Source organism: Salarias fasciatus, chromosome 23 (assembly GCF_902148845.1).
Source record: "Salarias fasciatus chromosome 23, fSalaFa1.1, whole genome shotgun sequence".
NCBI lineage: Eukaryota > Metazoa > Chordata > Actinopteri > Blenniiformes > Blenniidae > Salarias > Salarias fasciatus.
In genome coordinates, this window is record NC_043766.1 from 20,132,711 (window position 1) to 20,202,870 (window position 70,160).

General features: G+C 40.4%; 5 protein-coding genes across 9 annotated transcripts; 4 read left to right on the forward strand and 1 right to left on the reverse strand.

The window, feature by feature from the left end:
- The first annotated feature begins 1,736 nt into the window (after window positions 1-1,736).
- On the forward strand, window positions 1,737-17,682 carry ghrhrl (growth hormone releasing hormone receptor, like). The gene is made up of 13 exons (XM_030084059.1): window positions 1,737-1,790; window positions 8,214-8,319; window positions 8,850-8,957; window positions 10,285-10,376; window positions 11,348-11,451; window positions 12,136-12,268; window positions 12,446-12,599; window positions 13,518-13,578; window positions 14,073-14,142; window positions 14,398-14,489; window positions 15,289-15,418; window positions 16,042-16,083; window positions 17,517-17,682. The coding sequence occupies exons 1-13, from the start codon at window positions 1,737-1,739 to the stop codon at window positions 17,616-17,618; spliced, it is 1,248 nt and encodes a 415-aa protein (XP_029939919.1). The 3' UTR covers window positions 17,619-17,682.
- Window positions 17,683-21,330: 3,648 nt separating this feature from the next.
- LOC115382322 (fibrillin-2) lies at window positions 21,331-33,128 on the forward strand. 3 transcript variants are annotated; one of them, XM_030084046.1, is made up of 21 exons: window positions 21,331-21,395; window positions 21,482-21,655; window positions 21,936-22,061; window positions 22,176-22,316; window positions 22,687-22,812; window positions 23,165-23,197; window positions 23,728-23,850; window positions 24,054-24,176; window positions 24,283-24,405; window positions 25,557-25,679; window positions 25,874-25,996; window positions 26,722-26,847; window positions 27,275-27,403; window positions 27,586-27,678; window positions 28,925-29,020; window positions 29,289-29,384; window positions 29,569-29,664; window positions 30,451-30,552; window positions 30,627-30,732; window positions 31,665-31,781; window positions 32,097-33,128. In XM_030084046.1, exons 2-21 carry the CDS (start codon window positions 21,586-21,588, stop codon window positions 32,170-32,172), a joined length of 2,148 nt encoding a protein of 715 aa, XP_029939906.1. In that variant the 5' UTR covers window positions 21,331-21,395; window positions 21,482-21,585; the 3' UTR covers window positions 32,173-33,128. The 3 variants fall into 3 exon arrangements, with proteins under 3 accessions (XP_029939906.1, XP_029939905.1, XP_029939907.1); XM_030084045.1 differs by having other exon boundaries at window positions 21,479-21,655; window positions 32,097-33,127; XM_030084047.1 differs by lacking the exon at window positions 23,165-23,197 and having other exon boundaries at window positions 21,479-21,655; window positions 32,097-33,127.
- Window positions 33,129-34,686: 1,558 nt separating this feature from the next.
- Window positions 34,687-47,189, forward strand: uqcrh (ubiquinol-cytochrome c reductase hinge protein). Of its 3 annotated transcripts, none has more exons than XM_030084056.1 (4): window positions 34,687-34,835; window positions 35,074-35,118; window positions 46,225-46,386; window positions 46,982-47,189. In XM_030084056.1, exons 1-4 carry the CDS (start codon window positions 34,791-34,793, stop codon window positions 47,012-47,014), a joined length of 285 nt encoding a protein of 94 aa, XP_029939916.1. In that variant the 5' UTR covers window positions 34,687-34,790; the 3' UTR covers window positions 47,015-47,189. The 3 variants fall into 3 exon arrangements, with proteins under 3 accessions (XP_029939916.1, XP_029939917.1, XP_029939918.1); XM_030084057.1 differs by having other exon boundaries at window positions 35,077-35,118; XM_030084058.1 differs by having other exon boundaries at window positions 35,095-35,118.
- A 3,816-nt stretch (window positions 47,190-51,005) lies between these two features.
- On the forward strand, window positions 51,006-58,385 carry faah (fatty acid amide hydrolase). The gene is made up of 15 exons (XM_030083704.1): window positions 51,006-51,185; window positions 51,986-52,099; window positions 52,443-52,583; window positions 52,925-53,058; window positions 53,213-53,419; window positions 53,497-53,537; window positions 53,654-53,778; window positions 55,060-55,185; window positions 55,289-55,383; window positions 56,645-56,744; window positions 57,132-57,175; window positions 57,281-57,320; window positions 57,402-57,510; window positions 57,790-57,935; window positions 58,240-58,385. Exons 1-15 carry the CDS (start codon window positions 51,006-51,008, stop codon window positions 58,360-58,362), a joined length of 1,725 nt encoding a protein of 574 aa, XP_029939564.1. The 3' UTR covers window positions 58,363-58,385.
- A 7,595-nt stretch (window positions 58,386-65,980) lies between these two features.
- On the reverse strand, window positions 65,981-69,779 carry LOC115382324 (diencephalon/mesencephalon homeobox protein 1-A-like). The gene is made up of 5 exons (XM_030084048.1): window positions 69,712-69,779; window positions 67,776-67,943; window positions 67,415-67,593; window positions 66,649-67,108; window positions 65,981-66,442 (listed from the first exon to the last, which is right to left on the reverse strand). Exons 2-5 carry the CDS (start codon window positions 67,927-67,929, stop codon window positions 66,024-66,026), a joined length of 1,212 nt encoding a protein of 403 aa, XP_029939908.1. The 5' UTR covers window positions 67,930-67,943; window positions 69,712-69,779; the 3' UTR covers window positions 65,981-66,023.
- Between the last annotated feature and the right edge of the window lie 381 nt (window positions 69,780-70,160).

Consider the following 70,160-nt stretch of genomic DNA (forward strand, 5'->3'; position numbering starts at 1 on the left):
AGGTGTTTTCCAAACAGTGTCATTCACAATCAAGAAAACAAGACGATATGAGAGCCATGACACAAAAGGAGTGGTTTATGACAATCAGAACAAGCATGGAGACAAGAGGGAAAGGGCCAAGAGGAGAGCAGAGTGAGATGAAGGGGAGCAAAGACATTGCTCCAACTGAATTTGATCCAACCTGCAGCAAGAAGAAAGAACTGATGAAAATAAGTTCTTTAGCTGAAGTTCAGCAGTTGTAACCACACTTATCCCAAATCAAAGGCTGGTTAAAAAAAAAAAAAAAGCACAATTAAAGGGGCGTGGCTTGGAAAGCAGAGGGAGGGCGGAACCTCGAGGCATTGGATTAAAAAAAACCTGTCATTCTTTCAAAACTCCGTATATGAGCTTTAACCAAGTCCGACGGATTTTCTCACCATTTGTAAGGGTCTGAAACATGTAATGGTAGTGAAATCTTTGATTTAATTGGAACTTGGAGAATTCAAAGTCTCGGTCTACCTCTGCAGGCCCTCTCTGGACTATCTCAGTCCTCACTTTGCCAGACAGAGGTGAAGGCCATAGAGCAGGATCAACTGGTGGTAGTGGGGGAGAGGTCCTAAGAGCAGATGGACCTGAAGAGCAAATTAAGTTAGAAATCCTTTTGTGAACACAATTTCACTTCCCAAGAATGGCCTCCATGAATTGGCAGGAAACAAAACTTACCAAATGTATCAAGGGAACTAACTCCGGGGGGGGGGGGGGGGGGGGGGGGGGGGGGGGGGGGGGGGGGAAATGACTTGGCTTCAGTGTAGGATGATGAAGGGCCTGTTGAGGGGAAACACAAAAACGTTTAGTGTATTCTTTTTGTTTTCTAATTTTATCTTAGAGTTTAATCATTAAACTAAGGATAAGTGCAGAACTGCAAAAATTAAAGGCTGGGCTTGACAAAAGCAATTGTCAATAGTTTAAAAAAAAAAAAGTAATTTTAGGACATGGTAAAATAAAAACAAATACAGTTTCATCTGGATCAGGCTAATGTTGAGAAAACAATCTTTTACATTAAATTTCCTGTGGTAAAAATAGATCAAGAATAAAGCTAAAAACTCCACAGCCATCGCGTGGGGGCCCCCTAGTGGCCGCAGGGCCCTAAGCAGGCGCTTATTCCGCTTAGTGGTAGGACAGGTGCCGCAGAGCCACAGAAGCTGCGCTTTTCAGCTGTCCGAGACTGGAAATCAGTTTTTGGCAGGCAGTCACTCTTTAGCAAGACACCGGCTCTGCCTGGGTTCAGACCTCTGGGTGGAGACCCTCCGTAAACGCTGATCGTGTGTTTGGCGACACTGTCCGGAGCAGTAGAGAAAATGTGGATTTAAAAGTGTAAAGTCTGCAGACTTCATCACAAGGAAATGTGTGACTTCAGAATAAAAGGATGTAATTTGTTTTAACAATATTACAGACGTTGGTGGAAGCAGTATACTCTCCACGTTTTGCCATCATTGGCAGTATTTCTCCTTGGTTAGGGAGATGTCAGAATGATCAATTTTTACGCATAAGCATGGCCTGCGGTCAGTGTGGCAACAGAGAGCCCTTACTGTGGAAATACACACCAGAGCTACTGTGTGTATTGCTGCTCTCTTGACGTGTGTCGCTGTGTGTGTGTGCACCTGGGAAGCGAGCGCACAACATCGCTTCATCCAGCAGGAGTAGAGTGCGTCTCGGCGAAGCGCCACGTTTGGAGTGAGAGGAGGACACTGAGCACCATGCCCTGCCTCCACACGAGGAGCCTTTTCCTCACGCTGTGTTTGGCCTCACCTGTAAGTTCACCTGCATGTTCTTCTTTGTTTTTACTTCTTATTTGTTAATCACCTGAAAACTTCATAGTTGCGACATAGTGTTGATATTGATAGCTACTCCGCGAGAATAACAACAACAATAACACTCATTTTTAAATCTTTAACAAATCACCTTAATTCGGAATTCTCGATTGATACAATATAATTGATACAATTCATGCAACACATTGGGAAGACGGTCGGGCACTATCAGAATGGTCATTTTGTAGAAACTAGAAGTATTCCTTTATTTCACCGTGTTTGAATAAGTGGATATTTATTACTTTAAATGTGCCATGATGCAGCATCTCTTGTCACAGTCCGTCTCCTGTGAGATATACACATATTTATTTATAATAATTATGGGCTTATTGGAAAAATGTGAGCGTGTATCCGTGTTTTTTTCTGGACTTGCTGTATTGGGGGCAAATCTCCTCGTGTCAAAATTATTAGTCAAATCTGTCATTATGAGGCGAGGGTTGCAGAGTGTGAGAGAAAGTCCCTAGCACTTAAATTAGTATAATAATAATAATATAATAATATAATAATAATAATAAATAATAATGTCCCGTGCGTTTGTTTTGATGCATAAAGATAGATTGCAGTGAGTATCTGGTGTGTGTGACATGTGAATAGGTGCATTTAAATAAAAAGCCACACTCTTCACTGGTTAAAACTGTGAATGTGGGTTTATTTTCTACAGTATTTACCCAATATTTACCTGAACATAATCTATCTGGTGAAAAACTACACAGACAGCATTATAGTTTGGACTCTGCTAAATGATAATTGTCTTTTTGGCTCTTTGATGGACTGTAGCCTGTGAGGGTGTGATGATTTATGAAACAAATCATCAGATCGTGTAATGATGAAAAAATAACTGCATGATTTTGCTAGATTGTATTGTATTGATTTATTACTTCTGAACCCTTCTTTCTTTGCATGCAGATCTTCACATTGTGTCTGTGTGCCTTATAGGTGAAAACCTGAAAGTTTGAGGGCAAATGTAAAAAAACCCAAAAACAAAATAAAGATAGAAGGAGAAAACTGAAGGTTCCATGAAATTTGACATTTGAACCGCAATGACAGAAAAAGCGTACTTGAAAGTACATGCTTAAAGTAAGCAAAAAGGAATGATTAAATCTAAGTAAGTTTTCATTTGATACTACACAATGTGATGCTCAATGAGCAGCTGAAAAACTCTGAAGTCTGGTTTTCTGTTCAGACGAACACACATAGCAATAATAACACACACTGCAGACACAAATAGTATGTTATCCAAGGTATTCATCTACTGAAATCACTTAAATAAGTTAGCATCTATTTGCTTTTACAGGACTTTAGTATAAGTTATTATTTTTACTTTTTATGAAGTTTTCTATCTGTCTTGTTCAATCAACAGTGAAAAAGGATGACTATCAACAAATGGCACCGTGTGTTTACACTCATAGGCTGACACAGTATTTTATTAAACGAGTTTTCATAGGACTATTACTTTTTGCTAATTTCCAAAACAGAATATAAATTTGAGAACCAGACAAACGGATGGTATGATGATCTGTGTGTGTGTGTGTGTGTGTGTGTGTGTGTGTGTGTGTGTGTGAGAGAGAAAGAGACAGAGAGAGAGAGAGAGGGGTCACTCACCATTTGCTTCTTCATTTGCTTTCACTGCTGAAGACCACACTGAATTACGATCAGCTGCTCACCACAGAATGAACACGTGCTTTGATAATATAGGATCAATCTCTACTTCTATTTCCAGTACTATTGAAATGATCATTTCAGTAACAGATCAAACAGATCAAACAAAAAATAAATAAATTAGGGGTCAACAAGATTACTTCTTGTGGCTGGAGTGAAAAAAGAGAGTGAGACATTACTCATCCGGAGCTACAGCTGATTCATTCCACTGTCAGCAGATGGACTGCTGCTCAGTTTCTCTTTCTTCTGTGCCAGTTAAATGTAGATATAGACAATTTAAAAAAAAAATTAACTTGAGATCAGCTAATTAACATTACTGTCATTCTGTAAAACATAATCTAAAGTTATACTATGCCCCATGCCGCTCTTTCCTTTTTGTCTATACAAAATAAATAATAATGAATTAATGAAGTTATATGTGGAGCCTTGTGTTTTGTGGCTTGCCTTTCTGCTTTAATGGCACTGGCCACTCTATGCTCTGCACACTCGGAGAACGTAAAAGCATAAACTGCATTGTTTGCATGTGTCCTCCTCTCCTACCAGTGTGGCAAATGTGCGAACACTGAACTTTTTCACTGAAGTTTGAAGTCAAATTGACAAGACTAAATAAATATATTTATATATACAAAGTGTATTGCCTATGAAGACATAAATATTACACTGGCAACAAATATGGGTTGACCCAGAAGATTAACCAGGTTTGAATGTGATTTTGTTGTCTCGGAGAAATAACAGAGCTCGGATTGGCCTCACTCCTCTTTTCTCACTATTTCGCTAAGACGCATACACAGGGACATTGTGGCCCTGAGACAAGCAAAGCAAGTCTATGGGTGGCAGTTTGCAGATTGTAATTTTGAATTCCTCAAACATTTTGCCACTTTGTGTCTCTTAACTCCATTTACCATTTTAACTCCGAACTGTTCCTAGTATGAATAGTTAAGCATGAATTGGATGAATGCTGAATTGGGGATTCATCAAGTGACTTACATTCATTCTAATTTATGAAATATGAGACCTGATCTGTCTACAAGTCCCTGATGCTAAAATATACAAACTGAGTTTTGGCTTCAGTTTCATATCCTGCTCGGGACAAGTAGGCAGGAAAAAATCATAAAATGTTCTCAAATGTCAAACTCTCTTAATTTCTGTGCTAGTAATGTTAAGTTCAGATGCTGCCAATGCGTGTTTTCTCTTTCTGAATATATGAGCGTGTTCAATATTTTGCATCAGCAGCAGTGAGAAAGTGCATTTCGCCTGTTGTTGGAAAGACAAACGTCTGCAAAGCGAGCCCAATGCTTTGGCCCCTTTTTGGGTAGTAAGTGGATAATGGGCTTCACCCTTCAGAGGGTTTTACAGTGGAGAAGCTGTAGTGCGAAAGGGCCTTTGGCCTCGCATTTAGTTTCCATGAGCTCCTCCATGTACCACACCCGAACATCCACCCAGCCTTGACTCTCACTTTGTTTCCTCGCCCGCTGGCCTTTAAACGTGCACAGCGTCTTATGTAGAACATGCATGACCCATTTTTATGACTGCACCCCAGTTGTTGAACACATCGTCTTCCATTCAAGTGGTTGATGGCTCTATTCTTTGCTTGACTTGTCCACGTGTTGAAGTGCCTTTTGGCACTGAATCCCAACGGTGAGTGCAGGAAAAAATATACAATGCAAGCATAATCTATGTACACACACACTGCTCCATTGAGATGATGCCCCTGCTTTTGAACCGCAGAGCCTTGCTTGAGCTTGAGGTGGTTGTTTAGTTAATTATTAAAGTGACCATGGTTTTCACCAGGTGCTGGGTTGTTAACTGTGAATGTGAAAAAGAATTTCAGGTAAACTAAAGCTTCAATAAAGCTTCAACCAACCATGACAACTGCTACCTGGCTCATTATACAACCATCTCACCATGTCTCATACTGCATGTTTAATGGCTTCGATAGTGCCTGGTCCTAAGCAGAACAAGGCGACAGTCGGATGGAGAAGCCCCCCTAAACTCTGTCCTGGCTTTGAACTGGCTTTGAAGCCTGGTTGCATCAAAAAGAGCATCTGATGTAAAAACTCATTGTCTGTGGTGAAAGTTGCAATGATATGTGGTGACCCCCATGGGGAGGGGCTTGGGGGGGGGGCACCTACATAGGCACTCTCTTTTAATATAAAATACATTGTCTTTCATTATATGGCTTTTCTTTGTCCAGTTTTCCCTTCTATGGATTTTACCTCAAATCCCATCCTTCATTTGTTTTGTTTTGTTTTGTTTTTCATGTTCAGATTTTTTTTTCACAATTAGCATAGATGTTTCTGAAATGAATATGAATGTTCTAACTTCCTGCCTAAAACAATAATTAAACACATTATAGACTCAAGTTGCAGAGAACAAACACACCACTGTAATATGAAGACGTTCAAAATATCCAAAATGCCTAATGCCTGAATTTAATGTCGCTCCAGGAGGCAAAATAAACCTTTTTATTTTCTTCCCACACCTCTTTTAAACAGTAGGTGTTGTAATTACTGGGTAAATGGCACAATAACACCTCTCATTACATTAATTAGCATTGCATTAGGAGCAAAGAGGACTAGCAGGGGTTTATGCAAGATCTTTTTTTTTTTTCAACATTTCTGCTCTCAGCTGATAGAGGCACTGGTGGCATTGAGCTGATGCTATTTGTTTCCACTTGCTGGTGGTGAAGGTGAGCATGTCTTTGGTGCATTAGCGGTCAGTTCATTTTTGCTCATTTTCGGAGTGTTTCCCATTCCTGTTTATTCTGTCGCTGCTTTCGAGTGGTTTGTTGTTCTGCACAAACACAAACTCCAGCTGTATTCCAACAACATAATCATGTTGGTATGTGTGAGATGGCAAACTTGTTGACTGACAGAAAATGAGGAGCAACGGTGGGGTTGTTATGGTGGGAGAACAGGAAGAAAGAATTTGGATGGGCTTGGGGCAATAATAGCTCTAAATTGTTTCTTTCTCAGCGCCAAGAAACATGTTTAAGTGACTGCTCATGAAAAACTGTATTGACTTTTTGTTGTTAAATATCTACATGTGGTTTACATAAAACATTGAAACAGTGGTGCTGTAATTGGCATTGTTGAAATGTCTTAAGTACGTGGATTACACCCTTTTGCAGACACTTCTGTGATGTCATTAAAACTTCCACTTATGTAGCAATTTATTTTACATTTTCACTCAATTTCAAATTAGAGTGGTGGATCAGAGGTGACAGCTATTTTGCGTTTTCTTGTAGATTCCTGTTGCACCTTGTTTAGATCAGGTCAGTAAACTCACAAGTTTTATTCTAAAACAGTGTGTGTGTGTGTGTGTGTGTGTGTGTGTGTGTGTGTGTGTGTGTGTGTGTGCATGCGTGCGTGTGCATGTGCGTGTGTGCTGAAAATGTTCAGACAGCTATCCTCTTGGTGGATTTGTGTGGGTGCAGTGTTTCCTCCCCCTACTGAGATCCTGTTAATGAAACTCATGTTTGTAGCACACGCAGCCATTCCGCTCTATCGGCCGGTACTCAGGAAGCTGGTGACTTGGGGTTTGGTGGATCCCAAGAGGAAATGATTCTGATTCAACAGGAGTTAATCTCCTGAAGGCTTGTTTCATTTGGTCTTTGGTAGCATCTACTTCCAGCCTCGTTTGTTTCCCTCTCAGGGATTCTTTTTAAGTCAGATGGAAATGAGCTGAATCAAGGACGTAGGTCTGAAGGATATGAGCGTCAGGGACAGAGAGGACTTCATTAGCACTGTGACTTGGTGTGGTGCCCTGCTGCAAGTAATCGACAGTACGTCGTTCTAAAAGTAAAAGAGTGACCGAAATAACAGCTTGAAAATGCTGCATGAACATTTGCATAAAAATCTGAGTAATTTCAGAAATGAAAGGGCATCATGATGATTACCTCACGGCTGGGCTGATTTATACCCACACACACACACACACCCATGCACGCACGCACACACGCACACACACACACGCACACACACACACACCACACACACACACACACACCCACACCACACACACACACACACACACACACACACACACACACACAGATCAGCCTCTCACACAGGCTGCTGTTCTCTCTCACACACACTACTGAAGTCTCACTCATTCATCTTTCACACACACTACTATAACCTGCGTATAGTAGTGTGTATGAGGGTTATGATAGTGTGTATAAGACCCAGTATGACTTTCCGTCTAGAGGACCCCTCGTATTGGAGCCCCTTTCCTACTTGAGCAGAGATGCTTGTATACATTTAAAGAAGGAATTATTGCCATATGCAAGTCCAGTTATTTTGTTTTTATATGAAAGACAGGAAAAGAAGCTGTCCAGCAGGTGTGGACAAACAGAAGCCTGTCGTAGCAGCACTACTGTGTAAAGATAATCATTGTGTACTCGGGGACAAACCGATTTAAAGAATTTTCTAGACTTCAATTCTCTGTTTACTACAGTGAAACATCATTTTGTTTAATGACACCCAAAGAAATAGGTACGTTTTGCCAAAAGGTCACTATTTCAGGGAGAAAGCAGAATGACTCACCTCGCTTTGAAAAGAGACGTCTTTTTTGTACACATGAAAGACTTTTCTGATGTGATTACAAGTGACTACAGGATGCTTCACCTGTGTGCCTCACATATGTCTTTTGGAACGTCCGTTCCCTCTATTTTCCCTTCTCATCTTGTTTTCCTACCTCCAGGCTTGGTTGAGTTTGCACCCTGAATGTGAATACATATTTCAGCTGGAACAAGAGCAGCTCCACTGCCTTCAGTACATCGCCGAGCAGGCAAACAACAGCACAGAGGGTGAGTCTCCCATTTTCAAATCATGCATCCAGTTTTCACTGTAGAAGAAGCTCATATCTATTCAAGAGTGACTGCAGCTATACAATATTCTGCAAATGCTCATATAATGCATGTAAAGAAGAATAAATGCTTCACAGAAAATGGTCTGCCATGAGGAAAGACTGGTTGACATTCTAACTGCAGAATGAAAACATAGTTAATGATCGATTACCATGATTTATCTGTAGATGAGACCTTTAAAGATTATTTCATGATTATGGATGTCGTCTATCTCTGCATTAAATCCTTGGTCAGCACTTGTTCATTTTTGCATCAGTGCAATATACATTGATAAACACAGACATACACAGAGGTGAGCAAGTGTTGGGGTGCTTGATGAATGCTGTTGTTGGTTTTACTAATGTACACAGTTTAACTTCTTAAAATTCTATATTTCAGCAGTGAGATTGGAATTTTGGGGTATGAGTTCTGAACTGTTTGACCCTTTGACCCTCACCTGTGTGAAACCCTCTCGCATCTTCTCTAAAAAGGCTGCTATCCTATCTGGGATGCAGTGGCCTGCTGGCCTCATGCAGCCGTTGGAGAAACTGTCCACAGAGCGTGTCCCTCTGTCTTTTCCCTCTTCAAGAACGACACAGGTGACCCATCACACTGGAAAAACCGCACCATGAAAAAGCACAATTATTTTTACATTGAAAATAGTGTGTGCTCTAGATCTGAATCAACGTGTGTGTTCTGAATATAATGGTTGTTTCTCAAAGGTATTCGGTAAATAGTAAAATAGATTCGACTCAGGTTTGCCGCATTGGCACAGAAGACCGTAATCCAATTAGATGTTTACCAACAAATTAATTAGTCTGCTTTGGATTTTGCGGTGATAGTGACATTATTATTATCTCACTTTTCTTTTGTGTTTGTTGCTCTTTTTATGGACCGATGAGTCTGGAATAAAGATAAACTATAAAATGAGCAAATATAACATCCATTAGTGTTTGAATAAGAAAAACAGGGTGATGTTTGCATCTCCTTTGAAGCAGCTTCAGTTGTAAATCTAAATGCTTTGCGCACGTCTTATAGCATGAATGGTCAAGATGCATGGACATGCATTTGCATGGTTAATTGTGTAGGGATTAAGCAGTAATGTTACGTTATGTTCAATTAATTTGTGTTGAATTACACTTAAGGACAGTATAGACTGAATGAATCCATATTTGATTTTTGTCATGTACTTTTTCCAAAAATGTTTTAAAATGTTTGAAAACTTTCCTTGTTATGAAAACATTGATTTTTGTATTTACAAATTTGAAATTAACCCCAGTAAATCGATAACACAGAACATGATCAATCAGAAATATGCTCCAAACAGCAAATAGCATTAAAAAAAAAAAATGCTATATTGGATGTATTTTTTTTGCTAAGGTTAAAAAATTAAAAACTTTGTCAACTTCAGTACAGTATTTCATTCTTACCTGACAGACGGTCAGACAGGCACACAGACAGACTGAGGCAGGCAGGCACACAAAAAAACAGGACACTGTGCAGTTGCTGCAGTTGGCAGAAACGATTTCCTGTATCTGTCAGTATGACAGCAGAGCTGCAGGCGTCCGTTTGAAAAACTGCTCCACTGTCAGCGCAGTGTGTGTTCGAGACTGCATTCTGGGTTTTTCATTATGAAAACTGTTCCATGTGCTCCTCTCCGCCACAGCCCTAAAACCGTCCAGTTTGTTGTCAGTGATAGAGGAGTTCTCTCCAATGTGCTGCAATTAAAGTCACCAGTAACAGTAACAAAAGCGCTGAAGTGTTGTGTTAACATTCTGATTTGAAAATGATCACTGTGATCAAGTCAATATGTCGTTATGGTAAGATTTTATCTTTTGTTTTGTTCTTTAAGATCCACATGTTTACAGTCATGTGAAGCTAGCTCTGCAAAGTGACATGTAGATGATGTTTGACGTGTTTCTTCAGGATCAGTGAGCAGAAATTGCACTGGTGGCGGCTGGTCAAGGCCGTTCCCTCCCTACCATATTGCCTGCAGCGTGGAAGATGCCATTCCAGAGGTGAGGGAGGGTTGATTGCGGAGGTGAAGACACAATATAAATAAGATACTGGTAAACTCTAAATTGGCAATTCATAAATCTTTGGATCCCTCCCAATTGTAACATTAGAAACGTGGTTGAAATATGAGACCAACTTAAAGTTCCCTGAAACAATTATTCCAGAAACAGATTAATTAAATAGGCATGTGTCCACTGGCAAGGGTAGTGCAGTGTGGATTTATTTTGCATCCAGAGGCATATCTCTGAGAGCACAGTGAAGGAAGAAAAAAAGGGGGAAAGACTAAAAGAAGAAACAACACACACCCAGACACCAAAACAGCCAAAAAGTAACACATCAAGCAAAACATGTAGTCAGTTGTATTAGGTTGTTACTGTTCTTATATACGGTAACCTTTTAGGACTAAGATTAGTGAAAATGCTCTGCATATTTAAATTTTTCTTCATTGTGAGAATCAAGCATGAGTCTCTCAAAAATTAGAAAAAAGAAAACCTTTCTTTACTTGTATATACTATATTCCTTTGATGAGACCTATAAACTGTTCAGTGTATCCTGTCAATTAGTCACTCAAATTGTCACACAGCACAACGAGGTCTACAGATTTTTGAGAATTCATGTGTGATGCAATCCACCGAAAAAATCAGTTAAAAATTCCCAAAACTGAGGTTAAATGTCATCCATTACAAGCTCTTACAGTAATGCTGTTAAATTCTTTTTTTCTGTCCTTTGAGTTGGTTCAGTTTCTGCTTCAGCCCCTCTTACTGTCATTAGAGCCCAGCTGAGATTTTGAAACTAGCTTTAAAATTTTGTTTCAGTCATCTTTTCTGTGGTTGAGTCTGATGTTTGCCTCTGTAATTTAATCTAATTTTAAGGCATTATCTTTATTTTGAAGCCTGGCAGCACTTTTAGGAGCTTTGATATTTTGAGTTTGATGTCCTTTCATGCAAAATCTTCTTTCTCGTCCTGATTTCAGACTGAAGAGTGGTATTTCGCCACAGTGAAGCTCATATACACCGTAGGTTACAGCGTCTCTCTGGCGGTGCTGGCAGTCGCTGTTTTCATCCTGTTGCTCTTCAGGTATGAGCACGTCAGATGAAAACTGTTCTACCGCTTGTTTGTTGTGTAACAGCACACTTACATTTAAGTTGAATTTGAACTTTATTTAATCATGTATGGACACTGCAAGAATGCTATGAGGGAGAGCAGATGAGTGTGGCTCAGCATTAAAAACTAGAAACACATGGAAACAAACCCCTCGTAGCTCTCTTCTGTCAACATTTTAAAAAGCTCACGTCTGTCATTCAGTGATTCGAGGCTGTTTGTAGAATGAAGAGGTCGCCCGGCCCCCTCAGCATGTGACTGACACAATATGAAGGGTCTCCTCACACCCTCCCACCGAGCTATTAGGTTCACTGGATTAAAGCAAGTCGGAGCACAAAACCTACTCATGCTTTTTTTTTTTTAAGCAATCAATTCCAACCTGGTGTGCTGTTTTATAAACATAATGCGACTGCAATATAGTCACTGCACCTATGCTACCATCTGTTTGCCTCTGTTTCGTTGATCATTTTTTTAAGCTTTATTATCAGTCTGCTTTAGTTTTTATTTGAGCAATAAAATCACTGGTAGAGGAAGTTTTATTGTCTCCGTCTGTCTGATAGTTAATTGCTTTATACTGTAGTTTATTGTTAGATTTTGTTGTTCGTGGTTGAGCACTGCAGTATTAATATTGCCTGTTGTTGTTTTTTTTTTTTTCATCAGGAAGCTGCGATGTGCGAGGAACTTCATCCACATACAACTCTTCATTACATTCATCCTAAAAGCTGTGGCAGTGTTCATAAAGGATGCGACTCTGTTCTCAAATGACATTACCAACCACTGCACCCTTTCCACCGTAAGATAATGACACTCCAGACAAGAGGCTCTTGGCTGTATTAAGAAATTCCTCAGGGCAGATTTCTATGTTCTCATGTTTATTCATCCTCATATTTTGCCTGTGCGCCTCCTCTCTCTGGCTCACCCCTCCTTACAGTTTGTTCTCTGTCCTTGTCCCTCCTGTTCCTCTGTCCAGTTTGCCTGTAAGGCCTCTGTGGTCTTCTGTCACTACTGCGTAATGGTAAATTTTTTTTGGCTCCTGGTGGAGGCGCTCTACCTCAATTCCCTGCTGCTCTCCTCTTTCTATCACAGCCGCCGCTGCCTCTGGGGCTTCAGTCTTCTAGGCTGGGGTGAGAATCTCTTTGACATGCACTTTCTTCAGTACTTCCAATGTTGAACTGCAGGATTTTAATGAACCGTACTCTTATTAAGTATTTATAATACTGGATCTTACATGACACAATGAAAAAAATGATTATTTATCCTAATAAACGCCTTGTTCCATCATTAATACACATTAATGTGTAATAGTAGTCCATTATTCTGATTTTACTCCTTCAAATGTATGTCATCTTTTAAAATAATGACAGACTGAAGTCTCTAAGAACTGTGTCTTTTATAGCAACAGCCCCGTTTCAATCTTTATTATGTAACATATGACAAAAACTCTTATAATGTCATATTGTTAGGAAATCAGTGATGTTCTTTGAGTCTTTGGTGTGCACAAAGACAAAACTTAAACTTCAGCCTAGCCATTTGAAATGCAACACATCACAAAAATGCATCAGGAATGCCATCAGGAAGCAATAACAGCTAATACTGCACTTCACCAGCTGACAGCTGTCCTGCAGTCTCATCTGACACAAATAAAGCAAATTGAGGTTAATATACCTGCAACGGTCATTTATGTACAATATTTGTGGATAGACCTTAAATGTCAGAATTTTTTTTAAATAAAGCTCCTTTGCTTGCCATTGAGAACTTGAACAGTAGCTTTAGATGCAACGCGCAAAGATCAGGCAGAAATCTGTGTTATGCTAGAGAATTCAGACTATGATTTAAGTCATGTAAAAACACAGTGCTTAATCACTATGAAATGTGTATTCTATTCTCAGATACTGATGATTTATTCAGATATTATTAGAAAAATTTGACGTTCAGTCAACAGAAATCACAGCCTGGTGACTGTCTAATTGTGATCCATCAATCTCAGTGTGCGTTAATTTAATCTCAATTATCTTTTATTATTGTCTCTCACGTTTCTGCAGGTGTACCTGTGTTCTTCATAGTCCTTTGGATTGGATCCAGGGTGTATTTTGAGGACACAGAGTTTGTATAAATGCTGAAAATTTCTTCTCCACATTCTTGGTTATTTTTCCTGTAGAGTTTAGGAAGCCTTGAAATAAACAAATGGAAAAACTTGTCAGTATATATTCAGTATATACATTCCACTTTTTTGTCTTGTGTTTGTCTTGGAAGAATTATTTGCTCAAATAATTGTCAAAATCCTGAAAGTCTCACTTTTTCAATTACATCAGGCAATATTGAAATGTCTGTTGACTCAAGGTGTTAACTAATTCTGCATCCAATGGAAATGTTTCATTCAATCCATATGAGCCACCAGTCATTTTTATAAATGTGCTGCTTTATGTGCTGCTCTGCGACAGCAGCACATGTGTTGGGTATTTATTCTCTGTCCAAGTGTCCTGTCTTTATGTAAGCTGGAATTGGCTCAACCACACTGCGACCCAGAATTAGATCAAATTGAGTATAGAAGACTGATGGTTGAATTTCTGAACATCTAAAATTGTTGTCCATTGCAGATGTTGGGACGTCAATGAGGATTCGCCCTACTGGTGGATAATTAAAGGGCCAATTGTTGTCTCCATAGCAGTAAGTGCTCATGTTGTGTTGTGAATATAACAGACTGTTTATTATACACCAGCTTGGTATGCACGTGGTTTGTTTGAATTTTTTTATAGTCACTGGGAGAAAAAGCTCCTTGCTCCTTTTGTTTGATTAAAACAGACAGCCAGACACCAGTTTGAGTCAACTTCACACTTGGCCGCTCAAATTGTTGACTTTACGTAAAAAAAAAAATTGTGCTTTCAGCTAAATCAATTTTTCACAAATTTTTTCTATCACCAGGTCAATTTTATGCTCTTTATGAATATCATCAGAATCCTTGTACACAAGCTCAACCCCCGGCTGATTCAGTTCAATAACTGCTCTCAATACAGGTAATGCATCAACTACAGACACAAAGTGAACTCACCTGTTTCAATGTCCTTTATTATGGTAATTGATTCTCTTTGAATAAAGAGAAACACTTCTGTTCTTTAGTGTACAACTGTCGATATGGGGTCTGAGATTTCCTTTAATTTGATCACATATTTATCTTTTGTTAACACGGTCTTAATTTGTTAGTGGCGGTGAGACTTCTGTATTCTGAGCCTTGATCATGGCAAGAAGGTTTGAACCTCCTGATTTGTTCGATGCACCATTTGGATGATCTCCTTGTGCTTGAGCATGATTTTTCCTCATACTCCAGTTTCCTTCTGCAATCCACAGTTTCGAGTTCATCTTTATATGTAAAGCTATTAACGACAGGTATTAACACTGATTTACCATGTCAAGAAACATAAAACCTTTTTTTCTATTCATCTAAACCTGAACCAGTATTTGAAGGTCTGTGAATAGATCAACCATTGCGTCAGTGCAGATTTTTTTTCCAAAGTTACACTTGTACAAATTTTAAATGTGATGATGGTTTTTTTTTTTTTTTTAATTCGTCAGTCAAGAGCTCTCACGTTTTTGAATGATGTTGTTTGTTCAGACCACTGTCTTAGAAAAGGATGATTCAAAAGTTCCCTGCAGACTCCCAGTTGGCTGGGATTGGATCCAGCACCCTGAGACTAGACTTGTTAAAGTGAGAATAGAAGAAGCTTAAAGGATTGATGAACAGGTGTGTAATGAAAATGTAATAGGAGGAGCTGTAATAAAAAAAAATAAACAAATTCCTCTTCTTGTGTGCAACAGACGTCTGGCTAAGTCCACCCTCCTCCTCATCCCTTTGTTTGGTACTCACTACATGTTCTTCAATTTTCTGCCCGACTACTTCAATATTAACCTTCGTCTTTGTATGGAGCTCTGCATGGGGTCCTTCCAGGTAAACTCATAGGGACTCGATAACAGGCTCAGTAAATCTGAACATGCTGTGTTGTACATGTCGTACATATCTCTGCTGTCTTTATTGTGCTCAAATTCATATTCGTATCAACGTTTTTCTCTGCCTGCCTGCATGATGTGAAAATAAATTGTATCTATTACAACGTTATTTGATTATCAGAGGGAAATAAGTTAATGTTCCACATCATGGCATAACGATGGGGGTTTGCCATACTATCAATTTTTCTTTGTTTTCCAAAGTTTTAATTTGTATATTTCATACAACAATTAAATATTTATCATAAACACTCTATTGACACAGCTGTAAACTGAAGACTAACCTCATTCTGTCTGTCTCATATGTAGTCATGTTTGCTTCTTTGCAAGTAACTCACCCTCTTTTCTGCTGACTGCTTAAAGATTACATTTACGCATATGTTTGAAGCAAGTACTGTGGAGTGAAACATCCTCATTGTTCAAAGTGTCTGCTCTCATTAGTGTCAACCCTTAACCATAACCATAACCATAACCCTAATCATAACCATTGCATGGGTGATTCTGTTATTATGTTGACCAGTCTGAACTAATTTTGATTGAAACTTCTTTTTCTTTTCTTTTTTTCAGGGTCTTCTGGTAGCAATTCTCTATTGTTTTCTCAATCAAGAGGTCAGTACACGCCACACCACAACAAACTCATTTATATTACGCAGAGTAATGCTTAATCCCTTAAAAGCCATGATAGAAAAGTGATGGTGTTCATCAGATTACACAAAAGAAACTGCACATGCCGCAGTCACAAGTCAATTAGCACACATATCAGAATACATGTAGAACCATTTTGTCAACCCACTTACAACATTTCCGACGCCTGCACTCTGTGACCTTGTTTTCAACGGCAACATTATTCAAACAGATGTTGTGATTGCACAAGTATACTCTTCATCTCAGCTTTCAAGCTGAGGTATAAAATCTGGTTCAGTCTCAAAGGATGAAAGGTGACTGCTCCAGTGGAGTCAGGTCTGCCAAACATATTCCCACTTTCCTTCATTGCATAAGGAAACACTCCAAAGGGCTTACATAATCAGTAAGATTAATGTGAGGACACACTCTCCAACAGTTTCAGCACAACAGTCTGTTTGCAACACCCAAGTTACAATAACTAAAAAAAATATGTTCATGTGTTTGAGATCATACACACACACACAGACCATAAAAGTCACTTTATTTCACAAGTGAATATTTTTAAGGCTCCATAAATGTTTCTTTTTTTTTTTTTTTTGTATTTTAATGTGGGACAAATGCAATATAAGGATTTACCAAACTAATTTACCCAATAATCTTATTTTTTTTCTTGGTAGGTAAGTATAAAGTACAGTAGAGCAAAGATAAATATGTATACGTATTCTTATTCTCATGCTTATTCTTTTGTTGTGACATAAAGCAAAAGAGAGGGAAAAAAATATGATTTTAACTTTCTGACAAAGTACCTAAACAGGTAAGTACATAAAGTGAATGTACTGTATGATAAATTAAATCATTCCATATGCAAGTAACAATTACAGCTGAATTTTATTTTTAAATTCGTATCCTAAAAATGAAAAAAAAAGTGGAACTTTCTCTTAACTCGAAAAAAAAATCATAAAATTAAAAACATTTAATGAAATTAGGAGAAGTGGTATTGTAATGTCTTCAGCATGAGGTTATTTGAAATCCGAATGATATGCAGATATGTCTTCAATACATGGTTTCCAACAACCTTAAAACTTTTCTTGCTCAAGTCTTATAACTGATGATAGTTTCTAATATTGCAAAAATATTGTAGTTCACAGTCGCCCATTCCTGACCTGGATGTCTGTTTTCATCCACTTTATTTTGTGTTTTCTGGCTTGTTATCAACAGAATATCGAGCACATTTATTTTCAGAACTCCAAGCCATGTTTGGCCTAATTCCTAGAGACAGCGTCTCAAAATAATTTCAATGCTTTGTCCACATCATTTTTTTTTTTCCCCAATCCGGTTGGAGTGATGGACATCTCCAGAATATGTGTTGATGTGGCCTCCTGCATGTGTGTGTGTGTGTGTGTGCTCTCTGTTGGAAGGTCCAGAAGGAGATCCACATGCAGTGGCTCCGTTGGAAGGAGAGGAGTTATGGAGTGGTGTCTCCCACTGCGAAGGGCAGCCAGATGGACACGCCCTTCTAGCCGCATGACAAGGCCTCTTGCTGCCGGACTTACACTCACTGAACATTCACACAGCTTCAGTGTTCATCTTCGCCATCATTACTGAGCTGCACAGCCGTAGCAGTAGCTTCCAGTCATGCGTCATTGAAGCCTGAGAGTGTGAAAGTCACTTCTCTATGAGTGTTTCAGGAAAAAAATGAAGAGACCGAGGTGACCTTCACAAAGAAGACTAATGCTAACATTTTGGACACACATCCAACAAGCTCCTAAAATACTCAACAAAATATAAACGCAACACTTTTGTTTTTGCTCACATTTTTCATGAGATAGACTTAAAGATCTAAAATTCATTCCAGATACACAATATTACCATTTCTTTCAAGCATTGTTCACAAATCTGTCTAAATGTGTGATAGTGAGCACTTCTGCTTTGCTGAGATAATCCATCCCACCTCACAGTATGCCACTCAAGATGCTCATCAGACACTATGATTAGTGCACAGGTGTGCCTCAGACTGTCCACATTAAAAGGCCACCTTGAAATGGGCATTTTAGATCTTTGAGTCCATCTCATGAGAAATGGGAGCAAACACAAGGTGTTGTGTTTATAGTTTTGTTGAGTGTAACTACATGACATTTCCTCCGAGATAGACGAAGCACTTGAAAGATCAGCTTTATTTCACTTTGGAGGTGTTTTTGATCACATTACAACTCAGAGTTTAAAACTTCAACACCATCCTGTATATCAGTTAGTGTTGAAAAGACACATGAACAAGTTAGCTTGTGTTGTGGGTCCATTTTGGCATATTACTATCCGAATGATGAAGTGAGGCCTGGTATATTAAAACATGATGCTTTTATCACCAGCTCTCCAGTGTAGCCTCCTATGTTAAAGCTGTAGCCTTCTGTAAATGATGCAAGAAAAAAAAAAAAAAAAAAAAGATGCACTCTATGATCTCTAAGTTAACAACTAATGTGTATTGATGTTAAATGCTTCCACATCGTGCTTTGCTTTTGGAATTTAGAATGCTGTTATTTCATGTTGTACACACAAATTAGTAGTCTGCAAATGTTTCTGCATTTTTACTAATTACACTCGTTTAAATGTTTTTTTTAATTTCTTTTTACAGAAAATAGCAGGTAGTTTTTAAAGTCATATCACTGATGAAAGTTTGAAAATATTGAATCATTGTTTTGTGAAGTTTAACTTATTCAAAATTATTGTCTTAAACTGACTGCATAAATGTGTCTTTTATTAAACTCTTTTCCACTTGGTTGTTCTCTTGTTTTGAGGAACTTAATGCTTCAGTGTGCCTCTTCATATGGTATTCCTCTAACAGAGGTATCAAACTCATTTTCAGTGGCCATGTACAGCCTGACTTCATCTCCACTGTCGAGGACCAATAAACTGATAGAATAAGAACTTCTAAATATCAACCAACAATAAAATATTTTCCTGTGAAAACTATATGAGCAACGTTAAACACACATATTTCTAAAATCTGCTATGAAAAACCTGAAAGAAAATAAGTGCTATCTGAAATTCTGGTTGTCTGTTCCTCTTTGCCCAGGTGTAAGCCAGAGATTGAAGCTCTTTAAAACACAGGATTTCTGCAGTCCTCTTTGAGCATCTTTTAGAAAAACTCACCCTGAGACATTTTTGCCTATTTAGCTAGTGGATGACAGAAAGCTTCCACTACTGCAACGCAAATTTCTCACCCAGAGCATCTTTGCTGAACATACTGCTCAGTTTGGTGTTGCATTGAGATCTGTAGTCTCCTGAAAAAAGCATTAAGTAAATAGATTAGGTAAAGTTTATTTATAAGCACTTTCCTCAGATAAAAATCACAAATGGCTGAACTGAACATTTTTTTAAAACAATTATAGAATTCCCTGATGAAAAATTCAACTAAAAGCTTTTCTATATAAAAAATGTCTTTATGCCATTTTTGAAGACCACAGACTCGGCCATACGAAGAGTCAAGGGCAAGTGATCCTAAAGTCTGGGTGCAACAGCCCATGGATTGGTCTCCCCGGATTTTAAGACATGTTTTTGGAAGTTTCCGGAGTCTGGCCTGAAGACCGAGGTTCGCTGTGATGAGTAGGGGAACAACAAGACTATTTTGGGGCCTCACGACGCAAGGCTCGGAAAGTCACAACTAAAATTTTAAAGTCAGTCTGAGAAAGCCAATAAAGACTAGTCAGAACTGGGCAAAGAAGGATTATCCATAGGGTTTATGTATGATGATTGTGGAAGCAAGATCATCTGTACAAACACCATCACTGTCTTTGGTTAAGTTATATTTTATCATGACAACATCCATTCAATAAAAGCAATCAATAAATATGATAACAATCACATGCCACATAAACATGGGAAAAACATGCAAATTCCACACAGAAAGCCTGGTTAGTATTTGAAACTATCAACTTCTCTCAGCGAGGTGAGAAGCGCAAAATACTACTCCTAATTTTAAATTGTGCTTATCAATGTACTCGTTTGCTGCAGAGAAGCCAGTGTCTCTAAGTAGTCTTTAGAGGTCCACTTTCATTTTAAATGAGGTTGAAGGCAGTCCTGCTGTCTAATTTGCAGGGGCAGACGTTGATCCAGGAAGTGAAAATCCCCCACTTTTCCAACTTTACTTAAAGACTTTCTTTTTTCAAACCCCCGTTATGAACTCGGTCATCTCGCCCCGGGCCTGACCAGAGTGTGCTCCCTGCTTTATGAGCTCCATGTCAAGGTTCAGAGCCGGGCCAGGTGCTGCCGGGGCCGCGGGCCTGTCTGTCCGTGGCCCCTCTTCTGCGGTGTTTGGGGATTTGTGGAATGGGAAGTGCAGAGTTCCGGGACAGGATGTGTAGTCACTGCATGATCGCACAGCCCCCCAGAAGCTGGCGTGCGGCTGCGTTCAGGAGGAGACCACCGAGGACCGGAGCACTGTTTGGGGCATCCGAAAAAAAGAAACCCCTCCGTTTGTCTCCGGTGACCTAAACCGCCGCTTTAAACGGTCGAGCGCTTTCAACACGGGTGAGTCAAATTTACGTGTCTTTTTACGCAGCTTTCATTCCGCATCGACGCGCAGGAAAGTCCACCAGCTTCGTCCCAGTGTCATTTCTGTAAAGCTGCTTTTGTGTCGCTGTGACAGCCCGGCGACAAAGTGTCAGATATGACTGGGATCAGACAGAAATACATTCATGTTGCTAGAGCTGAGGTCGTAGCAGCCTGAGTTGGGGTAAGTTTCTTTTGTTCTGTGCAGACAGCCAGGGGGGCTGATTGACTTAATTATAGGGTGCTTTACCCCCTCTCTTGTTTTGGCCTGCTTCGACATGTAAGCTGTGTCTCTCTCTGTTTCGTTGAGCTCATTTCACATGGAAGCAGTTTCAATGAACTCAAGCATCTCTACATTACTTTATTAAAAGTCCTCTGAGATTTCATGCAACATTACACTGCAGATTTCCTGATGGTTCAGTAACCTTTCCCTCCTCCTCTTCCTCCTCTTCCTCCTCTTCTTCCTCCTCTTCCTCACACAGATTCAGTGATGACTCGCTTCTGGATCCTCCTGTCGGCTCTGCTGCTGGGTCTGTCAGGGACTGACCCGCTGAGTAGTCCTGAGAGAAAATGAAGTGCTGAAACACACAGAGACAGAGGTTTACCAACAGCCAGTAGGTGGCCTCAAAGCTCCTTTCAAGCAATTCATTTGTGGCTGTAATAATGCAATCTGTACTGTTCTACTATCAGGTGATTGAGAATACTATCAGAAATGTCACTGGCCTGACTCCGAGTCACCCACCCACCACAACGTAGTCTTCATTCTCTGCTCTTTGTGGTCCTGCTCTGCTCTGTGGTCACTGCTAATGCTTATTGCATTTCTGTTTTACATTAGCAGCCCCTCCAGCCACCACAGCTCCATCCACCTCCGGTTTTTCTCCTCCATGTCCAGGAAACCAGGTGATACAGGAGAGCAGCACTGTCTGTGGCTGTCCGGCAGGCATGGTAAACAGTGGCGACAACTGTACTTGCCCTGTGGGCTTCACTTTGGAAGGAGCAGCGCAGTGCAAAGGTGACGAGTCATATGGCACAACCTGAGGCACTTGAGTTAAGAGCAGCAGTGGGGGGTTCAGGCTGGGATCAGTTGCCTTTATTTTAGAATTTATTTCTTCTGTAATTAGGATTAAAAGTATTGAAGACACGCTGAAACTCAATGGTGCATATTAATGTAATCACAATGTTTATTTTTACATAAATATGTCACACTATCAAAAATTTGCTGTGAGCAATTATATTCATCAAATTAAGATTCTTTGTTAGATGAAGCGTAATGTCCTGTGTCTGTCAAGCAGATGTTGATGAGTGCAAAGGAGATGGACAGGGGCCATGTGGGCCTCATGCCAGCTGCACGAACACTCATGGCTCTTACTCGTGTAGCTGTCTCCGTGGGTATCTCATGAGTTCTGGAGAATGCCAAGGTTTGTTATTGTCATGTGTCTCTGAGTGTGTGGAGCAGAGGATGCTGGAAGCTGAGTTCACTAACAGTCCATGCAGTATAATCCTCATGTATGTTTCCCTGATGGCTTTTCTAGATGTGGATGAGTGTGCTCTGGCTGCAGTCACAGGTCTGCAGGCTTGTCAGGGCGATGCTGAATGCAAAAACACTCTAGGCTCCTTCACCTGTTCATGCCCTGCGGGATACGTAATGGCCCCAAATGGAAAAACCTGTGTAGGTGAGGTTGAAGTTGATATCTGGTGTGCTTGACAGAGGAATCCAGTTGTATGAATGAATTGTACTTGTATAAGCACTTTATATAAAATAAGCTAAACAGTGCCTGTAATGTATGGTGAGGGGCAAAATGATGTATCTCTTCATTTTATTTTATTTTTTTCATTTGTGGTCTTTAATTTATGTTGTTATTGCTCTGTCAGTCTTTTACATAGCATTAATCACTTACTAAACTGTACCAACCTGTGTAAGAAGTGTCATATAAATTCAACTAGGTAAAAATAACCTTGAATGACCTTACTAGTGATGGTTAGATCACTTACATACGGGAATTCAACTTCCTATCTATAGCTGCTTGTTTGTTTTTCCTGTAGATGTGGATGAGTGCAGCTTCGAGGAGCAGTGTCGCCGCGAGCTTGGAAATGTGTGTGTGAACACGCCCGGGAGCTTTTTGTGCCAGTGCCAGCTGGGCTTCAGAGCAGAGGCCCCTGCCTGCATCGGTAAGTCTGTCTTTTAGCATCAGCACTACTGCTGAAATGATGGCCACATTCCATCTGCTGGTCTGAGTTTATGACATGTTTCATGTGAGCTGCCACAAAAATCACACCGACATGAAGGGAATTCGCAGCTTGAGTGCAGAAACTGAATGTGCTGCTTTGCTGCTTTCCCACTGTTAACAACTGTTTTTTGTTCACTCCCTTATTCCAGCTTTTTTTTTTTTTAACTAATGACCTCTGTTTTCTTTCAAAGTCTTCCTGCACATATTCCCCCTGCTTTGCTTTCAACTTTTCCGTTTAGTGTTTTTTTTTCTTATGCTCTGCTGTGCGTCCGGCCTCTTTGTCCTCTGTATAGGTCCTGTTTGTCCTGACTACACCGTGTGTCAAGGTATGATGTGCACTGCTTGTCACGTGTTTTGTTTTCATAACATTTTCATAACAGCTGCATCACAAGCAAAGCTTCAAGCATTTGACATTACTCGTTTTCATAGAAATTTCTTGGGACAAATTTTTTTGTCATAATATTTTACCCATATTTGCTGCATGTAGTATTACGGTACTTTGCAAGGCAAAAGCATGTGAAAACAATTTATAAATACAGCTTCTGAAAACATTTCAGTGACAGAACTTCAAACCGCATGTGGGTAATTAGGACTTGATTAAGGTTTGGTGACATGGAAATGACTTTGTAACCCCGTTGCTTGCAATTAAACTGGGTGAATGCTTTGCCTCAGAAATACTGGAACTTTTTCCTGAGTTGGAAAATAGAAAAGGACCTTTTGAAAATGAGATGTTACCTCTCAAGGGGCTATCCTTGAACAACCTTCAAAAGAAAGTGTGAAACATTTTCTCCCGTCACTTTTCTTCACAATTTATTAATTGTATTTCTCAAATTGCAAATTTTGTCATCTGTCCCAGATGTGGATGAATGTATGGAGAGCCCTGAAGTGTGCGATGGTCAGGGTGTGTGTGAGAACACGCTGGGGAGCTACAAGTGTGTATGTCGCGCAGGTTACCGGGGAAACGGCACACACTGTGAAGGTAAGCAATTAGTGTTGACATCCCTCCGTGGAAAACAGCGCTTCCGATGGATGGGATCATCTTCCTTGTGTGCGTGTGTTTTAATGCCTGCTGTTATGACGTTGATTGAAATTATCCCAAGTGGCAGGAATATGCTTATTGAATGGAAATTAATTTCAATCCGCATGTACTTAAAAAGAAAAAAAGTCTCTTCCCCTCTCCAGATGAGAATGAGTGTGCGTCAGGTGGTCACAGGTGCGACGTTAATGCCCGCTGCGGCAACATCATCGGGTCGTATTTCTGCCAGTGTTACCAGGGTTTCAATGGAGATGGACACTCATGTTTTGGTAGGTAAAGAGCATGTGCATACTTTCTTTCATGATACTTAACACTCTGATATATTTCTGCACTCCAGCACTCAGTGGGTGTCTTTGGGGTTGTGTTTGTTTTCAGATGTTGATGAATGCATACTGCACAATGGCCACTGTGAACACAACTGCACCAATGAGCCTGGAGGCTACAGCTGCCAGTGTACAGCGGGCTACAAGCTGGACCAGGACGGACACAACTGCACAGGTAAATCACAGGTTCAGGTGTTTTAATTGCGCGGTGTTGTGGGTAATTCGCTTAAATTCTTCATGGTGATTTGGTTCCAAGCAAGGTCTTTTTCATGTGAAATTATCAATTTTTGTGGCATTTCCAGATATTTGAAAGTGTCGTTTCTCAGTCATTTATCACAAATGCTGCATAGTCACCCCAACTGTAAACTTGCCACATATCTCCTTCCTATCATCCCAAGAGAGACTACTTTGCTATCACACCATTTGACATGCACTTTAAGCATCAGCCAGATTTGGAAGGAAAAGAACCACAGATTTTTTCAAATAATAAGAAAACAGCCTCCTTCCTCCCTAGTTTGAGCTTTGAATATTTTGAATACTTGAATATCTGATTTTATATCCACTGCTTCCAATTGAATTTAAATGAAAACTGTTTTTGAAATTTAAGTCTGGATTGCATTTTAAAATTGGAGTATGATTCATTTAAGAAACTATCAGTAAACTTATTTTCAGTCCAGCTGGCAGTGAAAAAAGAAGAACTAAGAGTGAGAGGTTAGTCCATCTGCAGTCTTGAGCCAAGAGATCTTTTTAATGTCCCATCCACACAGGTCTCACACAAAATATATTTAAGGAACTTTAAACAATTTATTTATTGTCTACATTAGTGGAATAATAATATTTGTGTGTGTTTCTGTTCAAAGCCTGATTGTTACTGCAAGAGGTTTATCAACAAAACTACTTCTTTCCATTGTGACTTGTGTTAAAATGGTGTTATTCATCAAATTGTGAGTTATCGAGGTTCTTGAATAAAAGATGAAGACAGGCGACATTTAGGTTGATAATAATGTGTGATTGGGGCCTGTATTATGTATCCACCACACTAACTCATAAGACACTGTTGTAGAAATTACACTGGGCTTTCCATCATATCCTGTGATGCCCAGTTTGTATCCAGTTCATAAAAATATCTTCACATTGTCACTAGAGGGCAGCAAATAGACAGTTGATCATTAAACAGGCATTATTTTCAAAAGTCAGTGTCATTTTAGGTCTCTTTATTAAAACAAGAAGCACTTATCTCACTCTCCATATAAGTTAAAACTTGTGGCAAATTACAAAGAGTTTAATGAGAGCCTTAATGTTCATTTAAATATTTCTGATGCCCAGATGTGAATGAGTGTTCGGTGCTAAATGGAAACTGTGAGCACATCTGCATCAACACTCGGGGCTCTTTCCAGTGCTCCTGCAGACCGGGCTACCAGCTGCACATTGATGGTCACACCTGTGTGGGTCAGTCACTCACACACCCTCATTCTCCCTGCACTGCCTCAGTATTTACACACTCTTTTTTATTCATTTAACTAGGCTCATAGCAAGAACAAGTGGTAATCTCTGTGTGTGTGTGTGTGTGTGTGTGTGTGTGTGTGTGTGTGTGTGTGTGTGTGTGTGTGTGTGTGTGTGTGTGTGTGTGTGTGTGTGAACAGACATTGATGAATGTAAACTCCACAACGGCGGCTGCTCCCACACATGCACCAACGCTCCAGGAGGATACACTTGTCACTGCCCTGCTCCTCTGTTGTTGGACGCAGACAACCTCACCTGCAGCAGTATGTTCCTCGTTAAAGTTCACATTGAATTGTTTTATTGTTTTGTGTTTAATGGAGGTGATACTTAGAAGTGCCCAAACATACACACAGTTCAAAAACTTCACCAACAGAAAAGACTGTTGATTTGATTGTTTTGTAAAATTTCCTGATATGTAGCCTGTTAACAAGCTACCCAGCAATGTTCACCTGTGGCTCCTTTTTAAAGGCTCCCGAGCAATTATCAAGCATAATCTATCCACTTTTTTAATGTACTGCTGAATGTGGTTCGTTCATGTGAAATTCATATAATTGTGTATTTTCTTCTGTGCATGGCTCTAAGTGGCAAGAAAATGTTCACCTCTGGCAGGAGGCCACAATTACAAAAGGCCGTGTTTTTATTTAATCTTTATTCATTTACAAAATGGTCTTCATTCCCCCTTATTTTTATGGATTATTTCCAGATGTGCCGTTTTGTTTGGAGCATCTTGTAGTAGTGACACAACCAGGAATTATTATTGAAACGAATATTGCTTCAAAGTCAAGATTTTTAATCGTCATAAACACAATTGTACACAGTACAATAAGCAATTAACAATGTTATTAATAAAAATATAATAATAATAATAATAACAATAATAATTTTGTTTTTTATTTACAATTTTGTAATTCTGTATCTGGTCTCTCTTGAATGTTGTTTTCCTTTTTTCAGTATGAATGGAAATAAACTGCATTTTCCATTGAAACAGATGTTACATCTTGCAAGCTGAGAAATGGTGGCTGTGACCATTTGTGTAGTGTGGATGCGGAGAGCCGCGTCCAGTGTAGCTGTCGAGCAGGCTGGACACTGGGCACAGACATGCGGAGCTGCGTGGGTGAGATTTTAGTTTCAGCTTTTGCTGCTAATACAGCGTTGTTGATGAGTTGCTTTTGACTTTGCCTTTAGAAGATTTTTTTATATTGCTGTGGAACTCTACATACTTTGTCTGTGGAAAGATTTTTTTATTAACATAACATCTATGTATCTGTTGTTCACAGTGTCAATTTCCTCAGAATATAACACTCTTTTGTTGCTATTTTTGCAGTTTTTAGATAAAGGAAAAACAGTACAAATTATATTATCTGGCTCAAAATATGTGCAGAAAATTTGATAACAGTTTGCTGAACATTTCAGGTGTGACCGAATTTCATTCAACATTTCATTCAACTATCAGATTGTTGAACCTTGGAACCAATGGAACCTTGTCCCAAATCCCAAATGGAAAGTAGCCATTTGATGCACTCTGTGTCTTTTGTTCCCAGATGTGAATGAATGTGGAGATTTTACAAATGGAGGCTGTGAGCAGCTCTGTGAAAATCATCCCGGCGGGTTCAACTGCACCTGCAAGGAGGGATATAAAGTGAGGACGGACGACCCCACCAAGTGCCAACGTGAGTCATACTTCACTCTGAACATTCAACCCCAATGGGCAATCTTTATAGAGGCAGCTGTAACCTCCACATAGTCAGGTTAAATGCCACATTTTTAGTACAGTGGAAAATGTTTTCATCAGGAGCTAGTATTATAAGTCCATATTTATTCTTTTTTTTTTTTTTTTTTCCTTCATTTCCAGCTTTGTGTGATCCTCCGTGCCAGAACTACGGCGTCTGTGTAGCTCCAAACACTTGTGACTGTCCTCCGGGATATCCTGGCGTGGGCTGCTCAGGTACAACCACCCTCCAGAGTTCATGTTTATGATGGAATAGAATAGAATAGAATAGAATAGAATAGAATAGAATAGAATTGATCATATCATATCATATCATATCATATCATATTAGTTCTGAGAGATATGGCCCAAAATTCATATCTCAATATGTTTTCTCAAAATGGCAATATGCACTATAAACTCAGTGTATTTTTTCCTCAATAAAGTTTTTGCCACAGACACTATTGTAGGTCAAAGTCACTAAGAAATTGCAACACAGGCACTTTTATTAACCCCCAGCTGAACAAAATAGACATGTTAATTCTCCAGAAGAAAGTGGCACACATCAAAAAGTAAGTACATGTTTGTAGGTTTAAACCAGCTGCGTCACACATTTTAAAACAATCAGGGATTCGAAAACTACTTAACATACTAAAACTCATGCATTTTAAAACTTTATCTTATCAGCAGTCAGTTCTGTGTGCACCCACAATTTCAGGCAACGTTACTTTATTTTAGTGGTTTTATTTTTATAAACCTGTCAGGGCACAGAAAACAAACAGGGTGTATGATCAAAACATGGCTACTTATACAATCAGAAGGTCTCCAGTCATACTCATTGCAGGTTGTAATAAACAGTCTCATTTTTCCCTCAGTTTTTCTCCCTTGTGCCGCTGTAAGCAGAGACTAAATGTCATGATTCCCATTGTTCTGATATGTTTGAGGTAATGATTCAATCTGCTCTTTGGGGGAGTTTTTATTAGATTTTTTTTACCCAAACAAAAACTGTAACACCAGCTGGAAATGCGAAATGGCGTGAAAGATCAGGAGGTTACTGTCTCGTTTCTACTGAGCTGCACTTAGCCAGCTGCTTTGGGATGGAAATAGTCTTTTAGTGGATTTTTTGAATTTTAACACCCAAATGGTCCAAGAGGTCATTTTTATGTGTCACTCTGACTTATCTTAAAATTGTGTTATTCATCAACTTAAAGGTTATATGAACTCTACGAGAAAGACACACACACACACACACACTCACACTCAAAACCTCAGGTAGTGCTTTTAGGTTGGTAATGAGTGACTAGACCTCTCATTATGGTTGAACCACACAAGATACTGTAGTGGATAATTGACTGATCAGGCTTTCCAAACCATCCTTTGTTACCCAGCCTGCATCAAGTATAAGAAAAAAATGTATTAGACATTTTAAAAAATCCTACATATCCCATCCCACGATGTTTTCTGATTTGTCTTGTTGATGCAGCCATATGCTCCCCACCCTGTGCCCATGGAGGAACATGTATGCGCTGGAATGAATGTTTGTGTCCTCCTGGCTGGACAGGATCAGGCTGCCACACAGGTACACTGCCTTTAAATGAAGACTGCCCCACGACTGCAAAGCTAAACACAGAGACTTATCCCCACAAAGAACAAGGAGCACAAGATAAATTCAATATAGTAAATCTGTTTGAGAAACATTGAACATTCACTTTTGATCAGTAATTATCGCCACACGTGTGCCTCTTTAAATGTCTGCATTTATGTGCTGAAATGTTCATGCAGTTTCATTTTTCAGTATCACTGAGGCATTTCATTATTCAAATATATCTCTTATGCTGGTCTCACAGCTGTGTGTGAGTTGCCTTGTGCAAACAACGGTCGCTGTGTGAGTCCCGATACCTGCCAATGCCCCTCTGACTACACCGGTCCTCAGTGCCTCTCACGTGAGTACGACAACACACAAAGAACTTTTACCTTTTGTTTTACTCCAGTTTTTGCAAGTCTGCTTGTAGATCAATCATCTGGTTTATCTAAAATCTGTGGGTGAGTCACCGGCCTGTGTTCCCAACTGGAATATTTCTGGCTACACTGACATATTTCTTTAAATGTATGACATTTGGGTTTTAGCACTCTGTACTCCTGGCTGTCGAAACGGAGGAAGATGTGTGGATGTCAACAAATGCACCTGTGTTGCTGGATGGCAAGGAGCTCGATGCCAGATAGGTGAGGTGACACTCTGTGTATCTGCAGCAGTAGCAGAACCAGGTGCAGTGTGCATTAGCAGTGGAAAAGTTCACTATATTGAGCTGTGCTGCGCTTAAAGGTGCATTAAGGAGTTTGCACGTTTTATGCGAAACAGCGCCCCCTGCAGGCCTTGGGCGTAATGCAGCTTAGTGTAAAACTCATGCCTGTGGCTCCCGTGCACGGAAGAGGGGAACTCCTTCCTCGCTCATTTAGTAGCGCTCAAGTTTCTTTTACCTGGTGGAGTCTGTGCTGGAGCTGTGGCAGTGCTAGAAGCCAGTCTTTTCTTACTTTCTGGAAGCTCCTGCTCAGTTGTTGCTCACTAAGCATCTGGCGGAGTAATGGCGGACAAAACGAAACCTAACCAGCCGGAGCGTGCATTATGTCATTCCTTTCAAATTCTCCCCAAAAAAATTCTGGTGCCGGACCGGCACTGCAACTTTGAAGTGACAATTTAGCGCTGTTAGAGGTACTTGTAATGAATATGTCAGGGCACATTGTACACATCATTAAAAATGTGTAACATATTTATGGTGGAAAATAAGTATTTTTAAGGTAGTAAAACTCCTTAATGCACCTTTAATGTAACATTTTACCTGCAATTTTAACATTCGGTTTATCATTATATTTTTATTCGAAAACCATCACAGTGGTACAACTCTTCCAGTACCAGTGTCGATGCACTCCATCTGACTTATGGATTTCTCTTAAAATTTGGAGATAAGACAAACTGAATTACCAACAGTTAATTTTTCCCCTCTTCTCTAGAGCCTGTTGAATGTCAGAAACCCTGTAAGAATGGCGGCGTTTGTGTGGGCCTAAACAGGTGCCAGTGTGCTAAAGGATTTTCCGGAAGTCTCTGTGAAACTGGTCAGTCTTTGTGCATGAAATGCCATTTAGACTGTTCTTGCATTGAAACACTTGCCTTGCGCTGTGCCTTGCAGCAGTGACCACCCCCTGCGTACCACCCTGCCAACATGGAGCAACGTGCAGCCCTCATAACACCTGCACCTGCCCTGAGGGCACCGCAGGCCTGCGCTGCGAGAGACTGTGAGTAGAAAATCAACACCAGCACAACACTCACTGCTTTTTATTGAATTTTCACAGGTAACTTATATATATATATATATAAAAAGCAGCGATTTAAACAGAAGTTTTAATTTAGGCAGTATTCATTCTTGCAGTGTGTTTCTATTCCCATGGTTTGACCAGAGTGGACAAACAAAAGGGAACACTTGCATTAAAAAAAACAGCTTGTTTCAGTCCAATTCTGGCATTTTTAACATTGCATTGAAAGACAAAAATGAATACAACTTTGACATATATAATTTTTAAGCAACTTCCGCCACAAAACTGTCATAATGCAACCTAGTGCATTTCAAAACATTACAGGAATTTCTACAATGAACACATAGCACAATTTCCAGGCGTAGTTGAGGTGCATGCCCCAGCCTTTGGTCCACATATACTTCTTCCGCTTAGGAAGAGAGACAAGCAGTTAATCTCCTCTCCTCATTGACTAAAGCCTACTTCACTGATTGCAGTGGCCCCAGAGGTCAACGGGTCCTTGAGCGAGACACTGAATCCCAAACTGCTCCCAGTAAATGGACTGAATGCCTTTTATGGCAGTCGTCTCCATCGATCATTTACAGATGTCCTTGGCCCTGACTGAATAAATTGTTTGTTGTTTCTGGCATTGTTGGAGGAAATACATCAAATGTTCATGATGGTGTGCCAGTTCAAACTGCATTTGTTTTTGTCTCAGACTGCTGTGACACTTTGCAAAGTTACATTTTAACAGGATTACCTAACAAACACAAACACTGACAGGAGCTGTAGCTGCTTGACACAAAAGTAGCTCTTGTAACACAGCATTGTTACATTATTTTAGTTCTTCTTTTACATAAGTAATTGTTGTGTTATTTCCAAATTGCTTGTTTTTGAATGTATTGTATTTTAATGTATGTTTTTGTGGCCCTTAGGACGTGCCCTGTAGTCACCACTGTGGTTGCGATGGCTCGAGCAGTAAGGAAGGCATTCAGAGAAAGCTATGTTGACCGCTGTGGACCCCTGGGAGTTCAACTTTGCACTAAATACAGGTTTTTCTTCTAATTACATTGTAGTGACGTTATTTGGCTACAGTGACATACTGGATACTTTCTAGTTCACTTTCTTGTTCGAAAAAAGAAACTCCCAAAACACTTCTTGTTGGTTGTTGCTCCACCTGTGGTTATTTAGATTAAACATTCTGTGACAGTGTAAATAATGAAGTTACCGTGGAAAGGAAATTCTGTGAAATGAATAATATGCTTCTTCTAGTGGCTTGTGGTTTTAACAAAAGTGAAAGGTTGTTATATCTCAGTCTGAGAACACAATATGTGACAGCAGTGTATGGTTTGTGTTTGTGTTTTCAGATTGAATCAGGCGCGTGTATACCTGCAGGCCTACCGGGTTGGCTACAAAATCCAGTGTCCAGAGAAGAAGGGTTAACTTTTGTCAAAAGTTTCTTTTCATGAAGACACTTCACCCACCAAGGAACAAATGAGCCAAAATTTTCAGGAAAAAAAAAAACAAGGACTGAGGAATCATGCGTTCTTTGACGTATGGACCATGATGTGGTTGAAATAGTAAAAGAATTATGTCTTTTTTACCTTACATCAGATTCTTTGGTGACTTGTGGATATTACAAAGTAAGTTTATTTGTGACACTTTGCCATAATTTTTTATGACTTCATTTTGTTACAATAATATATTTGATCTTGTGAAATATTCCTGTGTAGAAAAACTATTTGGACGCATAGATTGAGAATTATAGAATATAATCACACTGTAAAACCAAACAGCATATCCTAATGAAATAAGTAAATGAAGTTAATCCACATAACAATTGCAGACTTGAATTTCAACAAATTTTATAGAACTTATAAATAACTGTTGTAGTTGTAACACATCTGTTTTAATGTGTTTTAAAGTTGTGAACCACTGTGAAATTTTGTGTTTTGATTCCAATGACTCATTTTGATTAACATGAATCTTTTTTGAGCCAAATTATTACAAACATATCCATCCACATAGTGTTCAAACATCTGCACCACGTACAGACTCATGATATCAGTAAGGCCACCTGTTGGTGTTGTAGCGGCTTGAATCAGTGACAAAACAATGACAGAATGCCTGGTTTAAACCGGGTCTGGTATCTTTTTGTAGAGTGCATGTTCTTCTTGTGCATGTATTGTAAAATTTCAATCTCAGGATCTGAACAGCCACAGCGTTGTGTTCAGCAAGACTTGACTGGTTTGGAGAAGCGTTCACCACACCAGGAACCTTCCTGAGGAAGATTAACTAATACACAAGCACCTCAATGTTGTTGAAGCTGCTGTCACATGTTTCAGTCTTGGATTTCATTTCATGAACATAACGCAGCAATACTGTTGTGATTCCCTTTTTTTGAACCAGCTCAGGCATTAATTTTTTTTTTCTGGAGCTGTGTAGTGCAGTTAGATTACTGCCACACCAAACTCAACACAGCTCTTTCACAACACAACTCAACATGCCTCTTTGTAATGCAAAGCTCAAAAGTAACACAATTTTTTTCTAATCAAAATTTGAGAAGAAAGGTGAAAGGCACAACATTTTGGAGTTACAAACACCAACTTGCGTATACAATACAAAGTACAAAATTGACTCAAAATATTGACAAAACCAGCATTTGGCTGAAGATGTGATCATTAATGCAAACAGTAAAGTATGAAGTTGTATAGCTGTTCTGGGTTTCTTTTTTTTAAACATGGAAACAATAAGAAAGTTTGAGAGTGGTGCACTGATTTTCTTCTGATCAATAAATTTAACCTTGATTTGAATGGATTTCAAATCAACCCTATTAGTCAAATCATGTAGTCCAATATGCAATATTTTTGTTGATAAATTCCTGGAAAATCATGGCCATTTTGTAGGCTGTCAAATTTTTGAAAAATATAACTCCACGTCAATTTTTGGTGCTTGTATCACAATTTTTAAAGATTTTTTTCACGTATCTGCTGCAGTAGACTATATACAACTTGAATTATGAAACTTTGTACAGAATAGTGATAAAAACGATTGCTTTCTATGATGGGAAATTTGTAATGCTTCATATTTGAAAAATATGTGCATTTAGCTGTACATTCTAATATATTTCTTACGGCTTTCAAGGATTCTTGACAAGGACAAGAACACCACAGCTGTCCTAACAAAGGCCCAGCCAGCAACTATGCTTCTTGAGAGTAGTCAGGAAGTACAGCCTGGACAGGAAGCTGCTGCTGGCCTTCTTCGGCTCATCCATCAAGAGCCTGTTGACATACTATTTATGGATTAGGTCTATTTTTCCTGTCTTTTTTCTTCTTTTCTTATTTGCATTGAATAGGATGGCACACAGTTTCATTTTCCATCAAGCTCAATGACAGTAAAAGATCTATCTATCTATCTTCTTCAGACCAGTACAGAGTTATGAGACATAGTTCGAAATTCTATGCTATAATGTCAAGTCAGAGATAAAATCACTAACATTTAGACATTTCCTATTCTTTGGGAAGTAAGAGGCATGCAATACATTTGCTTGATGGCAAAAAGTGCTCCCCTTGTTTTATTGCTGCTGGACAGGAGACAGGCATATTTGGTGGTGTTTTCATTTCCATCCATTCGTCCAGACTCGCAGGGCGCTGGAGTCAATCCACACTAGCTGTGGTCGAGAGCAGGGCACACTTGGACAGTTCAATCACAGCCCGGTCACACACAGTCAGCCAGCCACACGCGCTCACATTCACGAGGCGAGGAAACGAGAGTACCCAGAGGACCTTTTAGAACATTTAAAGTCCATACAGAAAGAACCCAGCTGGTATTTGAAGCCACCTTTAAATTTCCAAATGAATTATGATAAAATTGTACACAGTTTACATTTGAAGCATCAGTGCAATGGGAGGAGGTTTATTGTGAAGGTCTGACTGACGGGGCTGACTGCAGCTTACTTCCGGTGTCTTGTTAGCGCTCCGCATCGCTCGTGTGACCTGCCGTGTCCTCCAAGTGCACAGAGGTTTGACAGCCGGTCATTCAAGGACAGCATCACCGAAACCATGGTCCTTGAAGAGAAGATGATCATGAACGGAGAGCCGGAGGATGTCAGTAACTGTTTCTGATTCACAGCAGCTCACTGTATTTACCTTAGCTACATCTGTAGCTAGCATGCTAACCTTAGCATTAGCCTGCAGCTCAACTAATCAGGACCCCTGATTTCAGCGTTAACCGTTAGAAAATACTAGCATGCTTAAAGTTGTGGTGCACTAATGCTACATTTGTCAAAAGTGATTTTTGAATGATAGCATTGATTTGGCGTGATTTGATTTCTCACTGGTACAGGAGGAGGAAGAAGAGGAGGAGGAGGAGGAAGAGGAAGAAATGGTGGTATGTACACTTTCAGACAGTATTAATAGCACGATAAGTAACAAGTCAGTGTCCAAATACTTGTGATTTACATGACGGTATTCTGATACACACACATACACACATTAAGCAGAAGAGGAAAGTCAGTACCAGCTGAGAACTCAAAAGGGTCAAGAAGTACCAGGGGTTGAAGGAACTGCTGTAACAGGTGTGGAGGGTTAAAGCTGACGTGGTTACTAGAAGCACTCACAGCGATGACCCTCAAATTAGGTGAGTAACTGCAGCAGTTCCCACAAACACCATCTTCACCCTTAGAACAGCGAAGAAGAACTCTGGTACAGGTCTCGAGCTCTAGGATGAAATAGATATCACTCTACAAAGTTGAGAGGGTGATCATCTACTATCAGTTTTGGGGTAGCTACTCTGAAACAAATTAGCTACTAGTTACTCATTACTGCTCTAAATAGTAATGAGATTACTTTACTATTTCTTGATTTACTGTGTAGATACTTAGACAACATTATGGCTGTATCTTCACTGATCCTGTTTACATGTTGTTTATTGTATAATGTAAAAACTACAGGGAGATAGTCTCATAACAGGCTTTTGAAAACATGAAGAAAAAACCTCCTAAAAATAGTTTTTTAATATTCACGTAAATAAGAAATAAAAAAATAAAGGTCTGGTGATATTAACCTTTAAAATGAATACAGAAATGTACTTAAAACTATTAAAATGTAACAAATGCAACTAATTAACTGGACAGAAAAAACAGAAAATCCTCACCACCTGTTAATGAATTATAACAATATGTATATTATCTAGACGTGATATTACAGAAGAAAAGGACTATAACCAGTATTTGATGAGTGGGTGGAGAGAAGCATTGGGGTGCAGGTGATCAGTGAGGATCAATGGGAACCTCATTAGGCTTTTTAGAAGCAGCAAAGTTTCAGCTCATTTCTATTCTTGAACACTTTCCTCCTCCGTCATCCAGCTGTCACAACAAAGGGGCGGAGCATCAAGTTTGTGTACAGAAAAGCAGGAATCGTCACATGATGACCACATCACAACTCTTGAACAACATGTCACTCCATTCAGAATGTAATAGTGCTGACTTACAGACGTGATCACAGGCATGTAGGATTTCACTTGGAGAACTTTTGGGGTTTAAGTGAGTGAAAAGCAATCTTTTTTTTATGAGCTAAAGATTGTTCAAAACTGAACAAACAGTAGATAAACTATCAGATTTTTACTGGTCCTGCCATTAGCACTTCGCTCATGATCTAAAGTTGAGTTTTACTTGAAATAGGTAAAGAGGTCATGATTTATCTATACTTTCACCTTAGGATCTGTTTTGTTCTGGGGATGAATAATCAGTGTGATTACATCAGTGTTTTTAAATCGAAATTGCTATATTCCAAACTAAGTAATTCAGAATTACATTAATGAGCTTGGTGTTTACATGGAGAAAAAAAAGCAATTAAATCCTTTCCAATGCCGGAGGCCGCGAAGTGTACTGTTTGGACAGGGAGCGGCCGTGACATATTTAAGTCTCCCGGAAGTAAACAAAGTGTTTTGGCATTTTTTCTCTTATTTCTTCTTGATCAACTTTGATGCAACAGCTTTGAAAATGTCTGCGTTTTATTCGCCGGTCCATCCGCTCTTTCTATGATATCCATGTCTTTTAAAACTCCCTTTAAGTAGATTGTCTCCATACGAGTCAAACCACGGGATGTGGGACACCATCTTGGAATATTGGGTCATCGTGATGGACAAACATGCACAGAACAAATGGAATAGTCACAAATAATTTACATCAAATTTTGCTCCCGAAAGCAAATAAACCGTCTAGTTTATTTGGATTTAAACTTAATTCCGAACAAAGTTTTCAGGCATTTACATGGTCATTTTAGAGTGGAATTAGGCTTTATTTGGACTTCAACAGGAATTAAAAAGTCCCATGTAAAGGCACGGACTGCAGCAGTTTCCTGTGATTTTGAAGAATAACAATAGAATATAAAATACTTTGAGTCTGTCGCTGAAGATTATCCTGCTGCTGACCAGGACAGCATGGAGGAGCCAAGAAACATTGATCAGGACGGACCTCAGTTTGGGCCAGATCCTCCCCTTTCCCACAGTAACTTGCGGGTCGAACCGTGTTTTTGACCCGCTAACAATCGGCTTCTAGACTCCTTTCCCACTGCCTGCAGACCCGGGTCTAACCGCCTGCTGGTGAGCCGTGTCGCTGCGTTTTCCTGCACTGATGGTGTCCCACATTGATGATATCATCAGCGCGACGAAGCACAACGAAAGTAAACAATGCAGCGGAACACAGTCCCCTCGTGTGTTGCATTTGCTGACATCCTTTGCATCTCTCGACAAACTTAGTGACGCCCCCGTCTGTCAACATAAACACACACTACTCACTAATATCACTGAGCAGAAGCAGAAATCGTTGATGAATCGTATGATAGCGGTTTGATACTTGGCACTTTCAGAGTGATTACATAGAATTAGATAAATAGCATTCTTCCTCCTTCTCCTCCCCCTCAGAGAGTGCCATGCAGGTTTCTGGTTTGGGGGAGTTTTCTTGATTTTGGGTCGTCAAATCTGCAGGGCACGGAGCACAGCCTGCGTCTCATGCTCTTCCAGTGTGGCGTGCACGGGCGACGCGTTGCTCATTGCTAGGATCGCGTGCACCGTGCATGATAGTGGCCAAGGGGAAAAGTTATGGGCGACCATATGCGTTCATTTACTCGCAGAATGCAACTGATGACTGCCCGTTTTGATTGCTGAGGTGCCACTGTGGCTCAAACTGGCTGAGCCACTCAGGAAATCACTGCGCTAATAGTGCTTGGTTAGCACACGCATAGATAATAATTAAGCCCATTACAAGGTAGGACACAGCTATGGGTTGGGCAGCCCGTGCAAGTTTTTTTTGCTGGTGAATTTCCAAATTTGCATTTGCAAATTGCGGGTGCACATGTGGCTGCCTAAAGCACTGAATTATTTGGGAACCATGGGAACTCAGATGCAGTTGGCTTTGAAACCAGGAAGTGGTGATGGGCTACACATCCTACTGAAGTTGTTCCTCTCCTTACCTCTCGGTTTGAAAGAAGAAAAAAATTAACCAAGGCATTGTTGGAGAAGACTAATTGTTTACAGGGAATGTTGATTCCATACCAGGTGACAGTTGGGAACTTTTTCAATTATTTTTACAGTAAATCTAATACTCATTTTGCCTTTAATTTAAAGGTGTAATACAACATTTTGATTTCCGGGTGGATCACCTAAATAATTGGTGGGTCTGTTTGTCAATCATTCTGACGAGCTGCTTTCGTAAGGCGGTTCTACGTGCTTGCGCCCAATCAGCTTCTCCCTTTTGCGCATGCGCATTCAGAGTGTTTATGTAGCCGGTGAGCTTCTGAGCTAGTACTTACCGATGGCGAGTCTGACATAATGAAACTGTAACTGTTTCGGAAAAAAAGCTTTATTTATGAGCGAGGCGGATCGCAGAAACTGTAAACAGAGCCGTGCACGCCGGAGAAGAGGAGATGCGCTCGTACACTTCCGCGTTTCCTGGGAGAAGCAGGAGAGCCGGGCGGATGGTCTGGCGCATGCGCGTTGTTCAAAAAGTGAGTAACAGACGTGGGGCTTCGTCTTTTCGAGAAAATCGTGTATTAGACCTTTAAAGATGCATTTTAATTTTAAATGAGCAGTACAGATTAAAAGATAACATGGGCTTGGCCCTCAAGACCCCCAGAACTTTAAGCTGAAATACCTGCTCAAGAGCAACTAAGGATAGGCTTTGAACCGGTCTTTACAGATTGCTTTTCGTGTTTATACCAGCAGATCACGGTGTTCCATCACAGTGTTATAAAACCTTATCAGTGTTCTTGTCACACTTGATTGTAGATGGAGTTGACTTTGGCCGTTCTTTTACCGGGTGACAATGTTGGAGAACCATATTACATTTTAACTCAGTTAAACTTATAAACGAAAGTTCTAACGTTGCTTTCAACTCAAAGATTTCAGTTGTACAGGTTGGTTTGTTCTCAAGAGCGTATGTTCTGGTCACAGTATAAAGAAAGTGGGTCCTAAAAGTCATGTCACATTAAGATTCTGTCGCATATTGTTGACTTATGTTTGTTTTCTTGAGCAACTGCTGTATTCAGCCTATTACTTCAGGTATAGGTGTGTCTCAAAAAAATGTAAATATCATGAAAACGTTAAATATTTTTTGTTAACCATTTCGAAAAGTGAAACCCATATAGGATATAGGCTGATGACACATATAATGAAATATTTCAACATTTATTTTGATGACGATGGCTTACTGATAACGAAAGCCCAAAATCCAGTGTCTCCGAAAAAATTGAATATTTTGTGAGAGCAATAACAAAGGATATTTTAAACAAAAATGTAATACTTCCGAAAAGAATGGTCATTTCGTGGCTAGGCCACCTTTTTAATGAATTACTTCATCAGTGTAGTGTGGCATAGAGGCGGTCAGACCAGGTTGCTTTTATAGCAGCCTTCAAGTCATTTGCATTGTTAGGTCTGGTGTCTCACACCTTCCTCTTAACAATACCGTATCGACTGTATGGGGTTCAGGTCAGGTCAGGCCAGTTTGCTGACCAATCAAGCACAGTAACACCATGCTCATTGAACCAGCTTTCAGAACCTTTGGCAGTGTGGGCAGGTACCAAGTCCTGCTGGAAAATGAAATGAGCATCTCCGTAAAGTTTGGCAGCAGATGGATTGGCATGCAGTGCTCTAAAAGGTCCAGGCTGTGCTGACCGTGGACTTCGGAAAACACGGTGAACCAACAGCAGCAGATGATGTGGCTGCCCAAATTATCACAGACTGCAGAAACTTCACACTGGACTTGAAGCCTTCTGAGCCTCTCCAGTTTTTTTCTCCAGACTTTGGGACCTTGATTTCCAAATGATATAATTTACTTTTATCTGAAAAAAAGGATTTTGGACCACTGAGCAACAGTTCAGTTCTCTTTCTTCACAGCCCAGGTAAGATGCTTCAAGAGTGGCTTGACACAAGGAATATGACAATCGTATCCCATGTCTAGAATTAGTCTTTATGTTGTGGCTCTTGATGTGCTGACTCCAGCCTCAGTCCACTCCCTGTGAAGCTCCCCTCAAATTCTTGAATGGATTTTGCTTGACAATCCTCTCAAGGCTACGGTCATCCCTTTTGCTGGTATACCTTTTCCTACCGTGCAGATGACCTGAAGGCTGCTGTAAAAGTAACCTGGGCTTCCAATTCACCTGAGCAGTGCCACAGGGCGATTGCCTCCATGCCATGCCACATTGATGCAGTAATTCATGCAAAAGGAGACCCAACCAAGTATTGAGTGCATAGATGTGAACATACTTCACATACTAAAATACCTTGTTTTATTGATCTTATGTAATATTCTAATTTTCTGAGACACTGAATTTTGGGTTTTCATTGCCTGTAAGCCATCATTATCAACATTTCAAGAACTAAAGGCTTGAAATATTTCACTTTGTCACGAGCCTATGTCACATGTAGGATTTATTTTCTGAAGTGAGTGAGAAAAAAATGTTTAACATTTTCATGATATTGTAGGTTATATTTTCAGTGGGGTTTATCTGTTCCTCTGTCCAAAACTCCAAAGGTTATGGACAGGTTATGTTGAAATTTTCAGGAAACGTCTGGAATGGAGCCAGGAACAAGTGGAGTGATCTGGCTTAAGTCATGGATTCTGGAAATTTTTATTAACAATATGGTAAATTGGGGAAAAAAATTTAATTTAGTGATATCTCCGTCTAAAATAGCAGGAAAAATAGGAAAATCAGCTAACCATTTTTTGCCATTACCTTATTCTGATGACTTGGACTGAATGGGATCACACGGCATCGTCCGGATGGTAGCTACTGTCAGCCAGTCTCAAGCACACCTCCAAATGATCATCAGTCAGGCCAGAACGGCATTTGTACTTGATAATCTTTGTGTGGTAAAAGGCTGCCTCATGTAAATAAGTGGAGCTAAATAATTCTGTGCAGAAGGTGGCATATTTCCTCATGCTGGGAAACTTTTCCGCGTTTAATAAGTTCCAGAACTGCCTCAAACCTCTGGCCCCTTTTCCACCTGGCATAAAAATGTCTGCCCATCATTCTTCATTTTCAGCCAATATTCTGAGTGTTAATTTACAGTGCATTTAGAAACCAGACAGCAATGGATGGCATAAAGTTCGCCCTGAGCAGCAGCCATTAAATAGTGCTGGTTGGTTCGTGTTTACCCTGTGACAGACTAGTGAACTGTCCAGGGTGTACCTTGGCCTTACCCACATGAAGCTGGGATTGGCTCCAGCCCCTACAACCCTGAAAAGGTCACAGAAGGTAGAACATTGATGGATGGTTAGTTTGATTTTATATCATTTATATTGTTAATCAGTATTTGGTGGATCTGTTCCTAAAACCTACCTCCCTGAAGCAAGTTTACTGATCCAAGTTGTCTCTTTGCTCTCTCATTGCAAATTATTAGTAATTATTATCAGTAAATGCAGTACTTGCATTGTGAGTTCAATGTCATGCATTTCTTTGTTTCTGAGTTTCTGGGGGGGAGGGGCTCACCGTGCTGCTCACCGTGCTGCTCACCGTGCTGCTCACCGTGCTGCTCACCGTGCTGCTCACCGTGCTGCTGTGTGTTGGAGGCTGGGTTTCCGTTATCCGGTAATTACCGGACTTTGATCGATAAAATCTGCCAAAGTCCGACATATTTTAACACCACCGGAAAAAATGTCCAGTGAAAAATATTCCCTCTGAGCAAAGTTTGAATTAAAAAAGGTAATTTCCACATCATTTTAATAAAAAGCAGCAACAACAAAACCCAGAATCTTATCTTTTATGAATAGGCATGGTCTATGTGGAACAAAAGTTTTTTTTCAGGCGGAACTATACTTGTAGCACATATTTCATTACTACGACAAAGCGCGCAGTACAACAACAATACAGCGGGAGACACGTGGAAACAGGCGAAACTTAAAGACTTCTTTACTAAACAAAACAGTTCAGAGGAGAAAGGGTTAGAGCCCTATAGAGCCCAAATGTCATCGTCGCTGTCAAGGTGGGATCCTGACTGTCATTATTCGGGAGCTGTCCGGGACTCCGCTGTTTGACTCCTCATCACTCACTGACGCACAGTGCAGGGTTTTTAGAATCAGTTTTTGTAAACAATCTACTCAGGTTGTTACACAACTTTACTTTGAAGATAGAACAAATGTTTCTAGAGCCAAATTATTTTTGTTTTTAAATCGCTTTGTCACGTAGAGCGACAAAGACTAAAATACACCCCCAATTAATAACAGGAATAGATTTTTTTTTTTATTTTTTAATGGGCTTGCTTTGTAGGTGAGTAGACTTTATATTTATGTCCTGATCTTTGGGCATATCTTTGAATAAATTCCTTTACCACTCTATTGAAATTTAGTCCGCACAAAATTTGACAGGCGAAGGTGGGGCCTGTTGAAAAGTATAACACCCCCACCCCCCCTCTCTCGCATCAGCATGTAGGGAAGAACACTCCAGTGGTCACATAGCCAGCCACATAACCTTGCCACACTGCCCCCCCCCCCCCCCCCCCCCACCCCCCCACCCCCCCCAGCCTCGTGGAAGCTGCGGGGGTATACTTTGCAGCATTTAAGCTCAATAAATTCAGATAATATTTGACCAGGAAATCAAATGCTTGTCCGGTAAATTGAAAACCTGCCGGTCATGTTGCCCAGTGCCATTTTTTTTTATAGTGGAAACCCTGGCACACACCCACACACACACACACACACACACACACACACACACACACACACACACACACACACACACACACACACATGCACACACGCACTCCGCTCAGTGGAAGCTCTCTTGCACCCTTTGCTGTTTGCATCGCGTTGGAATTTTTTTATCCACAGATTTAATTAATCATACAATTATAAATTATTGCCTTTCTTGCGATGCACATGTTGGAAAAACAACATGAAATCAGTTTTCTATCTATAGTGTCCAATGGAGGCTCAATTTATTCATTGATGGGTTGGGTTCTGTAGAAACACATCAGAAACTATCACACATGTGTCAGAATGAAGGATATTTTTGGAATCTGAGAAGACTTTAAAGCTAAGTAATGAACAACCAATACAAATGGAAATAATAAAATACAAACATGATATTTATAATTTTTAAGCCTGATGGACAAATTGTACAAGTTGCTGTTTACACTCATGTGCTTGTCAAGTATTAGCTGGGTAGCTTAGCTGGAGGCAAGGCTTGCAGTAATGAAGCATGCAAGCATGAACATTAAATAACCTTGCACAGTTGTTCCTTGTTTAATCTTCTTTGTTGCTTTCTGTTTTAATCAGTTTTGGTCTCTGCACATCAACACTGTAGTCTGTTGCAAAATGTTTATCAAATAGTGTCGGCTTTAAACGATACAGTTCGTAAATCAAATAATACATGATAAGCAATTAATGTTCGTTATTTGGAGCAACTTCAGTGTTCAGCACCAGTGATTTTTCTTCTATTTCAGGTCACCTGTGATCAAAAGTTGTTGAAGTGTGTTTCACAGTTATATTTATCTAAATGTCTAGTACTATTTATCATTGGTGTACAGGAAACATTTTTATTTTAAGATGAGTGTTTCTGAATTAATTGCTGTATTAAACATGTACAAAAGCTAAACTCATTACGACAAGTCAGAGATAAGGTGTACTTTGATAAAATAATGTTGCTGTCTCCGTTTGAAAACCAAAACAACAAAATATGTGACTTTTAAGCACAATATGGAGAATCAGGATTTATTCAGATATTTTCAAATGAGTGATTTTAAAGGAATGGACCTGATAGAGATATATGCTTATAAAGGAAATTCAAGCAGAAAACTGATCTCCAGGATTTATTCAGCTTTGAAGAAGGGCACAGGTCTCGCCACACTGTATATTAAATCAAGGTGGGAAAATGAGTGAACATACAATTAACTGAAGATGATTGGCTCAATATTTGTAGGGCAATATTCACTGCCTCCAGCTCAGTGGTCTGCTGTGTAGAGGGAATTCAGCTGGAAGAACACTAACATTCTTTGTGACTCCCACAATCTAAAGTTTGCAGACCAGTAACCCAGTTCAAGGATGTTGTTGGAGAGAGCATGATCATGGTCTTTTTCTGATATTGTGGGAACGTCCCATAATTTAATTATTATTATTGGGAAGATGTTATAGCAACAATCAAATCAATAATCAGCTTATAGTTTGATCTCAGTTTCAATGTTACACATTTAGGAAACATACCTGCTGAAATAAATTAAAAAAAAAACAACTATTACAGCTGTTTTTGGCAAGTAGCAACAAGGTAATAACCAGGAAATGGATGTCCAACAGTTTCAGAATGGATACAAATAGTTGACGAAATTCACAACATGGAAAGATTAACATTTTCCCTGAGATGAAATTCTGGGGGGAAAAAAGCCACCAATAAGGGGAAAAAATGAAGGAACTTACTTCATGGATAAGAGGTGATCATATCATTGAATGTATATTCTGTGTAAAATATTATTATTGTTAATTTCTTAGTCTTTTTCAACTTTTTGTCGATGACCTTTATGGACTGCACAGAGGTACTTTGTGTCATTGTGGACTGACAAGGAGAACTGTGGGTGCCTTCACCCCCCTGTCAGCCTGATACTTGCCATCCCTTTTCTAACAAAGCCAACCTTTGTTTTTTTTTCTGTAGATGACCATGTCTGTTGTACCTGCGCTGTGGCGCTTACCCAGCACAAGCATAGAAAAGACGTTAGACCATGACAAGGTAGCACACAGCTGGATGGACAATTAGCATGGGTTGGGCAACCCGTGCAACATTTTGTTTGTTTTTTTGCCTGTGATTAGGGCTGTCACAATTATTACAATAATCGTCAATCGCGATTTTTTTGCATAATTGCGAACATTTTTCATATTCGCGATACCCGTGAATTATTTATTTTATCCACAAAATTGCATAAAACTCAGAATCTGACGTCATGGTGGAGCGCCAGCAGCTGCATGCAGCGTCACAGCCTCACTCACCCTGCTGTTTCCCTCTCGTCTCGGCTGGATGGTTAGCGAGGCTACGCTAATAACATGGAGAGTGAGGAGGTCCTGGTTCCGAAGGCACGTACCAGGGCACTGCTGTGGATGCATTTCAGTTTTCAGCCCAACTAAGGGAGAGCCCAGTGACGTAGAGGAAGCCATGTGTTAATTTTGACATAAAACAGTGCCGGTCAAAAGCGCTAACATGCTAACGCTAATAATATAATACTACAGCGATCATCAACTGGCGGCCTGACGAACCGTCCAGGCAGGCCCGCGACTCGATTCCAACACACGCACACGCGCGTGCAGAGTTTCTCTCCCTGGGAGCAGCCATGACTTCAGCAGCAGGTGGTAAAATTCATGGCAACGCGGGTTGTTTCATTTACGGTTAAACATATAACAGCAGAGCTGGAGGCTGGTCTGAGATAGCGGTCAATGCGACGTGTATCATTCATATATCTACAGCGCCTGTTGTTTATAGATGGTGGCGTTGCGGTGTGTGCCGTAAAGTGCTGTAAAGTGTCGTAAAGTGTCACATTGTCTGTATGTGGCGCGTATGCATGTTGTAATTCTGGTATATACCGTCTGATTTTCAAAAGCAATCCCACTCATTAATCCGTGTTTTTGTCAGATATACCTGTAACGAGATTACATATTTGTTTATGTTCTGTCCCCCTGTCCACAGCACATTAGTAACACTGAAGTCTCAAATGCTGTGCCTTTGACTTACTCTTCATATGCTCATAGGTTCTACAGTGAAATACTAGTAAACACATTTCTCATACAAGTACCACTAATGTCTGTGTGTATTTTGTTTTTCTGCTTTTGTGCCATAAAGGTAGTCTAAAATCTCATTCATAAACATGTTTTTTAGAAGCAGAAATTTAGTCTTTTTACAGATGCACTACATCAACATGGGATTGAGGGGAATATGGTCTTTTTTTCTTAGTCACCAGTGCACTAATGTCCTGAACCTGCTTGAATTGATCTGAATGCTTTATTTCTGATTCTTATTCTAGGATCCTCTTGAAACCATGCGGCAGAAATGTGAAGAGGCGGAGCACTGCATGCACACCCGGGAGCGTCTGGAGCAATGTGAGACCAGAGTTGGCTCTCGGTCCGCAACTGAGGAGGATTGCACCGAGGAGTTGTTTGACTTCCTGCATGCTCGGGACCACTGTGTAAGTCTGGCTAGTTGCAACAATCTGGTAAATAAGCATGTCGGTGAAGTAAAGATTCACAAGCACCATTATTTCCAACAGTTAATATTATCATATAGTGATCACAGGGTTTGCACTTTTGTTTTAGCTACTGTAGAAAATAAACAACTACACTTTCAATTATTGTGCAGTTCTGTAGAGTATTAGCTTGAGTGAGAATCATTCATCTTTGTTGTTGTTTGACAATTTTGTGATATAGAGCTAAAAGAAGTTAAAGTTAGATCCAATATTCAGATATAGGCTTTTAGGTGTAATTGGATTGTACTTACATTCAAAGTAGATGAAGAGTGTTGGAAATAAAATGCACCTTTGTATGTGGCCTCCCATCTTTTTAGGTCCCAAAAGTAAGCATATGCTCAGTTCTAACCCTGACGTACAGAGCCAAAATGCTGAAAATTGTTAAAACGATCTAATACATCTCAAAATTAGTTGGTTGCCATTGCAGGGTTCAACTTAAGCTACATGAACAGTTCATTGCTGCTTCAAATTGACACAGATGTTTGCTTTTTTCTTCGTCTTTTTTTTGACTGAACCTTCTAACTTGTGCTTTCTTTAGGTGGCACACAAACTTTTCCATTCTGTGAAATGAAGTCCCTGCGCTGGGTGCTGACATTCTTCAAATGACGTATTACGAGGAGAATGTCGTAATAAATGTATCCATATGTGGATCTGCTGTATGTGTTAACTTAAATGCCATGCTGTATCTGCTCATGTATTGAACAATGTATTATGAGTCGTCATCTGATTAAAGTCGATGGCTTGAAAACTTGGTCACAGTTTTCTTTCTATTATATCTGCTATAAGGAATATTGTAGATTGTACATATTTAAAGGGTGGATGCTTTTCATTCCCAGAAATGAACAGATTTAACTTGCTTTTTCAGTCAGATAGTATGAATAACAACATTGCCAGGTAGTAGAGAAAGAAGAGACACTGATAATCTTTGAGACATGCTATGATAACATTTGAATGTGGAGAGTGTTAGAAATAAGGTAAGCCTCAATGGAATATAAAGGTCTCCTAACCATGTCAAAGTACTGCAACTAAATGCATTAGGATGTTGTTCAGCGATTTAATGTTCCCGTTTGTGAAAACTCCAATGAAGTTGAAAATCTTTTTTGAAGTATTTCTTTTAAATATTCATCACTTCTATTCAAAGTCCAAATATAGATTGAAGAGCGCGTTATGGATTAAAGAAGGTTGTTACTTGAGGAATCAGGGTATGCCTGAAGACAGAACACAGTGCATTTAAAGCATTGAATCTTTCGGCCTTTTCTTACATGGTGTGTATTTGTGTGGTGGGTCAAGTGTGTATTAATATTTTCTCTTGTTTTACCTTTAGTCCTATAGATCTGCCCTTTGCAAGAATCTGCTTTATTTGTTTCATCAGTCAGGTGAATACTGTTAACTGTCATTATAGCAGCATACCCTGTGAAACAAATTCTCCTGAGTTTGGATGTGTAGATCGTTTGTGCTGCATTGTTGCAACTTCTTTCTTTTTTTTTTTTAAGCCTCCATCACAACATAAGTTTCTCACAGATGGGGAATCCTGAGGCTTATGCTGCAAGGTGGAAGTTTCTCTTATAAAGGAAACTTCAGGGTTAACCCTGGATTTTCCACACTTCACAGTGTAGGCTTCCGGTGCTGCAGGGTGACATTTCTACAGGTTATCAATGTTTCCCTGCTCCAACATGCCTGAATGTAATGTGTCAAGATGAAGTGCTGCAGAAAACCTGATAATAAGCCAGTTGTTCCTATCACATGTGTTGAACTGTGCAGGACCAGATGCCTATGCTATGAATAGGGATTTCCTGTTATGGAGATAAATTGGATTTTCCATTCTATGATGCTGGTTAACTGCTTCAGTGAGGTTAAACACCTTGGTAACTTCTGAATGGTTAACCTGCCCCAGGGCAGGGAATGTAATGGATAACCGATTGAGCATAAAAGCGCCCCCTCCTAAACAGCCAGGTCTTTTGGAACGTGACCTGTCCATTCTTTGAAGATGAAGGCGTGTGGACTATGAGAAGGAAACTGGACGGAGAAAGAGTTTGTAGGGACTGATGCAATCCTTTTGGCATAATAAAAATAAAATCTTGTCACTGAGCACTTTGAAGTTTGTTATTGTACTTGTTAATAAGTCTGTTTCCCTGTACAGTTTTATCTGGAATAATGATGTTAATAATAATGGTCACACATTACAGAACTGCAGAAACATGAATTTATGGAACTCAAAACAACTCGTGCCGTCACATCGAGGAATTAATATTCAAACAGTAAACGGGCTCGAAACTGAGCTTCAACAGAACTCAACGGAACATATAAAAAGATGAGCACTGAGGAAGCCCCGCGTGAATTATCTGTGTTATAACAAAGTGAAATTGGAACAATCTGGGTGCTGTCCATTGATATTGTCCATTGAATTGATATTTTACAACCTCATGCCATTACTGAGTCAGCAGTTTTCTGACAGCCTTCCTTCCAGGCTTTTGCTGTGGGAACAGAATTGCTTTAGGCCTGGATGATGTGTTTGGATTCTTCATATTTGTTTCTCCATGTCAGACACTTCAAACACCAGTATGGGCTTTGGGTGGGTGTGTCTCTGCAGCACATGATCTGCAAGTAACCAGAGGCTGTTATGGATAAAACAACGCCCCGCCCCAAAAAAACCCTTTAAATATTAAGAAATCCTTACACTGGACAATCATGCAGCCTTAAGTCACTGAATTCTCATGTGAAGTAAACCCCTGACAAACAGTGCCGAGATCATTCACCATTATTAGTGGGAGGAATGTCTGTTGTCTCAATATTCTTCCTTAGGGTTGGCAAATATTTGGACAGCCAACAAAAGTATTGCATAAGAAAGCATTGTCCTACGCCCAGTTGATTTATGCACAAATAGGCAACACATACAGCAAATGCAAATGACAATGCGTTAACAAATGAGAAAAAGGAATTATTTTATTAAGTTAAAAAAACAAAGAAAGAAAGAAAAGAAACATCTTATGAGGACACAATTATGCATTCAGAGGAAATATTTATTCTTATTCTTATTTATTTCCACAACTTACAGAAATATGTTGCCAACATCTATGCCACGGATGTTGAAAACCTTTTCTTTCAATTGCTTCATAGATGTAACTTTTATTGGCTTAGAGCAGGAGTCTCAAACTTCATTCCAGGATGGCCACAGCCCTGCATGCTTTCCATGACGTCCTGCTTCAACATGTCTTTAACACATTGAACAGCAATGAGGCTCCTCAGACTTTCTGCTGAACCTGTGATGGAACCTTCATGAGATTCAGGCTGATCCATTGAGACAGCTGGGATTCAATGGGTGCAATTCTAATTGAGCATCAAACAAAACAGCTGCTCCACTGATTAATGGAGGTAACTCGACCCAGTGGGTGTAAGTGTTGACTTAACCCCGGGCTCCTACCATGTGGAACCGGCTCCCAGTTCTGCTCCTTCTCTCGTTTCAATGTAATTTCATTGTACTACTGTAATTTCATTGTATTTCTACATGCCATTGGTGATTGTTCCTCTTGTAACCTATGTATCCTGTGTTTATATATGATTTGTATGTAGATACAAGAAACTGTCTGTCCTATCTCCTCCTCTTTCTGTCCCCTCTCCCCAACCGGAATAGCAGAAAGCCGCCACCTCTGAGCCTGGTTCTGCAAAGGTTTCTTCCTGTTAAAAGAGAGTTTTTCCTTTCCACCGTCGCTTATGCTTGCTCATGTGGATCTGTTGGGTTTCTCTGTAAAAGTGTCTGGAAACACCATGTTGTAATTGGCACTTCATAAATAAACCTGAATTGAATTGAATTGTGTTGAAACAGGGAGAAATCTGTAAAACGTGCAGGGCTGCAGGGCCAGACCCCTGGCTTACAGATACAATAAATAACAGTTGCAACCAACAATTACTTGATAGTTACTTTGACTGATACATAATCTGAGTCTGTTAAAATGTATATTTTTATTGTCTGAAACGAGCCATGGATTAATCCTCATATCTGATAACAGAAGATGTTACAACATCCAGAGTGGTAAATTGTATATTTTTGAGTCTAAGTCATGTACTTTCTGCTTGAGGTTTCATGGTGATGGATGACTCAATTCTGATTGCTTTAACTTTTATACTTATGGGCGCTCAGGTTGTGCCACCCATCTAACATGGAATTGTGCATAACTGATAGAATCGAACATGTATAATTGATTGAAAGTGACATAATATGGAAGTGACATACTAAACAGTCAGAGATGTCATAAACGTTTTCATCTTTCTTGTGTGGCTTATAAAGGCACTGAGCGCTCTCTGCTACACAGCCCTCCCAGCTGGGTAATCGGAACTGATCAGTCAGTCAAACCGATCAGTCCGGCGGAACCAGTCGGTCCACACTGACAAATATATAAGCGCGCGCGCGCTTGACAATGGGCTGTCCCTCCTGGATGCAGTGTATCCTGACTGTCTCCACGCCCACCAAAGCACGTGGTGCAGGTTGAAACCATTTGTTCAAACTCCTGCAATCATATAGATGCCTCATGTGTGGAGAGAGGAAGACATCCTCAGCAGTGAACATGGACGTGACGAGCACGGCTCTGCTGACGGGGGCGGCGTGCTGCCTGGGCGCCGTGGCGCTGCTGGTGAAGGCGAAGAGCAGCACCCGAGCACAGGAACAGAAGATCCAGAGAGCCCGCAGCAAGAGGGAGGAGGGCTTCAAACAAGCCGCGGAGAGGGTGCATCAGTTTAAGGGAGAGGTGAGAGGCCGGCTTCGGAACAAGCGAGGCTCCAAAAATAACCCAGAGGTGTTGGCTTACAGCCCACCGCCCCACGTGATAAGTCTTGTTCTCTATGGCCACCGAACGAGGGGTCTTCTTTATTATGCTATTTTATTTTATTTTTTTTTACTTTGACTTTGTCTTTCTGACTTTTTGCTAAGAATGAATTTGATTTTCAATGCCACTGTTTATTTTCGGTGCTAATAAGTTTGACTTCCAGTCAAGTTTAACCTGTTTCTCACCCCAAAGGGTCGCGTAGTTTCAACTCGCTCCCATCGAACTGACTCCCGCAGCAGATGTTTTGTTTGAACTGGTTTCCCAGTTACCTGGTGACGGAGTGTTGCCGCTAACACCATAATGTAAAGGAAATAAAAAACAACTGAAGTCGTCTCCCTACTTCACAGTTTAACAGGAGTCAGCAGACAGAGAGACACTATTGAATTGAACCTAGACTAACCTGTAACCTTTGTCAGTGTATTGACAGTTTGATCAGGCAGCTGTTTGAAGTCATGCAGATGTTCAAGAGATTGTGTTGGTCGAAGGTACGCCCAGAAATATAACTGGTAATAAAACAAAACAAATCGCCGGCCCCATAAACACAAGTATACAACAGGACAAGGTACAAAAAGCAACATCTCAAATAAATGAAAAAGTTAATGAATATCCCCAGTTAGGATTGGGACAGAAAAATGAAGTGAGGATAAGTCCGCCCCCCCCCCCCCTTTTTTTTTTAAATTGTCATAATGAGCCTGTAAGGGTTTGTGTTCTTTGTCTTTTAGCATCCAACAACTGAAATGGCTTCCATCTTGGCGATGCCCTTGTCGGAACTTCAAGAGAAACTGCAGCAGGGCTCGGTCAGCCCTGAGGAAGTGTTTTTCTCCTATATGGATAAGGTTCAGTGTTCACCTCATACATCAATACCATTTGTTTGTATATAATACTCTAGTTACATCACTGGGGAAGAAGTGATCAATCTTATTTTACTGTCGATATGTACACATTTATAAGACTCATGATGGTTCATTTCAATGTAATTATTTTGAAACCAATAAATTACTATCTGCTTTTTTTGTTGAAATATTGTTTATGCATATTATTTTAAAAAGACAAATCATTGATAGTCTTTCATATTGAATTTTCTCTCACGGTAAATTCATGTATTGATTCAACATTGCAGCTAGATTTTCTAGAATGATGGTGTAACTTTGAGCCTGTTTTGTTTTTGTTTTTTAACAGGCTTTAGCTTTGCAATCAAAACTGAACTGCTGCACGGAGGTTTTGCTGGAGAGTTTTGACCAGGTGAAAACCATGGGATCCAACAAAGAGGGTCTCCTATATGGAGTGCCAGTTAGCATTAAAGACAATGTTGGACACAAGGTATCTTGGTTTGTCTTTATTCGGTTATGTGGTCAACTCATTTTCAATTCTGCCATCTGTTTCCGCCCCATTTTTAATCACGTAATGCCACATCTTCCTAATGCCACATTTAACTTGTTTGGCTTGAAGGTGCCTCTGACACATTTTAACAACTTTGTGTTCTTTGTGCTCTGCTACTGTTTACTCATGAGGGGAGAAAAGTGCTGTTTGGCTTTGTTTGGGAGAAATGCTCAGTCATGTTTAACCTCGAACAGTGTGTTGTTGTTTTTTTGTCGTTTTCTTCAGTTTTGTGCTGTCATATAACTAATTTACCTGTTCATATTTTCATTTTACAAATGAAGAATTATGACAACACATGCGGACTCGTCATGAATTTGGAAAAACCTGAAGCAAAAGACAGTGTCCTTGTTGAAGTCTTGAAGAAGCAAGGAGCAATCCCTTTTGTGAAAACCAATGTACCCCAAGCCTTGCTGAGGTAAAATAATGTATCTACCAAGATACTGGAATAATGAATTATGATAGTGATGCCGAACATTGCACAAAGCTTTGTACCAGTCCAGTCATTACTGCTCAATGCTCATCCGCAGACCGAGATGCTCATTACTTATGTGCGCTTCTCTCAATTCTAGTATGGATTGCAGTAATCCCATCTTTGGAGAGACAGCCCACCCCTCTCATGCCCTCAAGAGCCCTGGAGGTTCATCTGGTGGGGAGGGGGCTCTCATTGGTGCAGGAGGCTCGTTGCTTGGTGTGGGCACTGATATCGGGGGCAGTGTTCGAATTCCTGCCGCATTCTGCGGAATTTGTGGCTTGAAGCCAACAATGGGCCGGCTGAGGTAAAGGTTTTCACGCTGTGTTTCTCTGAACTTGTATGTTTTCTTCCTCACATCTTACTCTTTTTGTGTCACATCAGTGTGCAGGGTGTCACTGCCATTTTACCTGGACAAAAGTCAGGTGAGAGGATTTAAATGTGTTCCACAGATTAAAAAAAAGTCTTACTGGAATGAGATGAGCACAGTTAAAACCTTTGACTAAGACATTTGCTTTTTGGACGTTTTTAATCATATTAGTGAAGTCCACTGTTGGACCTATGGCAAAGGACGTGGACAGTCTGGCTCGAATAATGGAGGCCCTTCTCTGTGATCACATGTTTTTCTTGGACCCCACCATTCCACCATTACCCTTCAACATGCAGGTGGGTCATCCACTGTGTAATTGGTTTAATGCAAATTTGATTTAGATGAACAGCAACAACTACTAGATAAGAATTAAGGAAAATAAAATCAGAATAACTTGATAAAAGAGTAACTGAAAATTTTTAATATAAGTGAATGCACTTCACAGCGAAATAGTCTTTGGCATTTCAAGAGAAATACTTCTTCTTGAGTCTTTTGCTGCAGGGAACCACATACTTATTTCCTCAACACTGTCAGCTTCATGCAAGTCTTTTTCCTCGACATTGTCACTTGGCAGCTTCATTTGATACATGTGCAAAACCAAGTTATTTATTTTGGAAGCACACGGAGGATGTCTCTTCCGACCAAGTCAGAGAGCTCATCTTTGGACTTGGTTGTCTATAATTTAAATTCATTTCATATCTTTAACTGCAGCTTGGTAGTCAGCATTGGTAATTGTGTTTTGTTTAGTGCTGTCAGTTTTAATCGCATTGATCGCAATTTGATCGCATTGATCGCAATTAATCGTGATTAATTCATGGAGAACTGTCAACAATTAACTTTTTTAAAGTTGAGATTGATCGCAATGAAGAATCTAATCCTCATAAATCACTCCCAATGTCAGGAAAAAACACTATTATCCTCTAGTTCTTTTCTTTGACCCAATTGGCAGACCTCAATGGATTAATCGCGATTAAAATTGACAGCACTAGTTTTTTTAGGTTTTTACTTTTTTTTTCATTCTTACCCTGTTGTTTGAAGAGGTAAGTTTTTTTTTTTTTTATTGGCATCAGATGGAGTGTCTGTGTCCAACAATAAGGAAGAACAGCTATTTTCTAGTCCCAGCATAGTTTGCTGTGGAGGTTTGCTTTTGTTTTCACAGATGTGCTTGGTTTTGTAACAGCATAAATGAGGTGCTCATGTGCTCATTCTGCTCTTGGACTTTTTCTATTGGACAGGGACACAAGTGTTTTGTTTGGCTTGACGCTGAGATAGTTGTTGTATTTGCCTTTATTTACTCCTTCACACAGCCATCTTGAGGGTGTTGTTGCTAAGAGTACAAATTTTCATTAGTGTGTTTCTGTTCAGTCACTGGTAAAGAGGACGTCATGTCCACAAAGTCCTTCCCCATCCACATTCAATCAGAGCTAATCAGTTTTCTTTTTTGTTCTCACTCAGGATTGTGACAGTAACCCGAATTATTGCACTCACGTGTGCATACTAAGTGTTTTGTCAACATAATTTATTGCGTGTGAGGATGTACGTGTAAGAACAATCAAGTATGAATGTCTTGTTTTTAGATCTACCAGAGCTCTGCTCCTCTGAGGATCGGCTACGTGATCGACGATGACCACACTCAACCGCCTCCAAGCACGGCCCGTGCCATCAGAGAGGTTAAAGCTTTGTTGGAGAAAGCAGGACATGTTGTAAGAGCTTACACCTGAAAAACATGCTTACTTCATATAATTACAGCATGATGAAAGGCTAAGTGAATCATATTATGTATGATGTGTTTTTTGTTGCTTTCAGTTGGTGCCGTACCGCCCCCTGCATATGGAGCGTGTTATGTCTGAGTTGACCAAGGGTACAATGGCAGATGGAGGTGCTACTCTTATCAATCAAATGTCAGTATTTTTTTTTTTTTTAATATTTAATAGTTATTTATAGGCTTAATGATCAAAATTGTGCAGAAGGTAATAGCACCAAAGTGTAAAATGGCCAATGATGCTATTGAGGAAACACTTTTTGGGCAAAATGACACTGAAAGAACAATCAATGATTCTAATTTCTAAATTAATAATTTGTAATTTCTACACAATTTAATTACTGGAGGCTGCCCTCTGGACTGAAACTGCCATAAATAAAAATACATTTGAAATATGAAAATGGGTTAATGTGTGGATGAACGCATTCAGGCATGGGCACATGATGAGTGGGTGCCATCCAGATGTGGACCAGCGTACAGCTGGATGGATGCAGCTGGACAGAGGAGGGGGCGGTGAATGGAGCTGGGGAGGTGGTTGATGGGACCAGCCATGATCTCAGCCACTTAAGCTTGTTGGCACATAAGCTTAACAAAATTGATTAACTTGGCTAAAGATTAACATGCCGCTCATAGAGGCCAAGCCAATGCTTTAAGCTCCTGAAACGCTACACCAGGATTTTAATTAATATGCTGCGTGTTGATGTTTCAGATGGAAGTCCTCGTCCTATTTTCCAAATAAAAACTGTTATCCTTTACTTTCATTCATAACTCACACTCATATTACCAATTAATCCAGATATTTACCCACTACAGTGGTCAAAAATGGTTACGCCTGCCTGGGAGGAACACCTGCCCAACAAAGAAAGGTTATATTTATTTTACCAGCCAATTATCCCATGACCCCCAATACAAAGAGCAACACAGATAAACAAATATATACTCTGCTTTTACTGTGGAGGGAAATGTTTGCTGTCTATTGTGAGAAGAATAAAAACAGTTGACTCATCTCACCCATTAATGTCAGTTTTCCTGACTTCCACATTACGAAATATGACTAGTTGAGACGTGAACTAACGGGCAACAATTCCAGAATTCCTCCTCTTCCTCTGCTTGGCCCTCCTCTGTCACACTGGTGATAAAACCGCCTCAACCAATCATCCTGCAGGTGGATGAATCAGGGAAAGAAAATGGATGGCGCTGTGTGTTTCACATCCCAACTATCATCACCTGCTTACACACAATAAAACAAGAGTTTCACATCCAAGTACAACTACAGTCACAAGAACATTCTGTTCTGTATCAACCGTCCTCAACAAAAGGCTGAAAGAATGTTGTGTGGTACTAATTATCCATTGCTTTTCTTTTCTGTCTTTCTTTCTTTTCTTTTTTAATGTTTCTAGGAAAGGAGGACCTGTGGCCGAAATTTATTCAAGGCAGTATTTCATTCTGAGGCTTCCTAAGTGGTTGAGGAAAATCTTGGCTCTTGTCCTCAAGCCTGGGGTGAGCATAAACTCTGACTAATTCTAGTAATTTTTCAATTATGTCAAATTTGGAAAGTGCTGAAGACGAGCTTGTATTAGCTCTGGAAGAAGCCTCATTAAATTTTGTGGTTATTCATGCAAATCAGAGGGGTTTTTATGCGTAGTTGGTGTCACTTGGTGGAAGTACATGTTTAGATCTTCATCTGTTTCATATCTCTTCACAGAACTGCATGGTAAGTCTCATCGTTCAAGAGTATTCCAATGTTTGCTTCCTTTAAATCAAAATGGGTCCCAGCCACTGGTCATAAAAAAACTAATTTTGAAAAGATCAAAGAAGAGCTTCTGTAATTTCTTGTTATAAGCATCAATCATTCACAAAATTTGTTTGCTTTTTTCCCCCAAACAGAACCTCCGTTACTCTGACAAGATCAAATCAGCCTGTGGAGTAGGGTGAGAACAAGTCTTCAAACTTATTTTGTTTGTGGGTGGTAATATATTCTTTTCAGAATCTTTCCCCATAATTTCTAAATTGCTTCTGTCTTTGCTCCATTTCAGATCTGTTGACAATCTGTGGAAGAACCACGTCTTTTTTGAGGTACTATTGGTTGTCTGCGAATGATGCTTGGATGTGTCTGAATGCATGAGGGTGAATGTGTTGCGTCTGTGTTCCCATCAGGAATACACTGCTGAGACAGTGGCGTATTGGAGGAAACTCAACATAGATGTGCTGCTGTGCCCTTCACCTGGACCGGCGCTCCAACGGAATGAAAGTAGCAAGATTCTGCGTAAGGCTGCTTCGTTTACAAACACACCGTCAAGGTGTGAGAAGAGGCGTGTGAGGGACCACCGTTGATTTAGCAAATTCAGAATAATTTCCATAAGAGAAAAATGCAGTGTTAAGCATACATTTACTCTTTCCTTTTCTGGGTGGCTGTGGTTCTGTTGTAAAATGGGTTGTTCTCCCGTTTTCAGGTTGACGGTTGAAACCCCACCCTGAGTAACGGTGTAAATGTGCAAGACATTGAAAACAAATACACAATTAAGTTTTTCCCCTGTCCCTTCAGATTCTCTCAGTTGGACAATGATTTACAACGGACTCAACTTTCCTGCTGGCGTTGTTCCTGTTTCCACTGTAACAGCAGAGGATGAGAAGGAGCTGGACATGTACAAGGGCTTTTACCAAGATGCCATGGACAAATGCTTCAAAAAGGTAATAAACGGTAGATGGTGTTGCTATCATTATTAATGATCATCATTATTGATGCCAGTCCTTGTCAGTGGTGTCACAATGACATCTACGGCTAAGTTAATTCTTTGCCCAAAAGTACCCTGTGGTATGAATGCTGTGTGTGTGTGTAGTTTATATCCTGTCCTTTAGCCTGTTTTGTTTTGTGTGCGTGTGGCGGTGGCCTGCTGATGTGCCTCTGTGCACTTCTACAGCTGGTCAGTAGGTGGAGGCAGAAGACTGGTGAGTGTTTTGCCAACCTGGAGTGTTTTCTGTGTCTGCCTTCCAGGCAGTGAGCGGAGGAGAGGGTCTCCCAGTGGCGGTGCAGTGTGTCGCCCTGCCGTGGCAAGATGAGCTCTGCCTTCGCTTCATGAGAGAAGTGGAGAAACTGGTTAAAGAGAGCACAAACTAGAGCCACGTTACCTTCTGGAGCCATCAAATGGAAGGTGAATCGTGAAAGATATCAAGTTGAGTTTGCTTAAAAAATGAAGGTAACTGAAATGAATCATGGTATATATATATATATGATCTGATTAAGCACGAGATTTTGAAAAAACATTTTATGTTTTCGCCCTTTTTTAAACACTGACAAATGAGTTTTTTTTTTTTTTTTTTTTTAAATAAATTTGCAGTAGTGCTTAATCTAATGTATTTTAGTAATTGTACTTTTGATCCAGTAGATGAGTAGGAATGAGTCCAGCTTACTGATTTCTCAGTGTCCACCACTGAAATGTTACCACGGATTCACATTGTCCATCTGTTGCATCCATCTTTTGTCCTTTTTTTTTTAAAATAAATTTTCAAATGAACTAATCAGTTTCATTGTGCTTTTTAGCTGCTTCAGGACAGGAACACAACACCTCCTTCAGCTCTGTCTATAACCTCCATCAATGAGCTACAGCCACATGCAGATCTTTTTCTCCTATCGTGAATGATTACTGATGTTACTGATGCTATAACAAAAATAAAAAAGAAAAGTGATAAAGGAGACTAATGACACATGGTGCCTCCATCTACACAGCCAGTGCACCATGTCTCCATATTGTGATTACCCTGTGCTATTGTAAATATGTGTTTCTATTGGGTTTACATAAATTTACATCTATTTCCAAACTCTCCTGGAAAGGGAAACCATTAGGGACAATGTAAGTGTTTTCCATTATAGTCACCAATGCTTTTTTTTTTCTTTTTTTTTCTGGTGTCTCACTGAATGAAAATGGTCTTGTGCATGCAGCGGAGGAAAAAGGACACATTTATATGAGAGGGAGAGCTGGAATTGAGAGGTTGTTCTTAGCATTATCTGCAGCACATAGAGAGCGAGTGTGTGGCTCTCGCTGTGCCACTCAGTCAGGGAGCATTAAGCTTTAAGAGGCACTGAAGAGACTCAGGTCTTCAGAGGGAACTTGACATTGTTCATAAATCCCTCAGGATCTGAGACAGAAGTAGAGGCAGACACATGTACACAATGTCAAACTTCAAGTCGGCCCCATTAATGCATTGAAAATTTGGAAGTTGTGTGTTTTATGAGATACATGCTGAAATCAGTTTATAAGCATCACATATCAAATCATTTGGAATGTGCCTCAAAGAATATCTTTAAGCTTGAACCAATTTTAATAAAATATTTGCCTTCAAAACTGATGCCATTTTTCTTTTCATTTACTTTCAATATTTTATAAAACAAAATATTTAGAAAATGTATCATAATCTTAATTAAACTTATTTTTTTAGAACTGCGCTTTTTTGTTTTACTTGTGCTGCCAAAGTGCAGCACAGAACTAAATAATCCTCTCCATGCTGCTACAAGTTCCCAGTACCTCCCATTTACCCTGATAGATGTACACAATGCCCATCTCTTTGAAATGAAGAAATCAGATTTAACAAACCATAATGCTCAAAACAGATGAAGTAAAATACCGTACAATGCTCATTGTCAAAAGGACTGCGGAGCAAATCGGACTGTTCAACCACAATTGACAGATGAGCTTTCTCCACTTTCATGAAAAATTAACATTGGAAAAATGACAAATTAGATTTTTTTTTTTTAAAAAGTGCGACTCAAAATAATATGACATTTCAGTTCGTACTGTAGATTCTTAGGTATATGAAATGCAGACATGAACTGATATTAATGTAGTCTACAGATATCAAAGAAGCTAGAATTAAATTTTAGTTATATTTTTTGATTCAGTTTTGCCTCTTAAGTTTTAGGATATTGTCTTTCTGGCTCACTGACTGTTGCTTTTGTTAACTGTTGTGTAGATTTTGAAGGTATGAATGTTTCCTCTCATCAGCACGAAGACTGCTGGCTGGAGCTACCTGTGAGCACCAAACATGGAAACCATGCTGTGAGCAGGGTGGACCCCTACTTGTTTTGAAAAAGCAGCCAAATGTCCACCAATAAACTACACAAAAATATAAATCTTTTAAAGCTACAAAACATCGGGATTAAACTGTAAAACTCTTAATTTGTTTTCCTTCTTTCTTCTCCACAATTGGGTCTTTTTAATTAGTGCATAAACATTTTTAATTTTGACAAATTTTACTGTCAGCTACAAATGTAAAAGGTGCATTTGTAACTACACGCCTGTGACAAGAGAAAGTATAACCCTCCAAGAAAAAAAAAAGATCTCATCAAAGAGTCATAAAAACATTAAAGCGTAAGTGCTCAAACTTTGTTTTTGTATTTTTTCACTTAAAATTAGATTTCCGTTTGTAAAGTGAAAGTTCTGACTCTGAAGCATGCAAGTGAGAGGAACAGTTGGAGAACTGGGATGTGTACAGCACCTTTCTGAATCCGAGCCTAATTGTATGGCGACGGCATCCAGCAAAGCCGGGTCGGCTTCTCATGTAACGTCTCATTGATAAGAGCAGCAAACACCTCATTTACAGGAACCTTAGGCTATAAGATCAGGTACTTTAAAAGCCATCCAAACACATTCAGACCCCGTCTGTGTGCCAACAAATAAAACACCTTGATATCGCCACAACTAAACTAGGATGATTCTGTCTTAATGTCCCATTTCAGGGACCAAGGAGCCCATAGTCTTTATGGCTCCTTGGAATTGCAGGTAGTAATGTTTGACACAGCAGGGCTTCTGCCTTTCCGATGATCAAAGTAACAAGTTCACTTTGCAACCAGAGCCACTTACAGGTGACATCAAGAAGCAGCAAGATTGGCAGCTTTTAGGTCTTTGGTCCATTTCATCAGCCATTACAACCAGCAGAGGCCACGTGCTGCGGAGGAGTAGTGGGAGGAGGGAAGCGCAGATTAACAGACAGCTGATACAGGTGTACAGGCGGTATCAAACAGCAGCTCTGTCAATGCAGCAGGCTCAAAATATCTTCAGATGGCGCTGGGATCTCTGAAGTATGCCCGCCGATTTCACTATGACAGGATTAACTGGGAGCTCCATATGATTTTCTCAGATTCTGTGACTCAACAATTCAGTGATCCACGTTGTATCGGCTTTAAAGGCCCCTATCCCGAGTTTCAAAAGCTTACCCTTCGGACAAGGGACACTCTTTTTCTCCCATGCAGTTCCGCTTTCCCTTTTTTGCTGCATTCAGTTGTTCATCGGCCCCCACGTCTTCGCCAACTCTCCCATCCTCCCCTCTCTGCACATCTGCTGGGTTTGAGTTTTCCTTTCTTCCCTCCAGCGCCTTGCTTGGCCCAAGGCCCTTATAGCCAAATTGGTTTACATTGGAGAGATAAATGCTCTGCAAATGCGCTTAAACACGTACAGTAAAAAATGCAGACAGTGCGTGTCAGGATTATCACCCAAGTCAGGGGGAGAAAGGAGAACGTCTCTGTGGCACAAAGCTGGGGAGCCAGAGTGAAGCCTGCAGATACAGTCCGTCTCATCCACTTCTCAGGAGAAAGAGAGGGGGATTTAGCATTTGCATGCTAGTCTGTAATTCCTGGCATTATATAACTTGTCGCCAACAATCAAACTCCTGTGGTATTGTGAAAGTATTGTTTCACATGGGTGAGCAAAGTGTGGAGTTACACTTCGGGGGAAGGCATTTTGGTGGTGCTGTCTTGGCAACACGGAGGGAGCTGGTCCAGGATGCAAGGCAGAGACCACCCTATAAGCCCTGTTGAGAGCAGTCATTCTGAAACACAACCTCAAGCCTGAGCCACAGAACACACACTTTAAAATCCTCTCCTTAATGTTCAACTCAGTACAACTGAGCGTGGTGTGTAATACACAGAAAATGCTGCTGACTTCCACAAAGTCAAGATCAGCACTGCGTGTGTGTGTGTGTGTGTGTGTGTGTGTGTGTGTGTTTTTTCTCCATTTAAACTTTTTGCAGTTGCCATGTATAGAATAGCAGAATGATTGGAGTTGACTCACATGGAAATATCTAAAGAACATCATGTACATTGAAACTTTTCCCCCTACATTTTGAATGGTATTTTTATCAAAAAATTTGCTTTGTGAAAAGTTTTGCTCTGCATTTTATGGTATGCAGCTGGTGGCATAAAATATTCCACTAATGTAATTGCTTGAAGATGAGAGTTTACTTGTGAGACTTAAAAACCGCATCCAAATGTAGTCAAACTTTTTTTTTCTTTTTCTTCTTCGTTAACTTGTGTCTAACCAGATTAATTATATTCAAGTGGGGAATCAGATTGGTAAAGCTGTAGCTGATTATTTTAGGATTAAAAAAAAGTTCATGGACAACATCAGTGTGGTACATAAACGCCAGGTTTTAACTAACATTTTTGTGGGCCAAATAATGTATTTTTTGATAAAGTTTTCAACATTAACTATGAAGAATATCTGTAAAATCTAATAAAGCAACACTAAGTAAATTCAGCAATGACGTTCCGGCATGTGACCCGTGAAGGGCACAGGGGACACCCCTGCTTATGTAAAGCCTCATCGCCACCAGGTAAAAGAGGAAACTCCTGTTGAAAGCAAACCGGAGCAAACAGCTTTCATTCTTCCCGCCGACTGCTGCTGCTGCTGCTGCTGCTGCTGCTGCTGCTGCTGCTGCTGCTGCTGCTGCTGCTGCTGCTGCTGCTGCCGACCCTCATGGGACACCAGACTGAGCTCCCCGTCCACAAGCATCACCGTAAAAACCCTACACATGCACTTGTTTGAATTTGGATGTAACCCCCCCTCCCGACACACACACACACACACACACACACACACACACACACACACAGACCAAATCAACCCCCACCAAGGCTCCTGAAGGCCCCCACTTTTTTTCTCATCCCCACGACCTACCCCTCCCTCCAAATCGATGCAGTCCCCCTCAGACCTCCCAACACAAAGCCCTCGGAGCAAACCCAGCACAGAAATCATAGCACACCATTCAATCATTGTTTTTTCCCCTCTCTCACCCCTTTTATGGTGCCACTAAAGGTTTTAGCTGGGCAGAGAAGGAGGGCTGTCACTGAGGAAACCTTAGCCCATTGATGAAGTGACAGGAGCTGCCAGAATATGATCCTAATCCTGTTTCCAGCATTCTTTTAGCCTGCTGGCATCGCAATTCCTCCACACATTCTCTGAGCTGTCAACTAGGAAAATCCCTCTAATAGCGCATTGCCCAGATACACATCAAAGAGCTCCTGGAAACCTTTAGCGGCTTAGCTGACATACACACACTCATGCACACACACACACACACACACACACACACACACACACACACACACACACACACACACACACACACACACACACACACACACCATTTCCTTTAATTTACACCCTTACGATTTTTATGAACGCTCAAAATCCTGATTTTGTATGGCATATTGACCACATGTTGAAAGATTTTGCCAGTCAACAACTGAAGGGAGTTGGTAAGAATCCATCCTCGTCGCATATTTATTTCGATGTGCTGTAACCTGTCCCAGTTTAAACCGCCCACCCCTCTCACCTCCCTTTCTGTGCGTGGACAGTGATATAATCTTTATGGTCATGGAGTGCGGAAGCAGGACAGACCAGGGAGAACAGGTGTCTGAACTTTGCTGACTCCAGAAACCCTTTCAGTCCTGTTTTATCTCTTTCTATTCTCACTTAATCCATCGATATCCCAACCAAAGGTAATCTTCTTATGGTGAAGCATTCTGTTTCGGTGCAGCCAAACCTCAGCTGACAGGGTGGGGAGGGAGAGAGAGGAGCAGAGAGAGAAAGGGAGTGTGTGAGGAGTGGGTGGGTGGATGGCGGGTTGGAGACTCTAAAGAGCCTGACACTGTTCCTCAGTCATTTCATTTAGGATTAATTCTTCTGCGCTGGGTGAACAAGTGGCAGGTTCCCCACTATGTGGTGTGTAAATCTCACCGTTGGAGATAGTCGACCCCCCTGTGCCTAAATTATTTATGGATCATCAAGGTGTCTGCGGAGGAGCATATCAGCCAAAATTAAATTTTCACCTTGAAAAGCTGAAAAAAAAGTGTGCAGAAGTAAAAAATGAATGTTTCTTTTATGCCCTTCTGTCTTTCAACCAAAGATGACCACATGTACAATCAAATGTGTGCTGAATCATTATCCAAAGATTTCTGTTAACTTGAACTCACCAGATGAACTTTGAAAAATGTGTTTATAGAGTTTCCTGCAACACCTGATTCAGTTTTTTCGGTCGAATGTATGACTGTTCCCAAAATGATATTGTCTCTGATTCACAAAAAAACCTTTAACTACGTTGTCACTGGATTATTAAAGGTGAGGTTAAACCAAGAAGTTCTTGTTTTTCTTTAAAAGCAGTTTCCTTTTATATGGTTATATATTGAGATATTTATTGGTTAAATTGCTGTTTTGTCTTGAAAAATAGTGGCTCGAGTACACAAACACGTTCATGCTGTCTTCCAACCACAACACTGTAAACATGAGTCATTCTTTATAGGTGATTTATTCCCTTGCAATAAACAGATAAATTACTCACATTTAGAACAGTGGAGAAATACATGTCTTCAATCTATAGTGATATAATACAGAGAGAAATGTCAGCTGCGACCACTGGCTCAGATAATCAGGTGAGCTGAATAAAGCACCTGAGTTAACAAAATATTACTCTGCTGCATTTGTATGTTCTTCAATTATTTAACTTCTGTTGTTAGGTCCTTTTGCTTGTAGTCACAATTGAAAAATAAATTGAACATTTTCTCTTAAATCCTTTGCATGAAAGGAAACATGGAGTTACTCTTTAAGCAGGCAGACAGAGATGAATACTGAGGGATATTTACAATGTACAGTTGTTTCTGGCGGAGCTGGCAGCTTTAAATTTCAAGCAAGAAAATGGACAACTTCAAAAACAATAGGCAAAAAAAAAAAAAAAGAATTGTTACGGGTTGGGAAGTAAATTTACTGGTCTGATCTTTATGTATGATATCCTGCTGCAAATGCCACAACGACTGGCTGTAAGCCATGCTTCAAAGGGGTGCATGCATGCATAGTTCACGTTTAGGGTTTCTTGCAGGATTACAGAATAATTGTAATGTTTCCCATCAGCTGTGGAGCTCAGGACTTTCTATTTTTACAGCGGAAGATCAAATTAGAATGAGCATCCAATCCTGGTAAAACTGGGTGTTAACAAACATTAACCACAAAGAAAACGGCGCTCCAAGGCGGTCCAGGTGGGATTTTGGCGTTTCAGTTTTTGTCATGTCTTTTCAGCAGTAGTATTGATTTTGCTTCTGTGTGATCTTAGCAGTGATCACCAACATTGATTTAACAATATTCCATTTACATATTACATATGGCGAGGAGGTGAAGGGAAATATGCTAGCTGAAAACCCGGGGCCGTAAACCGTAAGTGAGGGACCGCTAAAGTCACGGGTCTAAATTATGTTTTGTTGTCTTGAAAGGTGCTTCTTTTTCTCATCCATTTTTCTGACACATTTTTTGATTAAATTAATTCCCATTTAATCAGATTCCTCAATGGCTTTTGTCACAGTCACTTGACAAACTGAAAAACGTCTTCATGAGCGTCTGGGTTCTTGATCGATGGGCGAAGTTTCTGCGTTGAGCCGTCCGTGTCACCTCCTACATTTACTGTCCACAAGTCAAAGCTGCAGCCCTCACTTCGAGGCCCGACCGGGTATCCCGGGCTTCAGTTGGGGAGTGTGTCCAGTCCCAACGAGGCCGCATGCTGCTTGGCCCTCAGACGGAGGTTCTCGATGCTGGTGGTCTTGCTGTTGAGGGTTCCCGGGAGGCCGCCTGGCGCCGGCTGCAGCAGCGGGCTGTTCCATACCTGCTGGGCTTGCGACAGGGTTTGGTAGTAGGACTGGCAGGGCAGCGAGCTCAGGGGGGAAGGCATGTTGACGTTCATGCCCAGGTAGGGGAGAGAGGACGGCGTGCTCATGTCAAAGGACGGGTAGTGCACCAGATTGTTGGTGGCAGCCATGTGCTGCCGAAACTGTTCCTGCAGCCGGAAGAGGCTGAGAGGAGACGAGGCGTAGGAGTTGCTCTGTGCCAAACCGCTGGTCACACTGCTGGAGGACGGCAAGGCAGGGGAGCTCAGAGGAGAGTCTGGAAGCCAACGAAACAGGACGCCAACCTTAGTTCATTTTAGCTGTAAATAGTGCCTCATCCTCATTCACTTGATAATGTCATTTAATTCAGCATTTTCACACATTCACAGAACTTTTTTCCCATTTCATGTACATAAAAATGACAGGACGCCAATATACATAAAGCACACTATGGTGGATGAAAAAAGAAGAAGATATTTTTACCTGGTGTGGGGCTCAGCCGTTTGGAGGATGGGGAGCTTCTCCCTGCCGGCACTCCTCCTTCCCCCTGAGTCTCCTCTCTTAGTTTCACCCTCATCTCCCCCCTCATTTCGTCCTCCTCCCTGTCAGCATTATCTTCCACTGCTGACTCGCTGTCTGACGGCTCAGGGGAGGTGACGTTTACCTCCACACTCATCTCCCCACACTGGGGCCTTGGTGCCGCCAGTCGCTCCGTCTCTGAATGGCAGGACGATGAGGAGGAGGGAGGCGGGGGAGTACGGGGCTCGGGAGCCAGGGTGCTGCTGGTGCTGCTGGTGGTGTTGGTGGTGGCTGTGAGGTCAGTCTTGGAGTCCTCTGTTGAGCCATCAGCACCTCCACATGCTTCTTTCTGTTTCTGCAGCTGCTCTTTCTGCAGGCTACGCTGCTTCTTGCGAAACTTGGCCCGACGATTCTTGAACCAGACCTGGAACATTTACAGAGAGAGAGAGATGCTCAGATAAACTCATCAAAAGGCACAACTTAAGCCTTCAAATGTTCACATAATGGAATTGTTTTTCAGTCATTATAATTCAAAATGTCACGTTGTAGCTGTCAAGCTCACAAACCTAACTTAAAAGAGACAATCATAGGCAGAATTTAGATACAGCATCCTCAACAAATCCATTAAAGACCCCTTCAACATTTACTTTTGCCATTTCCATTCTAAGATCTGACTTTCAAGGAGTTGTCCATAATGTTTTTGTTTGTGTGTTTGCTTGTTTGTTTTTACCTGCACGCGGGCCTCGGGCAGGTTGGTGCACATGGCCAGGCGCTCCCGCATCACCACGTCGGGGTAGTGCGTCTTCTGGAAGGTTTTCTCCAGAGCCTCCAGCTGCTGCGCGGTGAAGGCCGTCCGACTGCGCCGCTGCTTTCGGTGCTGGGAGCCATAGCGGGCCTCAAGAATAATGTCTTGAAATGTGCAGCCGTTGAGAAACAAGAAACGCGACCAGTTTAATTTAAGGGTCAGGTCCACAAGCAGGTGCGCATCCGACATTTTTTTTTTTTATTACTATTTTTACGGTTGTTAATAAATCGCTAAGTGCACTTGTTGAGTCACTTGAATGAGTTTGAAATAAGCAACTGATGCTTACCAGCCAGTCTCTCTGCCAGAGTGAGAGCGTGCACGGAGGGCCTGTAGTCCGGCGCGTGCTGCGCCTGCTGCGCCGCCTGCTGGTGGAGGTTGTACATGGCGCTCAGCGAGTTCATGGCGTGGAGGGAGTAGCCGTTCACCCCGTAGTGCTGCATGGCCGGAAAACTGTCTGCAGAGGGATCATTCAATTTATTTTACACAAAACTTCGATAAAGTTCAGTGTGTTTAAATTGTATCGTCTGGTTTGCTATGGCCGGAAAAAAATAAAATGGCAACAGGTGAAACTCAAGAAGGACAAACAGGGAATTAATTTACTTGTTTTATGTCAGAAATACTAAACAGGAGAAAAAGTATGACTTCATACGATTTTAACTAGATGGAGAATTATGAGGAAAGCATTAAACATGCAGTAGAATTGCATAATCTTCTAGAAAAACTATTTATTTGTAGAAAATTTACAGTTGAAAATCGATTAAAAAAAGAGACAAAAGTATTTTTAATGAAAACAATGTCAAAAGTGAAGGATTTGTCTGAATCTTTCAGTTAAAAAATCTATAGGCCTTATTTTAGAGTCGAAGAATTTACCAGATTTATAACTTTGGTGTACTGAAGGAAATGGATTAAATAATTTATCGAATCAGTTTAGCAATGAAAGGAAAAAATAAGTCACTTTAAAAAACTGACTGGTTTAGTGATAATAGATGTAGTTATAGTTCTGTTCTGATATGCTGAACTGCTTAATATTTTTGTAAATTCAAGTATTTATTATTATTATTATTATTATTATTATTATTATTATTATTATTATCATTGTTATTATCATTATTATTATTGTTGTTTAGACAAGAGGAAATAGGTCCTTTTCCATCAACGCAAAAGACATCCACAAAAAACTTTCCCCACAGTTTTTAACTTTCTCCACACGCAATATAAATAATTTCCTGCTTTTATTCAATTCTCAAGAATATACTGCAGGTTTATTCGGACCGTTTCACGCGGAAGTCAAATGCAGTAAAAGAAGATGCGGGACAAGACTTCTTTTGCGCTCACACACTGCGCGCTGCGATGGAGGGCTTTTTATTTCTGCGATCAGCCTCAGACGCCCGGAGGCTGACGGGGAGACGCGTGACAGGTCCTCCGTGAAATGTCCATGGGATCCCCAATTGGGCTCCCGTTTAATGTGGGTGTAAATAGGTTCGAACCATACACGGTCATTAATTTATCATAGGCGTGAAAGGTAGGCCACAGGGTAAGCGCGTGTGCAAAGAAAACCTGCATCAATAATATCCCCCCTTTTCAGACAAGCCATTGTTTTTTATTATTTGTTTGTTTTTTTTTTGTTTGTTTTTTTTTGGGGGGGGGTTGAATGTTTCTTCTGGCTTAAAACATGTAATCTACTCATTTTGTCTTGTTTATTTTTATTTTTAATCTGCTATATAAAGAAGTCAAAATAGTGTTCTTCTTTGTGGACAATGTCAGATGCCTCGGGCTCTGATTTATCCCCAATTTCGCTAATTGCCGTGAACTTATGAGTAATAGCCTTTACAAAAGACTAGCCTGAGGCAGGATCTCTTTCTCTCGTGCACGGCAACGACTTAGCACATTTGCGTTCTGAAAATTCATTGTGAATCTCAACATGAAGTTATTTGAAAGCATAAAAAAATTGCTGAGATGTTTCTCGCCTAAATAAAAATATGAGCAATTTATATATTGTCTGTGTTGTGAGCGACATTGGAAAGTTTTCCTGATCAGAGCAAGTCGCCCCGTCTCTTCCGAAAGTTTAAAAGAAGACAAAACTGAAGAAAAAACGAGCACAAACTTGCATGCACAAACAAATAAAGTCAAGTAGGCTAAGTTGTACTATATCTACTTCTAAAAAAAAAAATAAAAAAATAACAACAGTCTCTAAAGATTCCAATCTGGATAATGAAACTTACCTTTCTCTCTGTGACACCAAGTGAAATATACTTCCAACAGCAGCTCACTATTCGCCTGTTTCAAATCTTTTGCTCTGAAATCCGCAGGCAGAGGCGCATCCTGGTCACCTTTTCTGCTTTCATTCAGCTGTCATCCTCACAGTATTCCCGTCCGTGCGCTCGACGTTCCGGCTCTCCTCTCTGGGGCTCGGGAGGACTCCGAGCCTCCACCTATCCGCCTCTTTAAGTGCTCAGGGTGGGGTCACCGGGACACCCCGCCGCTGCGCCTGTCAGCCAATCACGTGGCTTTCCTACTTTGCCACGGACGCCGCCGCCGCCACGCCCGCCCCCCTCCGACTCCACAGTTAAATGCTCACTTTATGGACGATTACTGCGCGAGCTGCCGCCGCACTTGTTCTTGTTGTGGATGAAAAGATAAAATAATGGTTTTAATGCGACAGCGAGAAAAA

Bases quoted from the DNA above. Each gene is read 5' to 3' on its own strand.
- ghrhrl (XM_030084059.1), top strand. From the start codon at position 1,737: ATGCCCTGCCTCCACACGAGGAGCCTTTTCCTCACGCTGTGTTTGGCC. The intron at 8,320-8,849 runs GTGAGTCTCCCA...TTCTCTAAAAAG, and splicing joins GGCAAACAACAGCACAGAGG to GCTGCTATCCTATCTGGGAT. The intron at 13,579-14,072 runs GTTTGTATAAAT...TGTCCATTGCAG, and splicing joins GTGTATTTTGAGGACACAGA to ATGTTGGGACGTCAATGAGG.
- LOC115382322 (XM_030084046.1), top strand. From the start codon at position 21,586: ATGGTAAACAGTGGCGACAACTGTACTTGCCCTGTGGGCTTCACTTTG. The intron at 24,406-25,556 runs GTAAATCACAGG...TCTGATGCCCAG, and splicing joins GGACGGACACAACTGCACAG to ATGTGAATGAGTGTTCGGTG. The intron at 27,404-27,585 runs GTGAGTCATACT...CTTCATTTCCAG, and splicing joins CGACCCCACCAAGTGCCAAC to CTTTGTGTGATCCTCCGTGC.
- uqcrh (XM_030084056.1), top strand. From the start codon at position 34,791: ATGGTCCTTGAAGAGAAGATGATCATGAACGGAGAGCCGGAGGAT. The intron at 34,836-35,073 runs GTCAGTAACTGT...TCACTGGTACAG, and splicing joins TGAACGGAGAGCCGGAGGAT to GAGGAGGAAGAAGAGGAGGA. The intron at 35,119-46,224 runs GTATGTACACTT...TTCTTATTCTAG, and splicing joins AGGAAGAGGAAGAAATGGTG to GATCCTCTTGAAACCATGCG.
- faah (XM_030083704.1), top strand. From the start codon at position 51,006: ATGGACGTGACGAGCACGGCTCTGCTGACGGGGGCGGCGTGCTGCCTG. The intron at 52,100-52,442 runs GTTCAGTGTTCA...GTTTTTTAACAG, and splicing joins TTTTCTCCTATATGGATAAG to GCTTTAGCTTTGCAATCAAA. The intron at 53,779-55,059 runs GTGGGTCATCCA...TCTTGTTTTTAG, and splicing joins CATTACCCTTCAACATGCAG to ATCTACCAGAGCTCTGCTCC.
- LOC115382324 (XM_030084048.1), bottom strand. From the start codon at position 67,929: ATGCAGCACTACGGGGTGAACGGCTACTCCCTCCACGCCATGAACTCG. The intron at 67,109-67,414 runs GTAAAAACAAAC...TAAATGTTCCAG, and splicing joins TGCCCGAGGCCCGCGTGCAG to GTCTGGTTCAAGAATCGTCG. The intron at 66,443-66,648 runs GTAAAAATATCT...GTTGGCTTCCAG, and splicing joins ACGGCTGAGCCCCACACCAG to ACTCTCCTCTGAGCTCCCCT.